Source organism: Boleophthalmus pectinirostris, unplaced genomic scaffold (assembly GCF_026225935.1).
Source record: "Boleophthalmus pectinirostris isolate CB_2022bp ecotype Guang Dong unplaced genomic scaffold, ASM2622593v1 HiC_scaffold_9, whole genome shotgun sequence".
Lineage (NCBI taxonomy): Eukaryota > Metazoa > Chordata > Actinopteri > Gobiiformes > Gobiidae > Boleophthalmus > Boleophthalmus pectinirostris.
In genome coordinates, this window is record NW_026571541.1 from 5,247,893 (window position 1) to 5,319,981 (window position 72,089).

At 40.6% G+C, this 72,089-nt stretch overlaps 1 protein-coding gene across 1 annotated transcript; it reads left to right on the plus strand.

Annotated features, from left to right (window-relative positions):
* Positions 1–9,031: 9,031 nt before the first annotated feature.
* Positions 9,032–22,214, plus strand: LOC129407251 (general transcription factor II-I repeat domain-containing protein 2-like). Its single transcript, XM_055147848.1, has 3 exons — positions 9,032–9,486; positions 9,574–10,884; positions 21,970–22,214. Exons 1-3 carry the CDS (start codon positions 9,204–9,206, stop codon positions 22,212–22,214), a joined length of 1,839 nt encoding a protein of 612 aa, XP_055003823.1. The 5' UTR covers positions 9,032–9,203.
* The last annotated feature ends 49,875 nt before the right edge of the window (positions 22,215–72,089 follow it).

The window sequence follows — 72,089 nt, forward strand, 5'->3', positions numbered from 1 at the left end:
GACACTTGAGACTGATCCCTTTGCCCAGGTGTCCACGATCCATTATTCGCCCGGTGTTGCCTCCCTGTCTTGGTGAATGTGGATTATGAATGTGAATGTGGGTGGATCATTTGAAGTTTGTTTTTTTATTTCCTACGAGGACGACTCAAATATACATTGAGTAATAATGTGTTTAATGCAGCTTTGCGCACATTTGTTTACGTTTTACAGAAACGAACTTAAAACCACATGGCTCATTTGCATAAACTATACATGCTGAAAAAAACAGCTCGCTCTTTGTGCGCTGATGCAGTCAGCTTCTGTCGGACTAAGGACTGTAAATTGGGCTTTACACTGCGAGGCTTCTGACTACGGAAGCTGTAATGCTCCGACAATACATCAAGCGGTGCAGCTTCTAAACTTGCCAAAGTCGAACTAAAACATTTTGACAGATTTTTGAGCATTGTGTACCACATAAAATTGGTTCAAGGTCAGTAAGCACAACCAGAATTAGTACATAAGGCGCACCGGATTACAAGGCACACTGTCAACTTTTGAAAAAAATTAAAATAAAGGATTTTAAGTGCACCTTGTATTCAGAAAAATATGTTAAGTCTAGCTAAATGAAACTGAACAGTTTAGGTGTTGAACTTCATAAGTTTATTACGGGACTTTGTTTGCCAATGTGTGAAGTTTTTCCAAATGTTGTATTGAAGACACGCTGCACACTCCTGGGTGAGTGTGTGTGAGTATTTTCCAAAACGCAAAATGACTTCTCTTTAGGATGAATGGCATGACTCAACCTGAAAACAGACTAAAAATAAAACATTAAATATAAAATCTTGATCTGTTTCTATACATTCAGTGAAAATTTGAGGTTATTTCAACAAGATTTGTCAAAATTATTGGCCTGCAAAATGATGTCACATTTTTGGGACCCTCTGTATCATGACGCTCTCACGTGTGAGCTCTTGGTGAACTAGTTTCAGAGGAGAGAGGGAGAAAGGCATTAAAGCACATATGGTGAATACAGATGAAACAGTGGAGAAAAAAGAGAGTGAACTAGTGTGTGCGAGATGAATCCACGTGTGTGTGTGTGTGTGTGTGTGTGTGTGTTTGCATGTGTGTGTGTGCGTGTGTGCATGTGTGTGTGTGTGTGTGTGCGTGCGTGTGTGTGTGTGTGTGCGTGTGTGTTTGTGTGTGTGTGTGCGTGTGTGTGCGTGTGTGTGTGTGTGTGTGTGTGTGCGTGGGCACAGCATGAGCAGGCAGCAGTTAAATTTAGTGAAAAAACACTGACCAGAATCATCAACCAACTGACTCCATCACAAACATCAGAAAATATGACCTCTTTAAAAACTATTAAAAAAATGTATCAAAACTTTATCCAAATGGAATTAATTTCTGAAATATTCTGCATATATTTTTAATTTTTAGATCAGTTCAAATAGAGGGGAAGCAAAAATAATGATCTTCTCTAAATGTCAAGGTTAAATTCTTCATAGGAGTTCCAGTGCATTTCAAAAGAGCACTCATTAGTGCTGGTATCAGATTAATATTTGAATAGTTGCCGTAGTATTACTAGTACATGGATGAACTGCAATAGTGGAGAAACTGTACTGAACTCTGAGTCTGGTTTCCCCGGTCCAAATGATGCACTTTTAGTAACACGATTAGTGATAGTGATACAGCAGCAGCAGCCTGATGAGGAGAGATGCTCTGATGCCCACTGAAGTACAGATGAGTTAAAAGCTGGTCTCATATAACACAGACACACACAGTTACACACAAGATACACACAGACACACACAGACACACACACAAGACACACACAGACACACACAGTTAGACAGGGCTGAGGGGAAGTGGGCTCCTGTACGCTTCCTGTGGGTGGACTTGATCAGATCACAGATAAGATGAGTCCTGGTCTGTGGCCATCGTTAGTCCAGTCCACAAATCAAACAGGCAGAGGCATGTCTGATGTGATGGAGTTTTAGGATGGAACATACAAGAGAATAATACTAATGCTAAATGCTAATGCTACTCTAAACAGGGATTTGTGAAATGACAGAAAATCAATGAGGTCAAACAAGTCACTGCACTGGAATGTTGGACAGAGGACAAATATTAGTCTGACAGAGTTTTTGAAAGAAATCTCCACTATCTACTATAAATATTTCATACTTAATGTGGCTTTGCTAGATCGATTGAAATTCTTGTATACAACAGTTTGGTCAAGAGGCAGCAGCTTAAACAGTTACAAATAAAATCACTGTTTAATCAAACATTAGAGCTTGATTGAATCTCAAAACTCTAAATCTTCATCTTAAATTGCTTAAAATTCTTCCAAGTGCCAGGACTGTGTGATTGAATATCAGCTTTGATTTCATGTACATGGACTGATGCCATGTAGCTTGATTCATCAGCTGGTTTCACTTCATGGAAACCATCTGACTATTTAGGATTTGTTCACTGGACGGTAGGCAGGTACTTCTTTCATTTAACCAATCTCTGCTATTTGGTCATGATGTTTGTAATGCTCCACTAACAGGACTAACTGGTAGATTAATCTTTTCCCAAATCCCGTAGGAAGAAGGGCAATAACATCTTTCCCCTTGATGAAATTCACCAAACATTCTTTTTCATTTTCTTCACTGATTTCATTTTCGATTTCATTTCGTTGCCAACACAGAATGTCTGTCTTCGTCTACATCCATCTCAAGCGCTTTGGTTTACTCTTGTGCTGTTTCACAAAAGGGACCCAGACAGGAGCTTGAGTTTGACGTCATGGCTTCACAGCTCTTCACTGATTGGCCGGTGTGCGGTCTACAACTTCTGGGGTTCTTGCAAACTGTCTAGTGTATTTCGATTCCTGTCGCTGGAGAGAAAGGTGGTGTAGGTGTAGAATAGGTGTCGTCAGCCTGGGTAGATGCCATGAGCCAGGAGCATCCAAAGCTTTTGGACCGAGGGCTCATATGGAAACATAGTTGAAGTGAAAGGCCACAGACTGGAGGTCAGTATGAGTCATTCAGATGAGTGTATTTAACAGCTATTACAAAAACATTGTGCCTTTAATATGGGTTAGAAGAATAATTTAAGGTCTGTATCACAGTCCAGTGTTGAGTCATTTAATTTATAGTGTCAGAAATGCTTAAATTTGCAGTAAAAGGTTCTGTTTATGATCATTTGGGCCATTTCAGCAGGGGGCTTGACGGCTCACAAATATCACTGTGAGAGCAAATATTACTGGACATCCCATGCCATATCATATCTTTTTGATCTACCTTATACATTACTTATGTGACAAGGTAGCAGCTGATCATGTGGTCTCTGCCATGTGACACCTGTGTCACATGGCAGAGACCACAAAGGTCAGAGGGGAACCAGGTGACTTCCTCTTCCTGAGCAGGCCTGACACACGGCTATTTCTGGTGAGCCAAACAAATGTAATGTTTGTGCATTTTAATCTTGTTAGAAAACAAATTTCTAACTTTTGTAAATATAATTTTAAGGGTTTTAACAGTCCAGATCAGAGATATGCTTTTAACTTTTATCTTATTGTTTAATTTTAATTGATGTATTTTATTAACTGCACTGTGTTACAGGCTCAGTGCTGGTTGCCGTTTTTGAGTTTTAGTTTGAGTTGATTGTTGATTTGTTCCAGCTCTGCAGTGGGTGTGGGCTGGAGGTGTCTGGGTGTGGAGGGGCTCACATAGAGGGTGACCTTATTTATAGTTATTGGTGATGGTGGCACTTGTAATCGGGTGTTTTCAGTTGTGGTAACAGTTTTCTTTGTATTAATCTTGTTTGTTTTCTCACTTATAGCATGTCTCCTTCACCCCAGCTTTAGGGTGGAGCCTCACCCCTGCAGTAGTATCCTCACCTGTTGAAAGCACCTTCTAACACTTTTGTAAATAAAAGCTGCTGTATGACTGTTAGACCCACACACTGACTGACTTTCTTTGTTATTAAAGCTACCTGTAAATTCCAGGTGTTACACTTATTTGGTCACTATATTCACATTGCATGAACATAACGTTTTGTAATTTCAGGGTTATTCAAATATTTCATAAATAACAATAAATATCAACAATGTCTCAAGAACATAAACTTTGAATCAATTATGAAAAAGAGTGGAGAGAAAAAAATGCTTATTTACCCTCAGCCCCCTACAATCATCCTTACAGTCACGCTTCTGCTGTACTCTTAGTTAAGTATTTCTAACTCACTAAGTAGTCTAATAAGACTACGTTCAGACTGCTCAATTCCGATTTTTTTGTGAAATCTGATGTTTTTGCGAGGTCGTTCACATTTCCAATTAAATGTGACTTGTATGTGACTCCAGTGTGAACATTAAACAGCCCGAAAGTGTCCCACATGTGCACTGGAGACACAATGACGTCAACCGCAGTGAGCGTGCTCTGTTTACAGAAGTTGTCCAAACATGGATGCAGCATTGAGCACCTGGAGATTTTAAAGTTCCTCTCGTACCGGAGCCAGAACATGAACAACTTACCTCTTTTAAGGAGGAGATTGAGAAGGACGAGGTTTTTGGTCGTGGTGTTTTGTGGGGCAGCGGCAGCGACGTCCGTTGAAAGGAACATGTGGATGTGGAGACGGAGCCAAGAGTGGTGAGTGGTGATGTGCTTCACTTCATTGAGTTCATTAACAATTTTCACCTACTTCAACACAGAATAGTGACGTTTGTGTCTTGTTGATAACGTGTAGGTGGATGAATGCGCTTTGACCGTTCAGACTGAAGTCACATGTCAAAAGATCAGATATGTATCAGTTTCAGGAGCACATATCCAAGTGTCCTGGGTCACATTTGAAAAAATCAGATCTGTGTCGTTCAGACTGTCATTAAAAGATCAGATACAGGTCACATAGGGGCCAAAAAATCAGATTTGGGTCACTTCAGGCTGCAGTCTGAACACAGCCTAAGTTATTTTTATCATGTTTTTTGTGTACCCTCCTCCCACACTACTGAAGTTCCTGTAGAAGGCCGTTGTCATATTTAAGAAATCAAAACGGACACGGAGTTGTTAATGTTAACTCACCGCACATAAAAGCTTCTCTTACGTTCTCAGTTCATTGACGTACACCTCTTAACACACACACACATTAAACACACACTATAAAACCATACACAAAAGACATGACATTTGAAAGTTCTGTCCACAGTTCATTCTTATTGCAGTACAGGTGCAGCTATAATTACCTGTGTACAAGCAGCAGATCAAATGGCGCCCTCAGTGTTTGTATTGAAACAAATGGCTGTGGTGTTAGGTGTCTACTCCGCACAGCCCAACGCAGACATCATCGTTTGTGCCTCGAGCGTTTGATGAAGAGGGACTGTCAGAGCCCAACAACAGCCAACTCAACCCAGCGCTCCCGGACACCCGACCAAACCCAGATTGATTACACCCAGCTCTGGTCTCTGTAACAGGCTCTTTATATGCACTATACTTCACTGTCTGCACAAGCAAAGAAATATTGTGTTCAGTTTAAGGAGCGTAAAAGGGAAATGAGGAGGAATTTTGTTAAAAGGTCCTACGTTTATAAGGCAAAATGTGAGCTTCAAGTCGTGTTACAATGTTACCTCCTCGAAAAAAGACCTGGACTTGTGTTTTGTTGTGTTTCATTCACACATTTGAGTAATCATTTGTTATTAGTCTGTCAAAGCTCAAAATGCTGTTTCATGAAGCGGTAGTTTTCAAGTTAATGGCTTCGTTTTACTTTTAGTTTCAGAAGAGATTGGCAACTCCAGAGCTGAAATCATCCAAATGATTCTAGTGACGATGTATGGATCTTAAAAACACCGTGGAGCACTCCCAGTATAACCGCATGACATCATAAGGTGAAGTCTGAGAGAAGAACTAGGCTTAAATCTGCAGGGTTTTTGTGTTAAATGTGTGCGAATGAAACAAAAAACACAACTCCAGGGATTTATTTGTGGTCACGCCAACACGCTTTAACTATTCATGAGTTTTCAGCAGCAGGTGTGACCCTATTTATTAAAGTCATGTGACCAATTATCCAACGCGTGATTATTAAAAACAAAATATACATATCCTCCTGGAACCTGAAGACAAGAAAAAATTCTTGCAATATATATATATATATATATATTATATATATTTTATTTTTATTTTTTTTGTGATTTTTTGTTGTTTATTTATTTATTTTTTTATCTATTTGGAGGTAAATGAACATCTTAACATTTATTTTTATTTATAATTTTAAAACATGTCCTCTGTAATGGACGCCGGGGACATTTTGGTTTTAAATCCATGTGACGTTAATCTAACAATAACAACTTTTTTGATCACCAATATCTCTGAAAAGCTTCTATAGTCACCTGAAGTTTTTAGAATCCCCGCTTTTTTAAAATAGTGCAGCCACAAACTAACTCTTATTGATTTCATGTCCAGGATTTTTTATATTTATTTTATTTTTTTAATGATTGTAACCCCAAGCCCTATTTAGGCAGAGGAACCTAGTCCCCTCACTCAAAACAGTTAAAAGAAAGACTGGTTAACTCAATGTCCACTATAAAGGACACAAATGAATAGGCCAGGTCTTAGGAGAATATACGTGTTGAATCCAAGTATTCTGACAACATTCCACTCCAGCACAACAGATAAGAGCCACTGTTGTGTATACGCTGGAGTATAGTCAACAGTACACATTTCCCTTAGGTTACACAGCACACTTCATCAAAAGTTAACAGTATCACAAATAGAAAGCACCAGACATTTTTAAAGAAAAGTTTTTATCAAAAATGCCCGGGGTATTTGGTGGCCAACTGTTAAGAGACCACAAATAAATACACTGCAAATCAGAGTGCCTCCACCATCTTCTTTCTTCTCTACAAGAATTCAAACCCCTGGTGTGATGACCTAGTCTGATTCATCAGCTGGTTTCACTTTGTGGAAACCGTCTGACCTCGCAGCATTAGGATTCATTCGCTCGACAGTCGGTGGGTACTTCTTTTACTTAACCAATTGCTGCTATTTGGTTGTGATGTATTTAGTGACGGGAAAATGAGTCGGAGCTCTGGAGCACGTCTCCTTCTTTCTGAAACAAATCACTCTGAAGCACTGCCTCAGAGCTCGTCTCGCAGCAGCCGCTCACGTGACCGAAGTGCGGAAGTGTCAGTCCCTCCCCCTACTGCTTCACTCTGCGTGTCAATCGCTTCAGTGTATGGAAGCGTTTCATTGGGTCGGCGAATGTTCCGTTCTGTGATTGGTTCAGAGTGCTTCAGAGTGTTCAGCGCACTTCCGTGGTTTGACAAGCGCTAAACTGCTACAGTATAAAAGATGCACCAATATTTCTTTAAAACGTTGGGTAGTGAGGAGGATTGTGTGACGTCAGTGGTGATTTTGGCGACTTTTGGCATTTGTTTCATTTTCGATGGCATCAACAAGTGGAAAAAAGTGATCCATGGTTTTGGATCACCTTGATCTAATTCCACCTAACAAGGTCACCTACTTTCTTATTTACAGCTGCTGTTTATGTTGCTCTTTACATATTATTTTAAATCATCATTATTATTGTTATTGTTGGGTACTGTGTCGCTCTGCACACAAGTATTGTCTTATTGTTAGATTTGTCCACTAGAGGTCAGTGTTTCTCCGAGGCCTCAGACACGTCGAACCATTTGAGACAATGTCGTGACTGAGGTGTCAGTGCTTCACGAGGCTCCATTCGCCCATCATTAGATGTATGTAATTCGCCGCTAACGGGGTTAACTGGTATATTAAGCTTTTCCCAAATCCTGTAGGAAGAAGGACAATAACGTCTTTCCCCTTGATAAAATTCACCGAACATTTATTTCCTCGATCTCGGGAATCGTTGCCAACACAAAATGTATGTCTCTTCGCTGATTGACTGGTGCCTGAACTTGCACTTCCGGGGTTTTTGCAAACCATCTAGTGTATTCTGATTCCTGACCTAGTCGCTGGAGAGAAATGAGATTGAGCTGAGGCACTAGGTGGCGCCAACCTGGCTACTGATGAGCACCTGTGTTTGTAAGTTTTGATCCAGTGCAGTAGTCCAACTCCAGGTATGATTGTGATGAGGAAACAACATCCATCCATCCATCCATCCATTTTCTTCCTCTTATCCGGGGCCGGGTCGTGGGGGCAGCAGTCTAAGCAGGGACTCCCAGACTTCCTTCACCCCAGACACGTCCTCCAGCTCCTCCAGGGGGACCCCAAGGCGTTCCCAGGCCAGCCGAGAGACATAGTCCCTCCAGCATGTCCTGGGTCTTCCCAACATTATTAAATAAATCAGAAAATAAACCTGATAAAAAAAAAAAACAAGTACAAAATGATATGCTCCTTCTAACTAATATTATGACCAATGATAGACAGTTAAAATTAATAAGTACGCTTATAGTAATTAAGGCGGGCCTATTATGCAAAATCCACTTCTCAAAGCGTTTAACCATGCTCTACTTGTTTCCATTTCACATTTACCATCTCATAGCTGTATTTAGAGTGATTTGTGCATGTTTGAGCAATCTTTAATCACTTATTTTCAAGAAAACATTGTCGACCTACTCTCATTTTCACCTCCACTGGTACACGCCCACTGCTCTGTACTTCATTTATTCTCTGATTGTATTTTCTTCATCAGTGATAAGTGTAGGATGTGGCAGCGTTGCGTAGTTAAATGGTACAAATGAAAAAAAATTAAAAATCTGCTGCTCTCAAGTGTGATGTGCAGCTATCCATTAGAGATACAAGCTCTTTGTTGTGATGACATTTATGCTGACGTCAACTGTTTCTTTTATTAAGTTGTTTTAGATGAATATTGCGATTTAAATTTGGAAAATTATAACCTAATGATCGAACTATAGATCAGACACAAGCACCTTTGTACAGATGCATTGTGTAACTTATCTGTTAGAGCAGTGATGCCATGGTTACGGCCCGGGGGGCCGGACCCGGCCCGACTGTACGTTGCATCCGGCCCGTGGATGATAAGGGGACAACTTTAATAATCTATTTATTTTATCTAATGTTTTTTTTTTTTTTTATTATTATTTTATTCAAATTTCTGTGAAATCTGTCAGTTGCTGCTGCCCTCCTAATGTTTCATTTTTTAAAATCGAATTTTCGGTGGAATCTGTCAGTTGGTCAGTCGCTGCGGCCCGCCTCAGCAGTGCTGACCATGACACAGGAAGTCTATGGTGCCGGGGCAGACTAGTCCCTATCAAGATGTTGTCAAAAAAGAGGAAAGTCGACACTGAAGGTCGCATCTTTCAGGAGACGTGGAAAGAAAAGTATTTCTTTTGGGAAGTAGGGGGCAAACCCGTGTGTCTTATTTGTTCTCAACAAGTTGCTGTAGCAAAGGAGTACAATATCAAACGCCACTACGAGACCCACGCCGAGAAGTACTCCGAGTACACGGGGCAACTTCGGACTAAAAAGCTAAACGAGCTAGCATCATCGCTACAGAAACAACAAGCCGTGTTCTCCAAATGTCGAGATACACACGAAGGTTCGTTTTATTTATTGTTTACAGCACCGTTCCTGAAAGTGGAGGGTTTCAATTTTGTTATAACTATACATTTTATTTTATTTCAAGGGGCAGTGAAGGCAAGCTACATCATCGCTTGGGAAATTGCTAAGGCATCCAAGCCTTTCTCAGAGGGTGCATTCGTCAAAACCTGCATGCTAAAGGCAGCCGAGCTAGTGTGTCCTGACAAGCGACAAGCTTTAGCCAACATAAGCTTGTCCAGGCCGACAATGACGGAGAGAACTGAAGAACTTTCTGGTGATTTAAAGAGTCAACTAAAAGACAAGGCTAAGTCCTTCATCGCATTCTCTGTTGCTCTCGACGAGAGCACTGACGTGACTGATGTAGCTCAGTTAGCGATATTTATTCGCAGTGTGGACGCTTCCCTGAATGTCACTGAGGAGTTTGTGTCAGTTGTGCCAATGACAGACACCACCACAGCTAACGACGTATTTGTTAGCCTTGTCGGGGCCCTGGACAAACTGGAGGTGAACTGGAGTAGCGCTGTCAGTGTGGCTACCGACGGCACACCTTCTATGATCGGAAGAAAGGCAGGAGTGGTTGCGAAGTTGAGAGAAAAGGTAACTGCGGCTAGTCAAGAGCAAGTATTTTGGAACTTTCACTGTATACTGCACCAAGAGGCGTTGTGCTGCAAGAGTCTGAAAATGAACCATGTCATGCGTGTTGTTATTGACACTGTGAATTTTATTCGAGCCAGAAGACTTAACCATAGGCAATTTGACGTGTTTTTATTAGAACACGACATTCATCATGGTCTTCCCTATCACACCGATGTGCGTTGGTTGAGCCGAGGCGCAGTGCTGAAACAGTTCTACAAATTACACCCAGAGATAACCGAGTTCATGCAGGGTAAAGGGAAGCCTGTGCTGGAAGTGGACGACTCAGAATGGACCAGGGATCTTGCCTTTTTAGTGGACATTACCGAACATCTAAATGTGTTGAATGTTACTATGCAGGGCCGCAACAAACTCGTCACAGAGTATTATGATAGTGCTCGTGCTTTTCAAAGTAAACTGGCGTTGTGGGAGACGCAGCTCCGCCAGCGCAACGCCGCTCACTTGCCTTGTCTTAAATCTCAACCTGTCAATCATCGGAGTATGGACAAGTATGCAAACTTGCTTTCCGGACTCGGGCATGAGTTTGACACTCGATTCATGGTTTTTACTGAACTGGAAAAGGACTTTGCGCTGTTTCGCTCTCCATTCACAGTTGACGCTTCCGAGGTCCCAGAGGCGATCCAGATGGAACTGATAGAACTGCAGTGTTCGGCGCTGTTGAAGGAAAACTATGCATCTGTTGCGATCGAATCATTCTATCAATCCTTGCCACCAGAGTACCCAATGCTCACGGCCTTTGCAGGTAAAATACTTTGTATGTTTGGGACAACATATTTATGTGAGCAGGCGTTTTCCCTGATGAATATTAATAAATCGAAAGTGCGAAATCGCTTGACGCACGGACATCTAAATGATGTTATGAAAATAGCCACTGCGCAGAAACTGTGCCCCGATGTGGATAAAGTTAAAAGGTGTTTGGCCTCAACAAGTAAAATGTAGTTGAAGTAGGCTGGTCTCCCCTTTGATTATAATCCTGCGTGATATGGGTGGGAGGGATTACAGAGGTTTTGGCTATCTGACGGTCTGTGTAGGCTTGTGTCATAGTTGACCGGTGATGACTGGCAAAGTTAAAGTGCCTCATCTGTTGAGCCAATTTAATGTTTTAAGATAGCTCATATTTGTCAATCACATGGCTTGTTTTTTACTTATTTCTTTTCATTGTTTCTGTGCCTACTTTTGGCCTACTTGGCTTGGCCTTCTTTTAATTGGCCTATTTATGCATTGACATGTTTTCATGTGCAAGCCTTCAATAAATATGATCAAAGTAATTAAAAGTTTACACTCGTGTTATTTATAGGAAATGTGTTTTGTTAGCATGTACAGTTGTAGTCTGTTATGTTGCATTTCTGATTTATAAATGTAGGCTTCTTGCATGGATAGGAAAATGTTACGTTTTTAGAGGGTAACTGTCTCCTGCTTTAGGCTATGTAATTGTAGGCCTCATTGTGAAGTTATTGTGGTGCCAATGCAATTTCAAATAGCCTATCCATGTGTTGCATCAGTGTTTGGCCAAAAGTGTAATTTGGCCCCCTGGGGGCTCACTTGAAAAAAATCTGGCCCCCTGTCCAATTTCACCCTGGCATCCCTGTGTTAGAGGGTATGGAGTCTCTGTGGTGATGTTATTGGTTTCTCTGACCACCACAAATCAACCTCATCCCTCGGGCTTATAGAAATGGTAGGTGATGTGGTTTCTTGCCCAAGGACACAACAACAGTGTGGTTATACATGGTCGTAGCTTGGACCATTTGAGCCACTGTCCTTCCTTTACATGACCTTTAAGTTGAGGATTCTCTGGGCTGGTTGGGAAATCTGCCATGAACTGTGGACAAGACCGAGCTGGAGGTTTAGACTCTGGTCTCGTCGACAGTCCCTGGGAGTGTGATTCTAACTGGAGGCACTGCTCTGTTCAAGACTCTGTGAGACTTTAACACAGACTGACAAAAAAGAACTGATTTAACTGGAACTACATACAACAAGGGAACTGATGTATACAGTTAAACAAGTCCCTCTCAAATAACATTACAACAGTAAGTAAACTCCTGAACAGGATCATAAACTCATATTGATCACAGGCTCTTGAAAATACGCCGTTTCAATCCATTTTGTATTTTTTCTTGGAGGTTCGCTGCCTATTCTGAGATTCCTTCATTATAACATGCCAGTTTTCCAACACTTTTTAGTATCGCTATTCTGACACGTCATATTACGAAATGAATGAAGCACAAAGGGCCCATGCAGCCTCCGTTTTATATTAGATATTTTCCCGAAGGCTGGCCTATGCTCTTTTTTAAAATGCATGACTGTTTCCCATGGCGATCAGTTAGGACATTTTCCCACTGTCTGATATTCTATGTGACCGAAGTTCTTTGATCAAGAGCCTTGCACCAGCCCAAGTATCTTATGATATACGGGAGCACAAAGTATAATAGGCTATCACATTCATGTTATTCATTTTGGAAAAGCGTAACGTTTGAAAAATAGTAAAGTGCCGCTACTTTGACAATGAAACATAAAAAAAGTCAAAGCAGTGGGATGCTTGAAAAATAATGTTTATCCCTCTACTCTGACAATTAAACGTCAATGTCTAAAAACTAACACCAACAAGCCAAGATGGATTCACGTCAGAAAGTAAAGGAGTATGTGGAAGAAAAAAATAAATAAAAATATATATTTTTTTTTAAAAAAGGATCAAGCAAAAGTAGTTACATATCTTTGGCAGGTTACTTTAATATCATTGTTTAAAAAAAAAAAAAAAAAAAAAAAAAAAAAAGGGACAAGTGCAGCTACCACTGTCCCATTATGGCAAAAAAAAAAAAAGAGCGGCAGTTTTTTCTTAAGTTTTCAGACAATCAAACTTTTTTAGACAGTGTTTGCTAATGAAAATTAAAATGCAATATTTCTGTTATAAAATTCATAAGACTAAATTCTTATTTCATTTAAATAGCTAAAAAACATTTTCATTTGACGTAAATACATACTTCATTGATGTTTTTTTTTTTTGTTTGTTTGTCTTTTTATCATGTCATTGTACGTATGTAATAACAGGGTCTTTACTGTTACTTTAAGAATGTGAGACTCAAAGGCTCATGGGAAAAGTGCATTGTTTTGTTGCTGTTGTAAAGACGCAGAAAAAATGAAAAATACTTTGTTAACAAATGAACCGAAATCTGAAATTAAAAGTTGCCCAAAAGCTAAAATGAGAGCGAGTCTTGTTCATTTCAGGGGTGCAGCATATGCACTATGTCTCCACAGTAACTGGTGAAAATTCCACCGTACACATACATGTATAACACCCCCAGCGTAATGTCACTGCAGAGACCCAAATGAAGGAGCAGTAAACCTCGTGCAGAGACATGTTTGATGCTGGAAATAAGCATCTAAGGACTTGAGCAGAGTGTCAATTTTGCTTGACGATCAGAGCCAGTCAAAAGTGGCGTTCATGTGCGCTGTCTGCGGCGGCTACGATCCATCAAAACACACGCTGATAGAAAAGAGCACAGAAAATGGAAAACTCATTTTAGATGTTTTGAGATAACGATGAGCGAGAGGCCGAAAGGAGATGGTTGGACCTGTTCAGAGAAAGGATGGAGAATTTATTGGTAGAAGGATGTTGATTTTTAGAATGATCGGGAAACAAGAGGACTAGAAGGAGATTTAGGGTGCAGTTACTACGGGTGCACCAATCCAGCCTTTTCACTTCCAATACCGATGTCGGCGGCAGATCAGCTTTGAAAAAAATACAAGTTCAATATTAAGATGTGTTTTGGGTCAAACATTGGCCACGTTTACATGATTACGTGATTTTTAATTCTGAATTTATTGTTTTGAATTAAATTGTTCTCCTTTAAGTTTACATGTAAATAATAATTCTGATTTAAGGTTTACATGGAAGACACTTTAAATCACCTTCATTTAATCCCACTCAACATCTGGGGTTCTCATTGGACAGGGACCCGAACGTATTTACATTGACAGGAAGAAAACACACACTTCAGCTGCTACCGGCTTTTTCTCATCTCTGTTTGTCGTTACGCCACCGACACAAACATGATAACCTTTTTTCGCAGTCGTTAACATACATTATGATAATTGTGCAGCAGCTGGAGAATTCTCATCACGCTTTACATCTGTCAGCTGAGGAGGAGAAGGGAAGAGTGTCGGAGAAGGAGGAAGAAGACAAACTGAGTCTGAGGCTGCTCTACCTCAGCCCACAACCACATCCCGCTCACAAATCCAAAGTGGATGAAAGTCCGAAGCCAGGACAGGTGGAGCCGGATCTCAAACAGAAAAACATTTTGTTCCACCTTGTGATGTCATGTGAAAATACAGGAAGTGCATGCAGCAAGAGCATTTTGAACTTTGGAGATGCACACAGACAGTTAACAGGATTACTGTATTTTTTAGACTATAAGTCTCTCTGGAGTATAAGTCACACCAGCCAAAAAGTGCATAATGAAGAAGAAAAAATCATATATGATTTGCATAAGTCACACATTTTGGGGAAAATTTATTTTATAAAATCAGAAACCAGGAACTGACATGTCATCTTGAAAGACAAGTTATAATTATAACAATAGAACAGACAACAACAGACTGTTAACAAGTTCACCAAACTCTCCATCTCACTCCAAATCACTAAATCCATTGAGTTCTTACCTCCGGAGGTAAACAGAGCCCCGCTTCCTCTTCTGTGTCACTGTCGTCAGACTCAGCATCAGTTCCAGTTAGAATTATTATTCTGGATCCCGACAGGATGGTTTCAGTGAATCACTGAAGTCCAGACTTTGTCCATCCATCCAGTGACTTCAGGAAAGTTTCATGGTGCATCCTCCCGGTGTCACAAGTTTCTCACTCACTCCAAACTTTCTTTCTGCTGCTTGATTACTGTTTTCAGCTGCAGATTTCTCTTTTTGCAGTTTGTAATCTGCAAAATATGATTTTCTTTATGGGGGCATTTGTGTTCAGTCTTCTCTTTATAAGTTTGTTTAAAGTTTAATTGTTCAGTGGTTCAGAAGTAATGGTGCGATCGACTGACATGATCCAGACAGGACAGAGGCTCTTTCTGCAGGAGACATGTGCAGTAGAGTGAAGTGACAGTGGTACAGGAGGAACAGGAGCAGCAGATACTCACACACAAGACTAGAACCTCTCACGGCTTCAATGTGAACATTTTAATATAGAAGTTGCACTAGAGTATAAGTCACAAGAAACACCCAAACCATGAAAAAAATTGCAACTTAGTCTGAAAAATACAGTACTCAAACATGTGTAAATGAAACAAAACACAACAGGGTATGTTTTTTTATGGGTTAAGTTAACAACATTCTAAAATGCCTAAAAGCGAAAAGAGTCCAAGAAGTTCCATAGTTGCTGCACTGCTTCTATTCAACATCTAGAGTCACAGCAGATCTTCAAATCCATTCACTTAGTTTATGTGCCATTGTCTCTTATTTACATTTTGGTCAGACCAAAAGACAACCAAAACTAACTGCTCTATTGTTTTAAGTGATAATAGCTGTAGGTGGATCCAGTGCAATCAATTGACTGTACATGAGACATATTTGCATGGCCGTTTCTTTGCGTACACGCAGTATCCGAGCTGTGCGGCGAGCTGGAGAGGGCGTCCCGCTGAGTTGGAAATCTCCGCTCGGCTCCGTGACTGTAGCGCTTAGTGGAGGTTTAATAGGTCCTTATTGATCCAGGGGAAAGTGTGCTGGCCTCACGCAGAGCTCTTTACAGGAAACCGGAGAGAGGCAGCCGCTGTGTGCATTTGAGCTCATGAGTAAAGTCAAAAGAGGAGGAAAAGGGTTATAGAGTTCTGCAGAGATATGAGAGCTGGCCTTTCACTGACACTCACAGGAGACTTATATAAAAATGTGTTTGGGGTTGATTTGAGCTTGTGCGTGTTGGGCGAAGCAAAGTGCCTCATGTTTTTGTAGAGCTATTGGTTATACAAAAGCACGGTATCAAAAAAAAACATTCACCTATTAAATCAACACCTATTGTGCCTGTGTCTGCGAAATAGTTGTAATTTATAACATCTGTGGATCATAGTAATTTACATATTTTAAATCTCAACATTCATCTGAAACAAATAAAAAAAGAAACAAGTCCGCGTTAGAAAAATGCGGTGCCCAATGGGAGCTGACATCACCACAAATGGAATCACAACAAAGAGTTCAAATCCTACGTGTATCACTGATTAAGAAAATAAAAATGGAGAACGTAGTAAGTACAGAGCAGAGAGAAGTGCACTGTGGAAGTGTGACGTTACCATAGCAACCTATTGTACCTAGTCTAGTACATGGTTTAGTCCTGGTTTTGTCCCGGGCAAGTACCTGGTCTAGTCCCAGTCTAGTCGTGGTTTAGTCCTGGTCTAGTACCTCGCCCAGTCCCTGGTCTGTACCCAGTTTAGTCCTGGGCAAGTACCTAGTCTAGTACCTGGTTTATTCTCGGGCTTTTACCTGGTCTAGTCCTGGTTTAGTCCCGGTTGAGTACCTGGTTTAGGCCCGGTCTAGTACCTGGTCTAGTTCCAGTATAGTATCCGGCCTAGTCCGAGTCTAGTACCTGGTATAGTACCCGGTCTAGTCCCGGTTTAATCCTGGTCTAGTACCTAGTTTGTTCCTGGTCTAGTACCTGGTTTATTTTTGGTCTAGTACATAGTTTAGTCCCAGTCAAGTACCTGGTTTAGTCCCGGTTGAGTACCTTGTTTAGGCCAGGTCTAGTACCTGGTCTAGTTCCAGTCTAGTATCTGGCCTAGTCTGAGTCTAGTACCTGGTCTAATACCCGGTCTAATTATAGTTTAGTCCCAGTTTAGACCTGGTTTAGTCCCGGTCAAGTACCTGGTCTACCACCCGGTTTAGTCCGGGTCTGGTACCTGGTTTAGTCAGCGTCTAGGACACGGTCCAGTCCTGGTCTAGTCCTGGCATAGTCCTGGTCTAGTCCTGGCATAGTCCTGGTCTAGTCCTGGCATAGTCCTGGTCTAGTACCCAGTCTAGTCCCAGTCTAGTCCTGGTTTAGTTCGGGTCTGGTACCTGGTTTATTCCCGGGCTAGTACCTGATCTAGTCCTGGTTTGGTTCTAGTCTAGTACCTAGTTTAGTCCTGGCTAGTACGTGATCTAGTACCTGGTTTATTCCTGGCGTAGTCTCAATCTAGTACCTGGTCTAGTCCAAGTTGAGTACCCAGTCTTGTCCTGATTTAGTCCCAGTCGAATACCTGGTTTAGTCCCAGTCTAGTACCAGTATAGTCACATTTTCTTTGTGTTTTGGTCGTTTTTAAGCAGCTTTTCAGTATTTTACTTAAATAAATGACAGTATGTGTCTCTCTTTACTGTTGACAGGATCAAATTGGTCGAAAATAGGGACACCTCTCATTTCTTGTATAAAACTGGGACAAATCACAGTTTTTGGATAAATCTGCTGGGACTGGGGACACAGGGCTCAAAACTGGTCTGGTCACCCTCATATTGGTAGTTATATTGGTAGTCATCTTGTAGATTAGTACGCTTTGTGTTACCATGCGTGTAATGAGTGGGCATAAGGAAAATGAAAGTACGCAGTTTGGTTTAAAGTCATAATAATCTTGAATCAACACCACAGTGGCCTTGTCTCAAATGGCCTCTAAAAGAACAGAACACAACCCCAGAGAGGACAGAGCTCATCAGGGAAATGAAGCAGATCAGCGCCTTCTGTTAGCGACTCAGCGTTAGTGCTTCCTCCTTCTGTGGGGTTAGCGTCTGTCTCTGAGGCTGACATGGCGACAGGTGGGACCTATGAACTCCAGCGCATCACATGACCCCAGCAGATGAGACGTTGATCCCCACACCGTCTCCAGACCTGGATTTGACCCAGTCCAGACCTGGATTTGACCTAGTATAGACCTGGTTCAGACCTGATCCAGACCTGGTCTAGACCTGGTCCAGACCTGGTTCATGTCGGACTTTGTTGTACACAAAGCCATGACCTGATGATGTGGAGTGTGTCATGTGGCCTTGGTCTGTGTGTTCCTCACCGTGTTGCTGTTCATGTGAAACCTTCTCCAGCGTCACAGTCACACTCGACGCTTGTTCAAAACATATGTTTTAGTTTGCACTAGTGTTGACACCATAATAACATTTCAAACTTGATTTCGATACTAAGGAATAGACTCTAAGTGGATTATTTAGACAATAGAAAGTGATTTTCAACTTTAATTAATTGTACTTTCTGTGCCATCTGGTCTCATATTTGTGTAATCCCTCAGTGGTTCAGGTTGGTTCCATAGTGCTCCATGGGTGTATCATTCTAAAGCTATTCAGGAAGTACATTTTCTATCCTGTTGATCCATCCATCCATTTTCTTCTGCTTCTCTGGGGCCAGGTCACGGGGGCAGCAGTCTAAGCAGGGACTCCCAGACTTTCTTCCCCCCGGACACTTCCTCAGTCTCCACCAGGGTGACCCCAAGGTGTTCCCAGGCCATCCCAGAGACACAGTGCCCCCAGCATGTCCTGGGTCTTTCTCTGGGACTTCCTTCCGGTGGGACATGCCCAGAACTCCTCCCGAGAGGCTCGTCCATGAGGCATCAGAACAGATGCCCTCTCAATGTGGAGGAGCAGTGGCTCTACTCCGAGCTCCTCCCGTGTGACTAAGCTCCTCACCCTATCTCTAAGGAAGCGCCCAGCCACCCTGCGGAGGAACCTCATTTCGACCGCTTGTATCCACAATTTTGTCCTTTCGGTCTTTACCCAGAGCTCATGACCAGAGGTGAGGGAAGGAATGTAGATTGAAGGTAAATCGAGAGCTTTGGCATCACTGCCAATGCTGCACCGATCCACATGTCAATCTCCTCCTCCTGTATCCTGTTAATGTATCTATCTGTCTATCTATCTATCTATCTATTATATTTGATACTAGTTTTGTATTGATTAGTTTCTGATTTGTGTTATTTTTGACAACCCTCATTTGTACACAGAGAAAAATATATCAAATTATTTATACAACCAACTCCAGATAATCCATTTTCTAAATAAATAAATAAAACTGCCAATAAATAATGGTTTTCATTTAAATATGAAATTAGTCTTATGGATACTTTTAATGATACCATTTCTTAAGTGTGCAGCCACTTTAAAAGGCTGCACAGTCAGTCCTGTGTTTGAATGGGACCACTGCAGTAGGATTGGACAGATCTTTGTATATCGTATCTGCATTGAATAGTTGTGTTGCTGTTTTACAAAACTAAATCATGAGTCATAACATTCAACTACATGAAAACAAACTCTGTTTTTGTACATTTAAAAATTTGAGACATTGGAAATTGGAAACACTGACCCAGAGTATGTGAGCATTTGTAAATTAGAACAGCAGTGTGTGGTTAAATGTGCACAACATTTGGGGTTGGGGGTCCGACACCTGCTTGTTTCTATGGATTTGTCATTGCTCTGCCTGGAATATTCCACAGTTTGACATTAAACAGCTCTACTTTACATTTATTCAATTGCAGGTGGTTTTATTAAACAAAAAAACAAAAAAAAGGCATTCTGACTGTGAGCGTGATTGCATCTCCACAGATTTGCAAAAAATAAAAATAAAAAAATAAAGAGATCTACACTGCAGTTCTTTGAAGCTCCCAAATTTGTTATTTCAATGACACCACAATGTGACGTTTCGAGCCGAGCCCTTCTTCAGATGTTTGAAGAACTGCAGCGTGGATCTCTTTCTGTTTTTTGCACTGTTTTTATTTTTGGGCCCAGCATGCAGACACAATATTTGTTAGATTTTTTGTTTGAGGTGTATGTCTCTTTCTATCAGTATTGTCTCCACAGATCTGACCTGTAACTTCACCCAATCATACATCATTATTGGATTTTCATTTACATATTATTTGATGTTTCCCAGGGTTCTTGAACATCACACAAGAAAAGAAACAGTCAAAAATAACATGTTTTTCCCGCACAGATGGCCAATTTCTCCAGCACTTTTACGAGCTCCATTTCTCCTTCACGTGATCTTGGGGCAATTGTCTTTATGTTGATTCGATTGTTTTTGTCATTTAAAAACAGTAACCCGTCACATCCTCACGCATAACCCTGACACATGTGATCAGCTCTGATTGCTTTCACATCGCCGAGCGTCATTATGTTCTGATGAGGAGACCATCATCGACTCGGCCTCGTTAAAAATGTATGGGCTTTCATGCTTCCACCAATACGATCATTATTAGCTATTAGGCCTCTGCTTTTGTCTGCGTAAACTCAGACGGATTGGCCAGACTTACAAGTAACTAGCAGTTTAACTAGACGCAATTTCATCACCTACTTGTTTCTATGGATATGTCACTGCTCTGCTTCAAATGTCTCTGTTCTGAATTAAAATATTCTCCTTTGAATTTACATGGAAATAATAATTCAGAATTGAGGTTTACATGGAAAAGACGTTAAATCGCCTTTATTTAATTCCGTTCATTGCCTGGGGGTGGGAATTATTAAATTAATTTTGATTTAAAATCAGAATACACCACCCACTTACTTCGAAATTAAGTTTAATTCTGAATAATCATTTTCATTAGGAATTAAGTCTTTTTAAAGTGGAATTAATTGTATTCAGAATTAAATTATTTTTATTCGGAATTAAAGATCTCGTGTAAATGTGGCAACTATGACATTAAACAGGTTTATTTGACATGTATTCAATTACAGGTGGTTTTATAACTCCAAAATACCTAGAAAAACAGGCAGACAGGGTCACATCTCCACAGATCTGACCTGTAACTTGGTCTGGTTTGGTCTCCAGGACGAACAAAAGGTTTAATGCAGTGATGTCATGGTTATGGCCTGACAGTACATCGCATCCGGCCCGTGGATGATAAGAGGACAACTTTATTAATTAATTTTATCTAATGTTTTATTTTTTCATAAAATTTTCGGTGGTATCCGTCAGTTACTGCTGCCCACCTAATGTTTCATTTTTTAAAAATAGAATTTTCGGTTTTATTTGTCAGTTGGTCTGTTGCTCGTCTCAGCAGTGCCGACCATGACAGAGTCTATGGTGCCGGCGTAGACTGGTCAATATCAAGATGTTGTCAAAAAAGAGGAAAGTCGAACCTGAAGGTCACATCTTTCAGCAGAGATGAAAAGAAAAGCATTTCTTTTGGGATGTAGGGGCAAAAAGTGTCTTATTTGTTCTCAACAAGTTGCTGTAGCAGAAGAGTACAATATCAAACAACACTATGAGACCCACACTGAGAAATACTTGTAGTACAAAGAGCAACTTCAGACTAAAAACTAAATGAACTAGCATCACCGCTCCAGAAACAGCAAGCCATGAGAGAACTAAAGAACTTTCTGGTGATTAGAAGAGTCAACCAAAAAAGACAAGGTTAAGTCTTCATCACATTCTCTGTTGCTCTTGACGACAGCACTGACGTGACTGATGTAGCCCAGTTTGTGATGTTTATTTGACAGACACCACCAGAGCTCCAGGGCCCTGGACAAACTGGAGGTGAAGTGGAGTTTCACTGTCAGTGTGGATACTGACGGTGCACCTTCTGTGATCAGAAGAAAGGCAGGAGCGGTTGTGAAGTTGAGAGAAAAGGTAAATGCAGCTAATCCAGAGCAAGTATTTTGGAACTTTTACTGTATTCTGCACCAAGAGGTGTTGTGCTGCAAGAGTCTGAAAATGAACCATGTCATGTCTGCTGTTATTGACACTGTGAATTTTATTTGAACCAGAGGGAATTTGATGTTTTTTTTATTGGAACGTGACATTCATCATGGTCTTCCCTATCACACTGACGTGCGTTGGTTGAGCTGAGGCGCAGTGCTGAAACATTTCTACAAATTACACCCAGAGATAGCCGAGTTCATGCAGGGTAAAGGGAAGCCTGTGCTGGAAGTGGACGACTCAGAATGGACCAGGGATCTTGCCTTTTTAGTGGACATAACCGAACATCTAAATGTTTTGAATGTTACTTTGCAGGGCTGCAACAAACTCATCACAGAGTATTATGATAGTGCTCGTGCTTTTCAAAGTAAACTGGTGTTGTGGGAGACGCAGCTCCTGCCAGAGCAACGCCGCTCACCTCCCCTGTCTTAAACCTCAACTTGTCAATCATCGGAGTATGGACAAGTATGCAAACTTGCTTTCTGGACTTGGGCATGAGTTTGCCACTCGATTCACGGTTTTTACTGAACTGGTAAAGGACTTTGCAATTTTTCACTCTCCATTCACGATTGACGCTTTCGAGGTCCCAGAGATGATCCAAATGGAACAGAGAGAAGTGCAGTGTTCTGTACTGTTGAAGGAAAACTATGCATCTGTTGCAATCAAATCATTCTATCAATCTTTGCCACCAGAGTACCCAAAGCTCACAGCCTTCCACAGGTCAAATACTTTGTATGTTTGAGACAACATATTTATGTGAGCCTTTTCCATGATGAATATTAATAAACTGAAAGTGTGTAATCGTCTGACATATGGACATCTGAATGATGTTATGAAAATAGAAAATAGCCCAGAAACTGTCCCCCGATGTGGACAAGCTGGTGAAAGTTAAAAGGTGTTTGGCCTCGACAAGTAAGATGTAGCTGAAGTAGGCTGGTGTCCCGTTGATCATAATCCTGTGTGATGTGGGTGGAGGCTGGGGTTGACTGTTGCCTGTGTAGGTTTGTGCCACAGTTGACTGGTGATGACTGACAAACTTCATGTGTCTCATCTGTTGTTGAGACAATTTAATGTTTTAAGATAGATCATATTTGTCAATCACATGGCCTGTTGTTTCTTACTTGTTCCTCTTTATTCTTTCTGTGACTACTTTTAGCCTACTTGGCCTGGCCTTCTATTAATTGGCTTAATTATACATTGACATGCAAGACTTCAATAAATCTGATTAAAGTAATTAACAGTTTCCACTTGTGTTCTTTAGAGGAAATGTGTTTTGTTGGCATCTACAGTTCTAGTCTATTATTATTCCATGTCTAGTTAATAAATGTAGTCTTCTTGCATGGATAGAAAAATGTTAAGTTTTTAGATGGCAACTGTCTCCTGCTTTAGGCTGTGTCATTGTAAGCTTCACTGTGAGGTTATTGTGGTGCCAATGCAATTTCAAACAGCCTATCCATGTGTTGAGTCAGCGTTTGGCCTTTTCAGTCCAAAAGTGTTTTTCAGACCCTTGAGGGCTCAGTTGAAAAAAATCTGGCCCCTTGTCCAGTATCACCCTGGCATCGCTGGTTTAATGCCATACTGTGAAACATTCCAGACAAAGCAATAACATCGGACCTTCCACCAGAAAAGTTAATAGGTGTAAAAGTTAATAGAAGTTAAGTTTGATATTTAGTTTTTTGCCATTTTTTGCCTTTGATTGCCCCTTTCCAATACCGTTCTCTGTATTGAGGGTGTGGGTGTACTTCTGTGGTTGAAGAAAAAACACGAAATAGTTTTAAAGGGCACATTTTCAGCAGCCTGTGGTTGATACGATCATTCATGGTCCTGTTTAGGAGTTGGATTTTCCACAAAAAGGTGACAGTGACTAAGGCTCATGGGTTGAGTAACAGAACATCAGACAGATTAGTGCTTTCAGTTAGCTTCACATCCCCAGGGTATGTTGATGAGATCAGCTGCAAAGTATCAATAGCCTATTCTGAACATTGCAAATTCTATCGTTAATACTGGTTATGAACATGTACTTGTGGGGGGATTACCATATTTTTCAGACTATAAGGAGCACTTAAAATCCTTCAATTTTCTTTTAATCCTGTGCACTTTATGTATTAATCCTGGTTGTTCTTACTGACCTCGAACTGATTTTATGTGGGGCACGACTTTGGTAGCTACAAAGCCGCTCTGTTTGATGGATTGTCGGAGCATTACGGCTACAGTAGTCACGAGTCTTGTGGAGTAAAGGGCGAAGTTTAGTTCTATGTTAACATTTATGACATCAGTGAAATGCGGCAGAGAACATATGTCCATTCATATATACGGTCTGTGTGTATGACCTGCAGATTTATAATCTCTGAAAAGTTTCACATGAACCATCTCCAACAGGATAGAAACACAGAACAGACTCACCATCAGCAGCACATCCTCTGTCACAGAAAGAACACTCATATTCCATTGAGTCGTGTCCTTGAGTCCGACAGAAACTGTCTGCATCAGCGCACAAGAGCTTAAAGTTTATGCAATTGCACCATGTGGTTTTAAGTTTTGTTTCTGTAAAATGTAAACAAATGTGTGCAAAGCTGCCTTGTAGAAAAAAAAAAACAAAACATCAATGATCCACCCAGATTGACATTCATAATCCACATTCACCAAGACAGGGAGGCAACGCCGGGCGAATTACACCACGATCTGCCAATAGATCGTGGACGCCTGGGTTCAGGATCAGTCTCAAGCGTCATCTGTTTGTTTTGCTTATTGCGACTTATGTATGACAATATTTATTTATTTATATTTTATTTATTTGTTTGAGCGAGGTAAAAACAAAATCACACCCATAAAAAACAACACAAGGATATGTACATGTATATATTGGGGACCCAGTGCTCAAACGGAGTAGTAAGAAGTTAAAAACAAAACAAACAAAAAAAAGTATAATATCCTACCCCAGTTGTTTTACATAATCAAACAGTTGACACATTTTTTGACACATAGACAAGAGAATTCAACATTATTGACATTGCGCCTTATAATCCAGTGCACGATACAGTAATAGTCAGTGTTGGGAGTAACAAATATTATAAAAGTAACAAATTATTGTAATGCGTTGCTTTTTGCTGTAACACAGTAATGTAAGGTATTACAGGGGGAAAAAAATTAAATATTTTACTCGGTACAAATGTCAGTAACGCGTTACTGTGCTTTTTTAACCTGGACTGAAGTGGTGGTTTTGTTTTGTTTTTCTTCATACAAATTTTCTAAAATCACCGCGATATCAGCAGAAGTGAAACGCCGGAGACGCGCCCGCGTAGACCGTGATTGTGAGTGAAAGGACCGATGCAGAACTCCACGCTCCACGGAGCTAAACGCAGCTGACACCTGATCGCGCTCGGGGGTTCTCTCAGGGGCGGTACGAGATTCCAAGTTCTAGTCCAAGATTAGTCCTGGTTTGGTCCTGGTTTAGTCTTAGTTTAGACCTAGTTTAGTCCTGGTTCAGCTCTGGTTCAGTTCTGGTTTAGTTCCAGTTTAGTTCTGGTTCAGTCCTGGTTTAGCTCTGGTTTAGTCCAGGTTTAGTCCTGGTTCAGTCCATATACGGAGCAAAAGTTCAGCATCTTCACACTTATTTTAGTAAGAGTAACTTAAAAGTGCTGCAATAGTAATGCAATGTCTTACATTTTAAACGCAGTAATAATGAAATGTAACGAATTACTTTGAAATGACAGTAACAAGTCATAAATAACACATTACAGTTTTAAAGTAACTTGCCCAACAGTGGTAATAGTATAAATAACAGCAAATATTAAGAAAGTAGCCAATATGTGAAAGCAAGTCGTCGTGACAGTGTGATAGTTTAAGTAGTATTATCAGCAAGAGAAAGAACAAATCAAATATTAGTTGCTATATTAATAACACAATAAAAGTTTGCTGTTCTAAAAGTGACTTGATATAATTCTAGATTTCAGCTCCACACTTCCTCTGCTCGTTAATTTTAGGTGTTGAAGAGAAACACCAGGCTCACAGACCCAATTTAAAAATCACAAATAAGCCAGGGCTAAAATAACAAGGTGTTTTTCCCTCCAAATGCGTGTGCGAGTCGGTGTTGTGCAGAATTGTAGAGAAACTAAAATGTGCGTAACTGTAAGAAGAGATGAGGAGGTGACAATAGAAACACACACACAAGAATGAGTCAGTGCTGTGGTGAAGTCATGTCTAACTCTGTGAAAATGAGAAAATGACCTTGGTTTACTGTAATGTTGATATTTGATATACTTTTCTGGCTGTTTTGTTCACTTGTTTTCCACGGGGTGAGATCAACTTGTAGTATTTAAAGGTTCTATTTACACAGAATTGACTCTTCTGAGCTTTAAGTCATGTTATAATATTCTTGCCTCCTCAAAAACAGACCTGGAATTGTGTTTTGTTCCATTCACACATGTTTGAGTAATCCTTTATTATTAGATTGTCTACATTTCCAAAGCTCAAAATGCGCTGTTCCACCTGGTGATGTCATTTAGTCTACGTTCAGACTGCAGGGCTTAACGCTCAATTCAGATTTTTTAGTGAAATCCGATGTTTTTGCGAAGTCGTTCACATTTCCAATTAAATGTGACTTGTATGTGTTCTCCTGTGTGAACATTAAACGGCCCAAAAGTGTCCCACATGTGCACTGGAGACACGATGACGTCAACCTCAGCGAGCGTGCTCTGTGTTTACGGAAGTTGTCCAAACATGGACGCAGCATTGAGCACCTGGAGATTTTAAAGTTCCTCTCGTACCGGAGCCAGAACATGAACAACTTACTTGTTTTATGGAGGAGATTGAGAAGGAGAAGGACGAGGTTTTTGGCCGTGGTGTTTTGTGGGACAGTCTGTTGAAAGGAACGTGTGGATGTGGAGACGGAGCCAAGAGTGGTGACACGGTGGTGGTGCTTCGCTTCAGTGACGCGGAGTTCATTAACAATTTTCACCTACTTCAGCACAGAATAGTGACGTTTGTGGCTTGTTGCGGATCTGTGGTTCAGACTGTCATTAAAAGATCAGATACAGGTCACATAGGGGCCAAAAAAAACGTATTTGGGTCACTTCAGGCTGCAGTCTGAACGTAGCCTTAGTGGTAGTTTTCAAGTTAACAGCTCCTTTTAGTTGAGTAAAGATTTGCAATTCCAGAGCTGAAATGGTCCAAATGATTCTAGTGAAGGTGTATGGAGTTTGAAAACACAGTGGAGCACTTCCTGTATTACCACATGACATCATAATGTGGAGCAGAGCGTTTTCAGTTTGAGAGAAGAACTAAGCCTAAATCTGCAGGGTTTGTGTGTTAAACATGTGAAACAAAAGAACTTCAAACATTATAACACAGATCAGGAAATAGTGTAATATGGAGCCCTTAAAGATGCACTGCGTAACTTTTCTGGTGGAGTGTCTGCTACCTACTTGTCTCCATGGAGATGTTGATGTTTTGCCTGGAATGTTCCATGATATTCATTACGAGTGTTTCTATTAGTGTTGTAGTCAAGACCAAGACCAAAAACAAGACCACAGGGCCCGGAGACCAGGACATGACCAAGACCTCTGAGAGTCGAGACCGAGACCACGGCCCATCGAGACCAAACTGAGACCAAATCCAGACCATCTCTCTCATTTTTAACATTTATTTGTATTTTACAGTTATTTTGGCACATACTAAATATCAGTGTTTTTCTAAATTTATCTCCATTTTATCACTTATCAAGTGTCGAGACCGAGACAAGACCAAGTCCAAGCGCCTTCAAGACCAAGACAAGCTCAAGTCCAAGCACCTTCAAGGCCAACACAAGACCAACTCCAAGCGCATTCAAGACTGAGGCAAGACCAAGTCCAATCGCCTTCAAGACCAAGACAAAACCAAGACAAGACTGAGTCCAAGCGCCTTCAAGACCAAGACAAACCTGAGTCCAAGTGCCTTCAAGACTGACACAAGACCGACTAAAAGTGTATTCAAGACTGAGGCAAGACCGACTCCAAAACCGAGACAAGACCGAGTCCAAGTGCCTTGAAGACCAAGTCCAAATGCAGTCGAGTCCGGAACAAGACCAAGCCCAAATGCCTTCAAGATCAAGACAAGACCGAGGCCAAGCACCTTCAAGACCAACACAAGACCGAGTCCAAGCGCCTTCAAGACCAACACAAGACCGAGTCCAAGCGCCTTCAAGACCGACACAAGAGCGAATCCAAACGCCTTCAAGACCAAGTCCAAACGCAGTCGAGTCCGGAACAAGACCAAGTCCAAATGCCTTCAAGACCAAGACAAGACCGAGGCCAATCGCCTGCAAGACCGAGACAAGACCGAGGCCAAGCGCCTTCAAGACCGAGAAAAGACCGAGGCCAAGCACCTTTAAGACCAACACAAGACCAAGTCCAAACGCAGTCGAGTCTGAGATGACACCAAGATTGAAAAAAAATGGTCTTGAGGCCAGTCTCGAGTATTACAACACTAGTTTCTTTTACTCAAAAATACAATAATTCCTTCTTTGAATAGGGGCGACTCTCCACAGATCTGAACTGTCATGTAGCATAATTTTGTAACCTGCTTGTCTCCCTCGTGATAGACTTGTTTAAGCTATACTGCGGAACATTCTAGACGAACCCTCCACTACATATGTTACACAGTGCACCTTTAAATGTCCAAAACTGATTATGAAGAGACAGACAGATGAATGACCTGAGTTTATTGAGAATAAAAGTGTGGCTTTGACCCCAGCAGGAAAACGTCCCTGTGGGCCTGTGCGCCGGTGCTGTTGAAGGAGGAAATAAAACTGATCTTTTTACTGAAGCAGTTGAGGTGGAAAGGAAGAAATGTGTAGCTGAAATAACAAGTCCTCCAAATCCAAATGGGCCATAAAGTTGTCTGTTCACACGTTTGTGCAAATTACACTGAGACAGTCAATGGAGAAAATGTCAAAATAAAGATTCACAAAGTCCCAAAGATGCTTAGACTTAGACTTAGACAAATTTTATTGATCCACAAGGGAAATTATTTGGACACAGGAGCTCATACATCACAGTATAATATAATAACAAAGAGGAAAAATATAAATGACAGTAATAAATTCTAAATAAGAGCCAAAAAAAGAGCAAGAAACAAGTATCAAATATTATATTATATAATCAAAGATTATATAAATGCAAATGTAAAAGTCAAAATAAAATAGAAAAATAAGGAATAAAATATAAAATCTCAGCTTTATACAGTTGTAGGGAGTATTATCTGTAACATAAGGGTGAGCTGTTGTACAGTTGTAGGGAGTATTATCTGTTACATTAGAGTGAGTTGTTGTACACTTGTAGGGAGTATTATCTGTTACATAAGGTAGAGTTGTTGCACAGTTGTAGGGAGTATTATCTATTACATAAGACTGAGTTGCTGTACAGTTGTAGGGAGTATTATTCATTACGTAAGTTGAGTTTTTGTTCAGTTGTAGGGAGTATTATCTGTTACATGAGAGTGAGTTTTTGTTCAGTTGTAGGGAGTATTATCTGTTTCATAAGGGTGAGTTCTTGTACAGTTGTAAAGAGTATTATCAGTGTCGGCGGCAAGGTGGGGCATTTGAGGGTCGTGCCCCCCCTAGCGGCCGCTGGTGCCCCACCCCCCAGCACAGGCCGTTATTATGACTATTTTAAAATGATTTTGATTGGCGCTTTTCACTTTGGGCTGAGGGCACAAACTTTACTGTGACATCAATGACATCACAGTCTGTTTATTTAGTGTAGTCTGATTGGACAACTGTCCTGTCACTCACGTCACGTCACGTCAACCTGCTGCGTCAACTCGTAGCAGCTTCACGATTAGCGGCAGCTGCTACTTTAGCCTAAAGCTCCACACAGGAAACCGCGAGGACAGAGTCAAAGACCCGACCTGACAGACCCGCCGCCGGGACCCGGGACTACATTACATTACATAATGCTGAGTTGTACTGTTGTAGGGAGTATTATCTGTTTAGGGTGAGTTGTTGTACAGTTGTAGGGAGTATTATCTGTTACATTAGGGTGAGTTGTTGTACAGTTGTAGGGAGTATTATCTGTTACATTAGGGTGAGTTGTTGTACAGTTGTAGGGAGTATTATCTGTTCCATAAGGGTGAGTTGTTGTACAGTTGTAGGGAGTATTATCTGTTACATAATGATGAGTTGTTGTACAGTTGTAGGGAGTATTATCTTTTACACAAAGGTGAGTTGTTGTGCAGTTGTAGGGAGTATTATCTGTTAAAGTTCCTATATTCCTGGTGTTTTTATTTCACTGTTTTGCACATAAATAAATGTCTAATCTTGATACAGAACTCACTCACAACTGCTATAACTGCCAGCCTCGGTGAGCTTCATTTGACTGGAGTTGAACACTATGGGAGACGTCACGCTTCTTTAACATAGACAACTGAAGAAATAATCATGATGCAAAAGTAAAAACACTGTTAATATTGATTTTTTTGTGTGAATCCTCAGTGTTGTGAGGTGTTCTGAGGAGCAGATGATGTTTTTCTGTTAATTATTGGCTTCATTTGGAGAGTTCAGTGTGACAAAACCCACAAACGTCTCCTGTACTGTTGTCACTGTCACCTAAAAAAATGAGTTGAGAAAGTTGAGTTAGGACTGAACTTTTCCCCTCGTTTGTGTGCGTGTGTATGTGTGTGTTGTGTGTGTGTGTGTGAGAGAGAATCAGAGGTGACGTGCATTGTTATGGTGAGTTTTTGTCAAACTGTATCTTCTGCAGGACTGTGAGAAACAGAGAGAGAGAAAAAGAGAGGGAGAAGGGACAACGCGACAGAGAGAGGGAAAGTGAGAGAGAGAGAGAGAGCGTCAGAAAGAAAGTGAGAGGGGGGAGGACAGAGAGTGAGGGAGAGAGAAAGGGAGGGGAGAGAGACAGAGCTACATGACAGAAAGAGAGGGAGAGAGACAAAGAGGGAGGGAGCGGCAAAGAGAGAGACAGAGAGAGGGAGACAGAGAGCAAGAGGGACAGAGCGAGGGAGAGAAAGAGAGAGAGGTAGCGTCAGAGATAGAGACAGAGAAAGAAAGAAGGAAAGGGAGAGAGAAGGAGGAAGAGAGTTAGAGAGAGAGACAGAGGGAGACAGAGAGGGAGAGAGACAAAGACAAGGAGAGTCAGAGAGGGGGGGAGCGTCAGAGAGAGAAAGAGGGAAGAGATGGATGGAGGAGAGAGAGTGAAGGAGAGAGAGAAAGGGAGGAAGGGAGAGAGACAGAGCTACATGACAGAAAGAGAGGGAGAGAGACAGAGAGTCAGAGAGGGAGACAGACAGGGAGAAGGACAAAGAGAGAAAGAGAGAGACATAGAGAGGGAGACAGAGTGCAAGAGAGAGGGAGAGACAGAGCAAGAGTCAGGGAGAGAGAGAGAGAGAAAGAGAGGGGGAGAGAGGAGGGAGGGAGAGTCAGAGAGAGGATGAGCGACAGAGCAGCATGACAGAGGGAAAGGGGGGAGACAGAGAGAGCGAGAGAGACAGTGGGAGTGAGGGAAAGAGACAGAAAGAGGGAGAAAGAGAGGGAGAGAGCAAGAGAGTCAGAGAGGGAGAGACAGAGCGGGAGCGTCAGAGAGCGAGAGAAAGGGGGAGGAGAGGAATGGAGGAGAGAGACTGAGGGGGAGAGAGAGAAAGAGAGGGAGAGCGAGCGATCTACACGACAGAGAGAGGGGGAGGGAGACAAAGAGAGAGGGAGAGAGATGGAGAGAGCGATACAGAGAGCGAGAGAGACAGAGCAAGAGAGTTAGAGAGGAAGAGAGAGAGGGAGCATCAGAAAGAGAGAGAGAGGGGGGAGGAGAGAGAGTGAGGGAGAGAGGGTAGAGTCAGAGAGGGAAAGAGACAGAGAGAGGAGAGTGAGAGAGGGAGAGAGACAGAGACGGAGTCAGAGAGGGAGAGAAAGGGGGAGGAGAGAGACTGAGGGAAAGAGAAAAAGAGGGAGAGATAGCGCTACATGACAGAGCAAGGGGGACAAGAGAGAGAGAGAGGGAGCATCAGAGAGAAAGAAAGGGGAGGAGAGGGATGCAGGAGAGAGAGAGTGAGCGAGAGAGAAAGAGAGGGAGAGAGAAGGCTACACGACAGAGAGAGAGGGAGAATCAGAGAAAGAGAGAGGGAAAGGCAGAGGAGATAGAGATAGAGACAGAGCAAGACAACAGCGAGAGAGACAAAGACATGGAAAGAAGGGATAGAGAAGGAGAAAGAGCGAGAGGAGAGAGTGAGTAAGAGAGAGCGAGAGGAGAGAGTGAGTAAGAGAGAGTGGGAGACTTGTTCAGGTCAGTCTCGGGTCGTCCTGTTCCTCTGGGGAAGTAGAACTTTGCAGAGTTTCAGCAGACACAGCTCACATGGAGATATTATTACATCATTGTTTACTTACTGTCACACTTCTCTTCACTGGACACACATTTATAAGACCGAATAGTTTTATGATTTTACATTTCCTAAACCTTTCTCACAGCTAATCATTAAAAGGAAAATATGACTCTGTTTTCTGATCTACGTTCTAAAGTCACATGTATTATTCTTCACATGAATGACACGGTTGGATTGCAGAGGCGTGTACTTTGACATTGCTCCGTGCGTTTGTGCTTCATTAGACGCTCGCCGTATAATGAGCGGGTTTGGGGAGTTGCCAGATATGAACACAGAAGGTGACGTACCAAGGACAAGATCTGTCAGAGCAAAGGACAACCTATCCATGAATTCATCAAACCTGGCAACCCGCTGTGATCTTTCCTCAGTGGAGTATTTACCGTGAGACTGTGGCATCTGAACAGCGGGAGGTGGAGGTGAGCGAAAGAGGAAAAAAGAAAAATAAATCCCAAAATTGTAGCTTCAAAAAAACTAATCTCATATCTTGTCATAGTTATTACAATATTTATAGAATCGCGCAAACTATGAATAAAACAAGGACAGCAGCTGTGAACCTTTTGTCAGGTCGTATACAAAAGGACAGAACAGTGTGTGGAGTGGAGCTTGATTTACTCCTGTGACAGACAGAGATAAAAATACTCTATTGTCGTCACACGTAGCGGGCGCAGGCTTTCTGTAAGAATAAACCTTTTACACAATGGCCAGAAGTGCCGTGATGTAGAGTAAATGTCACTTAATGCTTTTCTATGGTAAAATATCTGTGGAAATGTCTTGTGTATTCTTAGCCTGATTCATCAGACGGTTTTACTTTGTGGAAACTGTCTGACCTCGCAGCATTAGGATTCATTCGCTTGATGGTAGGCAGGTACTTTTTTACTTAACCAATCGCTGCTATTTGGTCGTGACGTATGTAATGCACCACTAACAAGACTAACTGGTACATTAAGCTTTTCCCAAATCCCGGAGGAAAAGGGCAACAACATCTTTCCCCTTGATAAAATTTACCAAACATTCTCTTTGTTCCGGCTTTAAATCCTCGATCTCGGGAATCGTTACCAACATAGAATGTAAGTCTTCGTCTTCCATCCATCTACATTAGGGGTGGGCAAAAATATTGGAATATCGATATATCGTATCGCTTAATGTGATGATACAGTATCGATATCGTGGGCTACTGTATCGATATATCAGCAAGAGTATTTTTACGTGTGTTTTACTAAATTATTTTGTTACAGTGCTACAGTTTTGTGGCTTGTGGAGTGAAAGGAAACTCATTTATGTTTTGATGATTAAAATGTTTGCGTTTCATATGAACTTTGCACAAGAAGTGGTTTAACAAAGACTTTAGTATCACAGCCATGATTTAGACTTTATTTTTTATTGAACCGTATCGAACCGATTTGAAATATATCATATCAAATCGAAAGTGCACTGTATCGAGATATGTATCGTATCGTGGTCTGTGTATCAAGGTATATATCGTATCAGCAACTTCTTAATGATACCCAGCCCTAATCTACATCCATCTCGACCGCTTTGTTTACTGTTGTGCTGTTCCACAAAAGGGACCCAGACAGGAGCTTGAGTTTGACGTCATGGCTTCACAGCTCTTCACTGATTGGCCGGTGTGCAGTCTACAACTTCTGGGATTCTTGCAAACTTTCTAGTGTATTCTGATTCCTGATCTAGTCGCTAGGAATCAGTTGATTAGTCGATTCCTAGTAGCTGGAGAGAAACTAGAGAGAGGCACTAGGTGGTGCCAGTCTGGCTAACGTATTCTCCACCAGCTTCATAAATCTGCCCCATCACCAAATCTTCACCCAACAAGGTCCACAAAGAACATATTCTGTCCATGAAGAATTTATCCACAACTATCAAGAGAAGAGACATGAAAACTTAAAGGTTAGTTACTTAAAACATTAGTTTTGTTCAGTAGTTCACTAATGCGTCGTAGTTGTTCGCCTTTAAGCTTTCGTCCTTCTTACCTTGATAGTTGTGGATAAATTCTTAATAGACAGAATATGTTCTTTGTTGACCTTGTTGGTTTTGGGGCAGATTTATGAAGTTGGTGGAAAATACGTGATACGTTTCCACAGATATTTTGCCATAGAAAAGCATTAACAGGAAGTGATGTTTACCCTACATCGCAGCACTTCCTGCTGTTGTGAAAAAGATCTATGAGAACAGCGTCATAAGATGGCTGCTTATTTTCCCAGCATTCAGTTCCATGTTACAACATGGAGTTAACCTAAAAAATTGTACAGTCCAAATAAAATGGACAAAACTTGATAAAATTTGGAAAATCTAATGATATATGCTGACATACACTACCGGTCAAAAGTTTTAGAACACCCTCATTTTTCCAGGTATTTATTGCAATTCAAGTCGTACAAGTCCAATGAAGAGCTTGAAATGGGACAAAAGGTAAAAACTGAACAGACAGAGGTTAAAAAAAACTACAAAAAAGCTCTGCCAAAACTACCTCAGGAAAAAAGAACAAGATACTAAATCTTGAAAACATGAAGTGTCCAGCAGCAGTGTCCAGACTTAAACCTCATGGAGCTGGTTTGGGATGAACTGGACAGAAGAGTGAAGCAACCTACAAGTGCCACACATTTATGAAACTTCTGCAACAGACTTGGGAAGAACTTTCTGAACAATATTTAATTTTTATTGTAGAAAGAACGAGCCACAAGTGTGTTCAGCTGTTATATCTGCCAAAGGTACACACTTTCATGGATCAAAAGTTTAGAATATATTTTAGTCAACAGTAAAAAGTAAACAGTAAAAAACTGAAAAAAAAAGAGTGCTGTTCTAAAACTTTTGACTGTAGTGTATTTGTTTGCTTTTCAATATTTTTTCATGGTGCTGCTGCTCCTCTGAAGATTTCACCTCATTGAGCTCTGAAAAAACATCTCGAGTAACACGCTCCTCCTCCAGAGAAGAATGCACCATCCCTAAATGTAACACCGCGCTCACCTAATCCTCTGTTTCCTCTGTTGCTGTGAGTCTTTGGAAACATTTGCCAGCAGAGATTCTAACCTGCGCAGCTTTTCAAATGTTTGCACGTCTCACAAAGAAGTGGCTGATCTCTAAACAAGTTTGTGCACATTACGGATGAGTGTGATTTGAATGATTAGTAGAATGTAGAATGTGTGTGTGTGTGTGTGTGTGTGTGTGTGTGTGTGCAAAATGTTGGGCCTTGATACAGGATGGAAGATGCCAAGAGTGACACTGTGACCCTAAGTAATATCTGTTTTCATTTATTTTTGATCAGTTTATGGATATACACTGAATCTTTGAGTATTTCTACCAGCCTGCACATTTGAAAACGTCTTTTCAACATGTGTTCAATGTAAACAGTCTGAAAGTCGTGTTTTTGAAATATATTCTTTTCAACCAAGACAGAATTTACCCTCTACAGTCTCCAATGTTCTACTGAGAGGGGAAGTGAAGCTACCAAAATCAAATAAATGGGAGAAGTGCACCAAATAAAATCTTGAAACAATAAAATTCACATATACATTATAATAAAACTGAAAATACAAACAGGAAATTGTAATAAAAATGGTGAAAATGGTAAACTAACACTATGTAACTTGAAAAATGCCTGGAAAAACATGTGTTCTTACTGTGAGCGAGCTTGCCTCCCCACAGATCTGACTTGTAATTTAGCCCGGTGGCATCATCTGCACGTCTCAAAGAAGACAGAGTAGTTAAATGCCATACTGTGGAACATTTTAGGGAAATCAATAACACAAAGATACACAGAAAAGTTACATTTTTTTGGGTGGTCACCTAAAAATCTCCCCTGCATTCTTAAAGGTGCACTGTGTAACTTTTTGGTTGGGGGTCCGTCACCACCTGCTTGTTTCTGTGGATATGTCATTGCTCTAGTGTTGTAGTCAAAACCGCAATAATCGAGATCAAGACCAGTCTGAGACCAGGACAAGACCGAGACCTCTGAGGATCAAGACCGAGACAAGACTGAGACTTTTAAAGGCTGAGATCACGACAAGACCAAGACTTTTAAAGGCCGAGAGTAGGACAAGACCAAACTTTTAAAGGCGAGAAGGACAAGACAAGACTTTTAAAGGCCGAGACCAGACAAGACCAAGACTTTTAAAGGCTGAGATCAAGACAAGACCAAGACTTTTAAAGGCCGAGACCAGGACAAGACCAAGACTTAAAAGGCCGAGACCAGGACAAGACCAAGACTTTTAAAGGCTGAGATCAGGACAAGACCAAGACTTTTAAAGGCCGAGACCAGACAAGACCAAGACTTAAAAGGCCGAGACCAGGACAAGACCAAGACTTTAAAAGGGCGAGATCAGGACAAGACCAAGACTTTTAAAGGACAAGACCAGGACAAGACCAAGACTTTTAAAGGCCGAGACCAGGACAAGACCAAGACTTTAAAAGGGCGAGATCAGGACAAAACCAAGACTTTTAAAGGCCGAGACCAGAACAAGACCAAGACTTTTAAAGGCTGAGATCAAGACAAGACCAAGACTTTTAAAGGCCGAGACCAGGACAAGACCAAGACTTAAAAGGGCGAGACCAGGACAAGACCAAGACTTTAAAAGGGCGAGATCAGGACAAGACCAAGACTTTTAAAGGACAAGACCAGGACAAGACCAAGACTTTTAAAGGCCGAGACCAGGACAAGACCAAGACTTTAAAAGGGCGAGATCAGGACAAAACCAAGACTTTTAAAGGACAAGACCAGGACAAGACCAAGACCTCTGGGGGTTGAGGCTGAGACAAGACCAAGACTTTTAAAGGCCGGACCAGGACAAGACCAAGACTTTTAAAGGCCGAGACAGACAAGACAGACCAAGACTTTTTAAAGGCCGAGACCAGGACAAGACCAAGACTTTTAAAGGCCGAGACCAGGACAAGACCAAGACTTTTAAAGGCCGAGACCAGGACAAGACCAAGACTTTTAAAGGCCGAGACCAGGACAAGACCAAGACTTTTAAAGGCCGAGATCAGGACAAGACCAAGACTTTTAAAGGACAAGACCAAGACCTCTGAGGGTTGAGACCGAGACAAGACCAAGACTTTTTAAAGGCCGAGACCAAGACAAGGCCAAGACCACGGCCCATCGAGACCAAATCGAGACTATCATTGTAATTTTTTACATTTATTTGTGTTTTAGTTATTTTGGCACATATCTATTAAAGTTTTTATAAATCTGTCTCCATTTTATCACTTGTCCAGTGTCAGACCTCGAGACTGAGACAAGACCGAGTCCAAGCACCTTCAAAACTGAGACAAGACCGAATCCAAGTGCCTTCAAGACCAAGACAATACAAGACCCAGTCCAAATACAGTCAAGTCTGAGACAAGACCAAGACCGCAAAAAAACGGTCTTGAGCCCAATAGCGGTCTTGAGTACTATGACATTACATTGCTCTGCCTGAAATGTTCCTCAGTATGACATTAAACATCTCAACCTTTAATTTATTCAATTACAGATGGTTTTATCGCTGAAAAATACCTAGAAAAACAGACATTCTGACTGTGAGCGGGGTCGCCTCTCCACAGATCTGACCTGTAACTTGGTCTGGTTTGGTGTAATACCGTCTTTGAAATATTCCAGATAAAGCAATAAGATGATTTGACGGGCCCTCCACCAGAAAAGTTACACAATACACCTTTAAACCGTTTTATAGCCCCATCCAGCTTTACCATTTAAAGGTCTTATATTATACAAAACTGACTCTTGTGTGTTACCTCATTAAAACAGACCTGCAGTTGTGTTTTGTTTCATTCTCACATGTTTGAGTGATCCTTGGACATGGACCCTTGGACACGAGCTGCTCCTTTGTCTTTCTCATTTCCATTCTCCTCATGAAGAAAAAGATCTTCAACATTTTCAACTCTGACCCTCACATTTTTACACCGTCGCTCTTAAAATTCACCCAATCTCGCTGAATCCCGAAGAGACGTTTTCTTTATAGCGTACTGGTTTTGGCAACACTTCATCGGAGTCTACGGACGTCTCATTTCAAAGAGCGACTTCAATGGGAGCTTTTTGAATGAAGTGCGTAGCTGGTTTAACCTCTCACCCACAACTCCACCATCACTGCACACACAGCTCTTATTTAGATTAAAGGCCGCTGACTTTAAAAAGATTATTACATGTTTTTTATTCTATGAGATTAAAGGCATCGCTCACTATAGGCTCTGAAATGTCACAGGCCCTTCTCTTTGTAATACAGACAGTGGAATAAGCACAAAAGAACATAAAGCAAACTCTTCTCTTGTGGACTGAAGGAGGAGCTAAGATTCATTTCCCTAAAGTGCCATGGCTGAAATGCGTGGTAACTTTGTGTTGCTCTTAACAACATTGGTACTGTTATTGTAAGACACAAAATTGACATGTTTGAATGTTTTCTCATCAAAAACATACCTGGAGTTGTGGTTCTTTTCATTCAGGTTTAGCCCTATTTGCACAGGATTAGTTTTACCTGTGGAACTTTGTTTTTTTGTAATAATTGTGGAGGATGCCTGAGATCTTAAAGGGCCCATGTCACGCAAAATAACTCTTTTCACATTGTATCTTCTGCACAAGCACAGTTTGGGTTTTGGAACATCCATTACACAATAGGGTCCAGTCAAGTGGTAACGGAGGGAAACAGGGGCAGATTTTTGACATTCAAATGTCTCTTATTCAGAAACTAGAGGGACTATTGAAATAAGTAAAGTATCAGAATGTAGGAAAGAGTTACACTCCAACAGGGTCAAGTTAAACCTGTGATATTCTTTCAAGTTGTTGACAAAAATAAATAAAAACTCATGTCGGTAACAGAGGGAATGAAATATGCAGCACTTTTTGGTCAATAAATACAAACAGTGATAACTCTTGGTTCTCACTTCCATATCCTTAACAAACTGGTTTGAATATTTGCTTCATATAGTTTTCTACCATATGGTACAAGATTAGGTTGAAAAACCTCTTACTTTTTGACTCATGAGATTTTTTATTAAGAAAGGTCATGGTAACGGAGGGAAAAGTAACAGAGGGAAAATTGTGCAAACAAGTAGAAGGTGCAGGATTTTACATCATTTGTCAACTTTTTTCTTCTGAATACTTTAATATTACTTAAAATGAAAGGAAACTATTTCTATAAAATATGTCAGTCCTTCCAAGCAAATTTTTATCATTTTAAATACTTAAAAAAAAAAAAAAAACTCATGTACCTTCATCAACAGTTCAAAGATGGAATAACACAAGATATGATGAAATACATCCATTTATTGACATGATTTGCAGGTCTTTGAAATTTGGGAAATAATTTTTGTTCCATGTTTCATACATGGTCTGTTTAAAACATATGGAACTTTAGAACCAAAAATGGTACAGAAAAAAGGTCAACAGTTTCATAAACTAGAGTACATATAAAAATGTATTCAACAGACAGCATATCAGATGCATTAACTTGAATTTTTGGCCTCGCTGTTTACTTCTGCTTGACCGGGTTCATGTATCGGTTTCAGGAGCACATATCCAAGTGTCCTGGGTCACATTTGAAAAAATCAGATCTGTGTCATTCTGACTGTCATTAAAAGATCAGATACAGGTCACATAGGGGCCAAAAAATCGGATTTGGGTCACTTCAGGCTGCAGTCTGAACGCAGCCTAAGAGTGACACCATGACCCTAAGTAATATCTGTTTTCATTTATTTTTGATCAGTTTATCAATATACACTGAATCTGATGCATTAACTTGAATTTTTGGCCTTGCTGTATACTTCTGCTTGACCGGGCCCAGTAGTTATGAAATCTTACTGATTTCTTGGAGACAGTCACAGACCAGGAACTATGAAAGGCGGATTATTGCTCATCCCCCGCCCGTCCTGAGAAAGCACAGGCTCCGCCCTCCAAACGAGACGTAGGCTCTGAGTGAGCCGCCCTTCCTCCGCCCATCTCAGGGAGGGAGGGGGAGACAGACGTGACCCTGATAGAGGCAGGAATAAACTTTTATTCATCATGGAGATACAGCGCGTTCAGCCGCATGTGTTGGACCCGGAATAGGATGAGGACTTTGAGATGCACGAAGCTCAAGCACCGCGTCCACATCAGCTGAAAATTACTGATTGGTAAAGTTTTAATAAACACTAGTAGATCAACGTATTATACCATGTACACTGCAGTGTAGAAGAATGAGCTTATGCTGTCACTTTTGTTTAGGTGTTCATGTGGGAATTGTCAGACGATACAGGTGGAGGTGGTGGAGCGGGAGAGGGGGGCGGATGCGAAGCACCTTTTGCTACGTCAAACGCGTCATAGGTGTATCTGCCGTGTCATCGTTGTAGCAGCTTTAGTTCGTTGTCACGTGGGAGGGTGGCAGAAATACACTGCAATTTGTTAAAACAACAAAAACAAAATCAATCTAAAAACCACTTCGGCGACTTATACAAGGCCCACACATCACTCTTATGAGGTAGAAAGCTCTGAAAAGTTGATTTTGCATGATTTTGCGTGCAAAAGCGGCATGTCTGTAATTTGTAAAGTAATCAATTTTGCCGCAAATTACCCACTATATTTCGCCAAACACAGACGTCCGGTGATAATACTAGTCCTCTGCGGATCTCTCAGTGTTTGTAGTTGCAATTGTGCATCTTTTCTATCTCTTTCTTTTCTTTCAGCGTTCTTTTCTCTTTCAATCCCAGTGAACGTCAGTAAAATAAAGCAATGTACGAACTTTGCGAGTGCGCTGCAAGTAACACAGATGAGGAGGCAGTAATTTGCAAATTACCAGACGTCCCCTGGTTGTACTTATCTCGTGCTAATAGGGCTTTTGAGTTCTTCTCTCAAACACCTTGTTCCACCTTACGATGTCATGTGGTAATACAGGAAATGCTCCATTGTGTTTTTAGTAAGTACGTTTTTATTTTATATAGCGCTTTTCACAGACGCTTTACAGATCATTATTCATTCACTTCACACCCGGCGGTGGTAAACCTGGGACAGACTGACAGAAGTGCCACCGGCCCTCTGACCACCACCATCACTCACGCACACACCACTTTATTGTATTTCAAGTATAGCAACCCAATGGATTCATCTTGAAACTATATCGATAAATATTGTCTTTAAGCATACCCTGTACACTTGTATATAAATGGACATACTAACCTGCTAAACGCCACATTCCAAACAGGAAGTAAGCATGGGGGCACTTCCGGCTCCGTCGATTCTGTCTCCAATTTACTTTCCATTGAAAAATTGTCTGCCCTCTCTCTGTAACTGCTGCTGTGAAGCTTGTCATTTTGGTCTTAAAAAGTTTGTATTAACCTGCTCTACGTGATCCTAGTGTTTTTATTTCACTTTTTAGTCAGCAAATACATTCCTGTTCCTAATACAGAACTCAGCTCCAAATTCGCTCCTGTATAAGTTGACCAGATGTTCAAACTTCTAAACTGGGACACACCTGGGTTGGGACGGCTGGTATAAATAAAATAGTGAAAAGAGCGTGTATCATTGTGCATTCTTGTGTCAGTCATTATCTGAGAGACTTCGGATGCTGCATTTTTAATTCTTTTTTTTCCTTTACACGGTTTTCTGTATTTTGGCGAAGCAAATGACAATTTATGCTCCTCTTGACTGTTTTAGTCCTGGTTTAATCTTGATGTAGTCCTGTTTTAGTCTTAGTTTAGTCCTGGTTTAGACTAGCCAGGCTGGTGCCACCTAATGCCTCCGATCAGCATCATTTCTCTCCAGCGACTAGGTCAGGAATTAGAATACACTAGACAGTTTGCAAGAACCCTGGAAGTTCTAGACCGCGCACCAGCCAATCAGCAAAGAGCTGTGAAGTCATGAAGTCAAACCCGTAGCGTCTGTCTGGGTCCCTTTTGTGGAACAGCACAACAGTAAGCAAAGCGGTCGAGATGGATGTAGACGAAGACAGACATTCTTCACAGGTGAGAACAGCTGAAAAGGTGGTGGGCTCCTCACTCCCGAACCTGGCCACCATCTATTCTTCACGTCTCCACACACAGGCCTCCAACATTCTGCAGGACCCCACACACCCTGGGAACTGCCTCTTCCACACTCTCCCCTCTGGAAGGCTTCAAACTCCCCTCACACGCACAAACAGGCTAAACAACAGCTTCTACCCACGAGTTCTAGGAGCACAGGCACAGATAAAAGGCCTGAAGGGACTCAGTGCAATAATCTATTTATTTTATTTTGTTAAATGTTTTTTTTATTGGTCTTGATGTGAGGATGTGTCTATATTTGTTCATTTTTACTGCTACAGATCTGCTCTGTCGAAGTTTCGTTGTATTTCATACAATGACAATAAATAAATTTAAATATAAGTTCTGTGTTGACAATGATTCCCGAGATCAAAGGATTTAAAGCCAGAACAAAGAGAATGTTTGGTCAATTTTATCAGGAAGAGGAAAGACGTTATTGTCCTTCTTCCTTTGGGATTTGGGAAAAGCTTAATATACCAGTTAGCCCCGTTAGCGACGCTTTACATTTGTCACAACCAAATAGCAGCGACTGGTTAAATAAAAAAAGTACCCACCTCCTGTTGAGCGAACAAATTCTAATGCTGCGAGGTCAGACGGTTTACACAAAGTCAAACCAGCTGATAAATCAGGCTATGTTTAGACCTGGTTTAGATCAAACTCATCAAAAATAAGGACACCAGGGACATTTTTTGTATAAAACTGGGACAGATCACTGGTTTTGTATAAATCTGCTGGGACAGGGGACACATGGCTCAAAACTGGGACTGTCCTGTCAAATAGATGACGTCAAACTCGACTTCTTCATACAATTTATGGTTTCAAGGCAATATAGTCACACACAAAGCGAGTCCCTAATTCAAAAAGAAGCTAACTACTGTGCCATCGTCCACTGGTCATAATTGATAAAAAGCGAATGACATTGTGCTGTGCTTTGACATTGCTCCACGCGTTTGTGGTTGTGTCCTGAGCTTCATTACACAGTCGCTGTATAATGAGCAGGTTTTGGGGGGTTGCCAAACATGAACACAGAAGGTTACGTACCAAGGACACAGAGAATCATTCGATATAAACCCCTATAATCTGTCAGAGCAAAGGCAAATTTATCCATGAATTCATCAAACCGGGCAACCCACTGTGATCTTTCCTCAGTGGCGTATTTACCGTAGGACCGTGGCGTCTGAGCGAACGGCGGGGGGCGGAGGTGAGCGAAATGGAAAAAACTACTGATCCTGTAAGTGCAGGCTTTGAGAAATAAGGTTCACAACTGGGTCCCTCTGAACTGGTCACAACGTAGTCATTTTCTGCATCAGGCTGGACAACACTGCAATTGGGAGGAAGGTGAAACACTCCGTAACTCTGCCCCTAACAACAACATAAAAATAGAAGTGTAGATAGAATAAATGTATGTGTGTGTGTATTTTTATGAATAGGTTTAATTTGTACAAAAAAGAAAAATAAATGTATCTCAGGATAGACAAAAAAAATGTATGTCGTTTTAAATTAATGAAATGATCTACTATGTGATTAGGCTCAGTGTGTCTCAAAGCTCAATTTTTCAAACAGTCACTTTTATCAAAATCCTAAAACGTAAAATAAACAACCTGTTAAAATTCTTAGTGATTCGAATAAAGACTACCTGATTAGTTTAGGTTTTTGGAAAAGTCTAGTTTGTGTTGTTGTTTTAATAGTCACTATGTCTCATAATTAGCATTAGCGTTAGCACTGAGACCCAAATATCTCTTTCTAAACAGAAGTCTCCACTGCTGCAGTAGTGTTGGTGTGTTCTATCAGAGAAATAATGACTGGAATCAATCGATTTAAATCATAAAAATGTATTCCCTATTCAGTACAATTCTAATACAGAGTTCTGGGTCAGATCACTGTCCCTGATGGTCTACAGCTACACAGGACTTACATCAGGTGATCTGAACGCCTGAGTTTCCCTCAACACAGAAATATAAAACAACAGTATGAATATTCAAATGATATGGTAAGCATGTATACACCTTGGATCCTTCCTGAAGCATCTCCGTTTTCCTTTACCATAAGGGGATGACAGCCAGGTTTAAATACAGCCAAGTCTATTTAGGCTTGGTGCCAGCCAAAGCGACTCCACCGCAGTTGCTCTGTAAAGAATTTCCTTAAAAGTGCACAACCTTCATCTCTGCAGAGGGATTACCTTAAAAACATATATTTTTCACACAGTGGTACCTTTAAACATATACATCAGATTTCAGTGGTTAAGCATTAACTCACTGTGTAATATTCAAACAAATATATAATTTCAGTATTTAATATACGCATGAAGTACACTCACAATACTTTATTACTTGATATAGCCTTCAGTTGTCATTTTATTTGTGTACTTTTAACATTTGGACCTTGACATGTAAATGTTGGAGTAGCGGCTGGCATAAACATTATTTTTCAAGCATACCACTTCTTTGACTTTTTTTTTTTCATTGTTGGACAAGCGGCACTTTACTATTTTTCAAACATTCTCAAATATTACTGTAATAGCCTATTATACTTTGCGCTCCCATAAGTTGCTTGGGCCGGTGTGAAGTACTTGATCAGAGAATACTTCGGCCAAATAGGATATCAGACAGTGGGAAAATGTCCTAACTGATCGTAGTGGGAAACAGTCATGCATTTTAAAAAAAGAGCATATGCCAGACTTCAGGAAAATATCTAAACTAAATTGGAGGCTGCATGGGCCCTTTGTGCTTCATTCATTTCGTCATGTAGGAAATCTGCAGAGAACAACATAAATAACCAATCAAGTTCATTGCTCCAGCTCACTGAGAAGACTATTACTTACCTCTCGTTAAGTGGTCAATTTAAAGTGCAGCATTTCATCCACATTATCCATAGAAACTGTACTCCGCAAATAATGACATCCAGTCCACAAAACCGCGCTGTTAATCCAGTTTGAGGCGTTCTTTGAAAGTAAAAAGGTGAAAGTAGCGCACGTGTCTGTTTACATCCACACAGCGCACAGATCGAGGTGAAGCTTGCAGCGATAGTGACTCTGCTTCCTGTGGACTTTGCCAGTTTTTTATGCTTTACAAATCACGTATCTGTAGTTTTGCACCACATTTCACAAATAATAATAAAACAGTTATGACTTGTATCTAAACGAGAAGTGCAGTGCTCTGATCTTCTGAACACTTAAGAGTCTCAAAGCGACTCATTTTACCGATCGATCTGCTGCGTTCACTCCCTATTTTGAACCAATTTGATCTAAAGTAGGACTAAACCAGGACTATATCAGGTCTATTTCAGGTCTAAACAAGGACTAAAGTAGGGCTAAAATAGAATATTATCAGTTCTAAACAAGGTCTAAACCAGAGGAGCATAAATTGCATTTGTAAACCGAAAAACAAAAGACTGCACTTCTGTATTTTGTCTCTCAGATTATACACTGACCCACACTTGAGTTGAATGGATAATGCTACACATCTGGCCATTCTTATTGTGCACAGATTAACACAAAGATAGTCATACCACAATACCACAAAGTTATTTTTTATTGAGTTACAAAGAAACAGACATCGTGATATGACTGTGTATTCATGCTAAAGGTGTATTATGTAACTTTTTGTCTGCCATTTCCTCATCTCCATGGAAATGTCATTGTTTTGCCATGTAAGACGTTCTAAGGTATCAGATGCATTGTCTTCAGTAAGATAAGTTAAATGTTTACCTGTCCAGCCAGAAATACAAGCTTTGATAAAACTTTACAGACGAGTGGATCTGGAGCTGTGTCCTGTCTCCTTGATTCCAGAGGGTGTGATTGACAGACGGATAAACCAAGAGAAAAAATCTGAGAAAAAAATTGTGAAAAAAACACAAGGACTGAGAAATAGTGTGCAGACTTTTGCCGAATGAAGCACCAAACAATTTTTTTTAAAGCTCAGTTTATGGTCGTACATCATTGGTCCTCTCTATACCACCTCTCTACATACATTTACGGTACTCCTCTTTCATTTTTAAAACTTAGCCTCCTAGTGTTGTGGAGGTGAATTACTTCGCAGCACATAGACTTAGTATCTTGGAACACTCATTGATTCAAAATTGAGTTTTGATGATGTTTGTTCTGCTGTGTGTAAAAGAGGCACCAGCGCCTTCACTGTCTGAGAAAGTTTTTCTTTGTTTTATAAAACATTTATGGAATCAGTGTTAACGTTTTCATTGGCCTCATGGTTTGGGAGCATTTTTGCTAAAAACAAGAACTCCCTGACTCAGTTGGTTAAATGGGCGAGTGAGGTGATTGGCCATCCTCAGAGCAGCCTGGACTCTCTGTACTTGAGACACTTACAGAGATTATCCCAGAGTATTTTAAAAGACGTGCAACATCCACTAAACTCGGAGTTTCAGCTGCTTCCCTCTGGTCAGAGGCTTTTAGTCCCAAGATCTAGAACAAATCGTTTTAAAAGGAGCTTCGTTACAGCTGCTGTCGTACTTCTGAATATCGATTTATCTAAGATTGTGTGTTTTTAAAATATTTAATATTTATTGTGATTGTAGCCAAGCGTGATGGATGAATTTAACTCATTGTTTATAGAACAAACCATTCTGCACTGGAGCTCTGTAACACTTTATTTTGTAATTGTGTTTTTCGTGTTTTGTGGATGAATGAAATGTGAAATGTGGAACCTGCCTCTCAAATCTGCAAAGCAAATTTACCTACGGGTACGAATAAAGCGACCAAACCAAACCAAACCAAACCTAACCTAGACGACAACAGTGTGTATTGAGTCGACGCAGAACTATAAGTCGGTCTTTAGAAGGATTTATATATTTTGTTGTGGCTACGGAAATTTTGGAGAGGAGATGTTTTCCACATTTGTGAGACACATGATATGGTCAAACAAGTTAAATGTCATACTGCCGCACATTCAGAAAAAGCAATACCACCTCCAAGGTACTAGTTCACCTTTAAGCTTAAGGGGCTGACTTTTTCTAAGTTCACATCCAGTGCAGAACTCTGCTCTTAAAGTTTAAGGTCTGGTTCAAACTTTTAAAATAATCTTTGCTCAGTGTAACTTTTGGAAGAGCGCATAGCAAGGTGGAGGAAGATGGATTTGTGCTCATGATTGACACGTAACCACAGCTAAGGAAAAGACTTGGAGAGACGCCAGGGCTCCCTTCCAACAACACTTCAAGAGAAAAACCAACAGGATCAATGAATATTTAAGACTTGTAGCAAAGCGAATGGTGCTGAGGAGACTCTGAGGGGGCGGGGAGAGGAGAGGGAGTGCGAGGGCCAGAGGAGCTAAAGGAGCAGACACGATGCGAGCGAGGTTGTGAATGAAGCGTGGGTGTGCGTCTTGGCAGGTGGTAATGGACACCAGAAGGACTCTCATGTTCCACTCAAGGACAAATTCACAGAGCAAACACATAAGAGGCCGCACTGTAACAGCACATGTGGATAACGAATAGGACTGAGCTCAACATTAATCTATAAATGTCTGCAAAATACTCCATGTTCAAATGACTAATGGTGGAATCGCACTGCTGGACCAAGGGCACCTCCAGCTCGCCTCTTATTGATGTTTCTTTACCAATATCTCTATCTGCTCTGTGTCATTAGAGGTTATTGATATGATACTGTGCAGTGACATCGCGCTGGGGGTGTTCTACGTGTATCTCTATTGGCGCAATGTTCAGGCGTTACCATGGTGACACAAAGCACATATTAGCAAACAAATTAGTTTTAATAAAGTCTGAAATATAATAGCATAACAATAGCACACAGAAGGCATACAAAAACAGACAATGATACAAACCGTTCAGTTAATTATAATAAATAAAGGAGAGTGAGGAGCTCAGTCACACGGGAGGAGCTCAGAGTAGAGCCACTGCTCCTCCACGTCAACAGGAGCCAGTTGAGGTGGCTCGCGCATGTGTTCTGGATGCCTTCTGGGCGCCTCCCTCAGGAGATGTTCCAGGCATGTCCCCCCGGGAAGAGGCCCCGGGGAAGATCCAGGACACACTGGAGGGACTATGGCTGCGTTCAGACTGCAGCCTGAAGTGACCCAAATCCGATTTTTTGGCTTCTATGTGACCTGTATCCGATCGTTTAATGACAGTCTGAACCACACAGATCAGATTTTTTCAAATGCGACCCAGGACACTTGGATATGTAGTCCTGATCTTTTGACATGTGACTTCAGTCTGAACGGCCAAAGCGCATTCATCCACCTACACGTTATCAACAAGCCACAAACGTCACTATTCTGCACTGAAGTAGGCGAAAATTGTTAAAGAACTCCGTGTCACTGAAGCACATCACCACTCACCACTCTTGGCTCCGTCTCCACATCCACATGTTCCTTTCAACGGACGTCGCTGCCGCTGCCCCACAAAACACCACGACCAAAAACCTCGTCCTTCTCCTTCTCAATCTCCTCCTTAAAACAAGTAAGTTGTTCATGTTCTGGCTCCGGTACGAGAGAAACTTTAAAATATCCAGGTGCTCAATGCTGCGTCCATGTTTGGACAACTTCAGTAAACACAGAGCACGCTCACTGTGTGTGACGTCGTCGTGTCTCCAGTGCACATGCAGGACACTTTTGGGCCGTTTAATGTTCACACAGGAGTCACATACAAGTAACATTTAATTGGAAATGTGAACGACCTCACAAAAACATTGTATTTCACAAAAAAATCGGAATTGAGCATTAAGCCTTGCAGTCTGAATGTAGCCTATGTCTCGCAGCTGGCCTGGGAACGCCTCAGGGTCCTGCCGGAGGAGCTGGAGGAAGTGTCTGGGGTGAAGGGAGTCCCGGGTTAGACTGCCGTCCCCGCGAACTGGCCCCATATAAGTGGAAGAAAATGGATGGATGGTAAATAAAATAAAATAAAGTAGAATAAAAATAAATACAGAATAAAATCAAGCTAAAACCAGTTAAAGGAAGGTCATCTGATAAAAATGTGTTTCAAGAAGTGATTTAAAAGATGATACTGATGGTACGACCCTTATTTCATCAGGCAAGTCGTTTTAAAGCCGATGCGCTCGGACTGAAAAGGCTCCATTGTACTTCGTCCGGAGCCTGGACTTTGGAAGAGCCACAGGGATCTGCCTGAGGCTCGAATGGGGATTAAAAGGTCTGTAACTTGGTACAAGACCTAAACGAGCTTTAAACGTGAAGTAGGAAAATCTTAAAATTGATTCTAAACCACACAAGAGGCAGTGAAGAGAAGTAAAACAAGGTCATGTCTTGATGTTTGTTAAACTCAGTAAGGAGCCGAGTCTGAAACAGTCGGAGGCGGGAGATGAATTTGGAGTCGAGGCCAGAGAGGAGGGAGTAACAATAGTCTAGACGGAGATGAGAGCTGTTATAATGTTGTTTCCTCACCACAAACACACCTGGAGTTGTGTTTTGTTTCATTCAAACATATTTAACACACAATCCCTGCAGATTCAGGGTTCTTCTCTCACTCAACTGTTCCACCTTGGAGCGTCGTGTGGTAATACAGGAAATGCTCCACTGCATTTTTAAACCCATACACCTTCCCTAGAATCAAGACTGTGCAGTTAGAGCAATGAAGGCAAGCACTGGTTGTCCCAAAAAATCTAAAATTATTGCTTGTCATAAGCATAATTACATAGTTTCAAATTATGTCCAAATAATCCCAATTTCCTTCTTGATGCATAACAATAATTACATAGATAACAATAGCACTGAAGGCTCAGCTGCATAAACAAGGTGTAGGAGTAGAAAGAAATAGCCCATAAATAACCCTGTTTGTACAAAGAGGATGTTGAATACAGTCCAATATATACAAATATTAATAATCTATATGGTTCAGGTCTACATTCAGACGGCAGCCTGAAGTGAGCCAATTCTGATATTTTTGCCCCTACAGGACCTGTATCTGATCTTTTAATGACAGTGTGAACGACACAGATCCAGTTTTTTCAAATGTGACCCAGGACACTTGGATATGTGCTCCTAAAACCGATACATATCTGATCTTTTGACATGTGACTTCAGTCTGAACGGTCAGGTCACATTCACCCAACTTCTCGTGATATTGGCACAAGTAGGTGCTCACAAATGTACACAAACGTTCTCCTCGTCATATGAAAATTGTGTCTGAACCTGTGTCATTGAAGCAGTGAGGCACATATCAATCCCACCACTTGGCTGCGACTCTGCACCCGCACGTTCCTTTCTACGGACGTCGCTGCCGCTGCCCCACAAAACACAACGGCCAAAAACCTCGTCCTTCTCCTTCTCAATCTCCTCCTTAAAACATATAAGCTGTACATCAGGCATGTCCAAACTATGGCCCGGGGGCCAAATGCGGCCCAAATTGGCCCAAATTACCTTGCATCAATTAAAAAAAAAGTTTTTTGAAAATCTACCTTGATAAAGCTAATATTTAATATTTAGTGAGTGGTTTTAAGGATCTTAGCATGAATAAAGACTGATGGATCATTCTAACATGTTAAACATGCACATATTTGAATTATTCCCTGTACTGACCATCAGCCTATGACCCTCGATCGGCCCTCTGCTTCATCTGTGTTTAGATATGTGGCCCTTGATGAAAAAAGCTTGGACACCCCTGCTGTACATGTTCGGGTTCCAGTTCAACAGCAACTTTAAAATCTCCAGGTGCTCAATGCAGTGTCCATGTTTAGGCGACTTCTGTACGCACCGAGCACGCTGGCTGTGTGTGATGTCATCGTTATTATCAATGCACATGTGGGACACTTTTGGGGCGTTTAAAGTTCACACTTGGAGATCACATAAAAGTGACATTTAATTGGAAATGTGAACGACCTCACAAATAAAATCGGAGTTGATCATTAGTCTGATCGTTCTGCAGTCTGAACATAGTTTTCGACTCCAGAATGACTCAGTATACATGCAATTCATGTGAGTAAAAAAAGTGGCATTCTTGATCTGGAACTGAGATCGCTACAGAACTAAAGGTAAAAGGTGGTATTCACTTTAAAACTGCCCCTTCATGACATCACAAGATGGAACAGAGCATCTTGAGCTTTGGAGATGCAAGCAGACTCATAATAAAGTGTTACTCAAACATGAATGAAACAAAACACAACTCCATTTATGTTTTAAATAAAAATCTTTAGATCTTAGATCCATTATCTTCACAAATAAACCACGACTATTAATTAAACACATGCTTCTGTATGTCTAAACCAGGGCAGCTGTGACTACAATAGTAAATGAATAATGAACTGCAAAGTGCTTTGGGTATCCTGAAAGGTGCTATATAAATGCAATGATTAATTAATTAATTCATTATTTTTCTTTAACATTAACTTTTATTTTGATACAATCATAAACGGTACATTTTGTGCCTTCTTTATCATCATTATTAGTTTCTACGACCATAAACGAAAAAAAAAAACTGAAAAAAAAGAGCCATCTTTAAAAAAATGAAGATAAGACCTAAGAAAAAAAGTGACTGCATTTCTGTTCGAGTGGTTAGTGTGTGGAACAATCTCAGTGATGATTAAAAAAAAAAGTCTGTAGAAGCCTTTAAAAAGAGAGTATAAGAGTATAAAGTTTTGAAAGATATAGAGCTCTGGAATGAATGAATTATGTATCAAATTTAGTTTTAATTTATATTTTCTCTCTTATATTTACAGTAAGTCGTAAGTAAAATTGTAAATGCAAACTTGCTGTTCATATGCTACTTTTCTTTCTTGGAATTCTGTCATTGTTTACTGGAGTTTGGCATTATAACTACTTTTTACTTCAGCCTAAACCCTTTCAGTCATGATCCATGGGGTTGTAGTCTATGTTTTGCTTTGTTATGTTTTGTAGTGCTGCAAAATGACAAAAAAATGAATAAACTACTACTACTACTAATGTTTTTGAGGATGAAACATTATAACATGGCTTAAAGCTCACACGTCAATTTTGCATAATCCAGAACCTTTAAATCACGTTGACTTTTCATCATCAGTATTTCATTAGTGCATTAGACAAAACATCACAATAAAAATGAACAAACAATGGTCCGATCCTGTGTTATTTTCAACCCCGTGACGCCATGTTGTCCAATTCCGCGTCTTTCTCGTCTACCGCAGTAATTAAATTGTACGACTTAGTTTCACACACTGATTTTAATGGAAACGTCTACAGTACGTTTAATGGGTGTCACACAGTCCATTAGCGCCGAGTGTTAGTGTTTTCTGAACCAAAAAACCCAGCGCTCGGAGGCAGCCGTGGCAGTAAACAGCTGTGGCCCTGCAGGGAGAACAGGCGGAGCAGGTCTGTGGATGTAAGCTACAGCCAGCCGAGTGGAGAGACAGATGCGAGCGGGAAAACAATCTACCGGGCCCCCAATCACAATCAGCGCTAAGTGGATCATGTCACAAATGAGAAGAGGTGTAGAACTTTATTAGATACAAGAAGAACGTTACAAGCATACACAGTGGAGTTTAAACAGTAGATTTAAAGGTCTTGGATTACGCAAAATGGACTATTTAAAACATTATAATTCGGGATGTAACGATATCCAAATGTCTCGATATATTTTCACGATACACATCCTACGGTACGATTTTTATTTCAATATAAAAACTGTGAATATGCCACTTCTCTGTCATAAATGATATCCAAATGTAATTAAGAATTAAAGGTGCTTATTTAACAGTTGTTTCTTCATGTACCGTATTTTTCGGACTATTTTTGGGTGGTTCTGCGACTTATACTCTAGGGTGGCCATATTTCCATTTGTGAAAACCCGGACACCTTACAGGAGGTGGGATGTGGGGCCTCGACATTGAGCTACAGTCGTCCCTCGATATATCACGGTTCACCTTTCGCGGTCTCGCCATTTCGCGGATTTTCTTTTTCTTTGTCTTTTTTTGTGTGTGTGTGTGTCAATGTTTATTTTTTTTAACACACGGGTGGGTCAGGACTAAGCCAGGTCTAAACCAGGACTAATCTTGGATTTAAGAGAGAAAACGCCGAGCAGTTTGTCCGCAAAGCACGATCGGGCAATTGCCGCGTTTACCTCCGTGAGGTGTGGAGATCTCCATCGGTCCTTTCTCCTGCGTCACCTCCGAGCCCGTCCTGACAGTGAGTCCTGTTTCAGGTCTGGTTTAGTCCTCTTCAGTCCTGGAATCAGTCCTAGGTTAGTCCTGGTTTAGTCTTAGTTCAGTCCATTGCGTATGCAGCGCAAACGTTTGATATAATCTCGGGTTAATGTTTGGGTACGGTTTTGTACTGCACAGATGTGGTGTTGTACTGAGGGTCTCCAAAAATGGACCCGTGCGGGACTCTGCTGTAGGGCTCCATTACGGAATAAAAGAATCTTTGGTTCATTACATAAAGAAGGAGGAAAATAACAAAAGGATGACAGCAGAAATAAGTTTTAAGAAGGAAGTAAAAAGGGTTGCACCTGTCCTGTCTGAGAAAAGTATATAAAGTTTGTGCTGAGAGGTTTTACAGACTTAAAACAGATAGAATTATTGTAAAATATAAAGTTGACTACTTCGCGGATTTCACCTATCGCAGGTTATTTTTAGAACGTAACCCCCACGATAAACGAGGGAGCACTGTACTCTCACCTCACAACCTGTGCACATGGCCTCTCACTTGTCCCGACCGGGATGGAAAACTGAGAATTTCTTGTACAAGTCATTGTTATATGTGCATTTGCGTTTCAGCATGTTGCAGACTGACCGACTGTTTGTGTCTCGCTCCTTCTGAGTCACAGACTCTACGAGAGACGCTCAGTTTAATGACCCCAGTGAACAGTAATGAAAACCCGGACATTTGCATCATTTGAAAAAAAAAAAACCTGGACGCCCAAGACAGGATGCAAAACACGGACATGTCCAGGGAAAAACAGACGTTTGGTCACCCTAGTATACTCAGGTGCGGCTTACATATTAAAATATATCATTTCACATGAGCATTTTTTTCACACTGACAGCTGTGAAGAGAGCGCTCTAGACTTGTCTTCTACTCTTATTACTCCTGTACGACTGTCACTTGGCTCTACTGCGCATGTCTACTGCAAAAAGAGTCGCTGTCCTGCTGCAAGTTGTGAAATATTCAGCCAGAAACAGTAATCGAGCAGCAGAAAGAAAGTTTTGAGAGAGCGAGAAACTTGTAAGGGACTGGCAGAAAGCAGAGGATTCTCTAACTGCAATGAAGAAAACAAAAAATCTCATGGCGGGCTAAAAGCTACATTTAGTTAGAGTTTAAGGTTCTTTATTTGTCATTCAAGCACGCGAGAGAAACACATGACAGAACGAAATGTGCTCCCCGAGGCCCAGTGATCTAGAGAGAGATAAAAACAATAATACTGACTTGATCCACCCTTATGTCCTCTCACACTCTCAGGTCTCCAGACCAACTCCAGTTCGCCGTCCCAAAAACTAAACGTAAGCTTCATGGGGACCGTGCGTTTTCTGTTTCTGCCCCTCGGCTGTGGAACCAGTCGCCATTAGAGATTAAACAGGCCGAGTCTGTAACTGTTTTTAAATCACTCCTAAAAACTTACCTTTTTTCACTGGCTTTTAATAAGTGACATGTATATTTCTTGTTGAGTATATTACTGTTTCTCTATGTTTTTAGTAGCTGTATTGTATGTGTACCATCTATTTTCTTCTACTGTGATTGTCTGTCTGGTCCTGTGTTTGTGTACAGCACTTTGGCGTACTGTAAAGTTTTTAAAGTGCTTTATAAATAAAGTTGGTATGGTAATAATAAATAAGCAATATTAAAAAGTAAATACATCAAAACAACAACATTTAGCAGTTCCAGTAGACAAGTACAAGTAAAACGTGGCAAGACAGAGAGGCAGCCCAAGCAGGAAGTCAGTGTGCACTGTTCAAAAGTCTGACAGCCTCAGGAGAAAAAGCTGAACTTCAGCCGAGATGTTCTGGCTTTAATGCTCCTCAGTCTCCTCCCAAAGGGCAGAGGAACAAACAGGTGGTGGGAGGAGTGCGGGGGGTCCCCCACGATCCCGGAGGCCCGTCTTCTGCAGCGTCCTCATAAATGTCACTGATGGGTGTAAAGTCCCATCCAGTGATCTTCTCTGCCGCTCTGAGCACACGCTGTAGAGCTTTCCAGGGGTTTCAGCTTTCCTGGGCTGAGCAGTGGCCGTTCCACACTGTGATGGACTGGGTCAACACACTCCTCACCCCACATCTATAAAAAGAGATGAGAGCAGGGAGGCCTAGCCCAGCAGCCTTGAGTCTCCTCAAAAAATACAGGCAGTTTTGGGCCTTCTTTACAATGCTAGCCTGAGTTGATAGAGTTGTTCAGAAGTGACACCGAGGATGAAGAATTGAATGGATTTAGTGATTTGGAGTGAGATGGAGAGTTTGGTAAACTTGTTCTGTTCTGTTGTTTATGTTATAGTTTATCTGAAGAACTGTTACAGTCTGTTGTTCTCTCTTCTATTGTTATTACTAAATTTCCCTCCAAAAGTACGACTTATAGTCCAGTCCACTGTTATATGTGTCTATTCTTCTTTATTACGCATGTTTTGGCTGGTTCGATTTATACTCTAGAGCACTTATAATCTGGAAAATACTTGAATTTGATTGAACTGAAACCTGAATCAGAGAAAAGGATAATGGTCTATGTCAGGCATGTCCAAACTATGGCCCGTGGTCCAAATGCGGCCCGCAAGGCAAGGCAAGTTTATTTTTATAGCACAATTCATACACAAAGTCATTCAAAGTGCTTTACAGAATAAGAAATACATTAAAATCATAATAAAAACTAATCAAAACATAAATAATCATGAAGATTAAAATGAAAAAAGAGAGACATAAATTGGAGAGAAGAGTGCAGAATGAAAACCTTTCAGTTTTATGCACAGTTAAACAGAAATGTTTTGAGTCTGGATTTAAACAGCGTCACAGAAGAGTCTGTCTCACATGTTCAGACTGTTCCAGGTTTTAGCTGCATGAACCTGAAACTCTGACTCCCCTTGTTTAGTTCGTGACTCTGGGCACCAGCAGGAGGCCGGTCCCTGAGCTCCTCAGAGTGTGAGATGGTTCATATGACACTAACATGTCACAGATGTACTTTGGTGCTCGGCCATGGAGAGACTTGTACACAAGCAGAGCTGCTTTAAAGTCTATTCTCTGAGGCACAGGAGCCAGTGCAGAGACCTGAGCACAGGACTTATGTGCTCGTACTTCCTAGTTCGAGTAAGGACCCGAGCTGCAGCGTTCTGGATGTTCTGCAGCGTCTCACAGCTCGTTTGGAGAGACCAGTGAGCAGAACATTACAGTATCTAATCTACTGGAGACAAACGCATGGATAAGTTTCTCCAAGTCTGCTTTAGACAGTAAACCTTTGATTTTTACTGTTTTTTTAGATGGCCCTCAGATACATTTTTTTTGGCCCTCAGACTTCCAGGTGAACTGGCTCAAATTACCTTGCATCAAAGTTTTTTGAAAATCTACCTTGATAAAGCCAATATTTCATATTTAGTGTGTAGTTTTAAGGATCTTAGCATGAATAAGACTGATGGCTCATTCTAACCTGCACATATTTCAATTATTCCCTGTATTGAGCATCAGTCTACAGCCCTCAACCAGCCCTCTACTTTGTCTGTGTTTAGATATGTGGCCCTTGATGAAAAAAGTTTGGACACCCATGGTCTATGTAGTCAAATTACAAAGAATCTTGTGATGTGATATATTGTGATGGCCAGTGATATTATAGTAAGACTTTTGATGATACAATATCACAATATTTTGCTTATTGTTACGTCCCTATTTATAATACTGTTTGCTCATTAAAAACAGACCTGGAGTTGTGTTTTGTTTTATTCACACATGTTTGAGTAATGCTGTTTTTAGTCTGTCTACATCTCCAAAGCTCAAAATGCTCTGTTCCACCTTTGCGATGTCATGTATGAGGAGCTCCTTTTACCTTTTGTTCAGTACAGATTGGCAATTCCAGGGCTGAAATGACCCAAATTACGTTAGTAAAGGTGGAGTTTAAAAACACAGTGGAGCATGTATCAGTAGTCGGGGGTTCAGACTTGGTGATAGTCAGAAAGCCAAGTGTTATTCTCTCGACGTCAACATCACCGGCTGAGCGGTCAGATCCACTGACTCACAGGTAGGAGGTGAGATTCCACCACCCACCGACGAATGCTGTTGTTGTGTCCTTGGGCAAGACACTTAACCCACCTCGCCCCTAGGGTCTGCATACACCGGCGTTTGGATGTGTGCGTGAGTGGGTGAGTGGTTCCTCGTTGTAAAGCACTTTGAGTCTTGAAGGTGGAAAAGCGGTGTATAAAAATGTGACTATTTTCCAGTTATTCTTGGGGTTACTTGCGGTGAAAAGACTCAGAACCATATTATTTTCTTTATTAACTTCTTCTCTACCAAGGAGACACCGGATATCTTTTTGTATTGTGTTTCAGATCAGAAACTAACGGGAAAAACATTGACACCAAAATGCCTGCAGGTTCTTTACTCACTCGGAAATCTGAGCTCACAAATCTGATCACACAAAACAAACTTCAGTGGTGTTGGTGGTGATTATTGAGTTGTTCCTGATCACAAACATATATTTGAATCATTCATCGTAGTGTTTCTGAATGTGGCGCAGTCATATTTGGTTGTAAAGGATGTGCAGGAGGATGAGTCTCACCTGAGCGGCTGCTATAATTGAAGTTATTACCTGAAGTCCGCTGAGTTTAAGCCAGAATTTGAGAACTGTAACTTTGCCTTTCAGAGCAAGTTGTAAAAGAGTTCACATCAGTACAGCGCATTAAGTCATGGTCTTTATCTTCTGAATGGGCCGAAAATGGTCCTCAAAATGATGACCTTAAAAGTGAAAAGTTATATGACTGAAACACAATGACGGTGATCTTTTAGTTAAGGGCTAAATGTTCATCAGTTATTGTGTTATTGACAGTGTTGGGAAGGTGACTTTTAAAATGTAATCCCCTACAGATTACAGATTACATACCCCAAAATGTAGTTTGTAACATAATCCATTAAATTACTTAAAATGAGTAACGTCATCTGAATACTTTGGATTACTTGATATTGTCATGTTTTTTTTAAACGACATGAATGTAGCAACCACATCCTGAAAATTCTTGTTTGTTGTCTTCAAATTGTCTGAGCCCAAGTCTCCATGAATAAGCAACTGTTTGCTGTAGAGAAACAAAGACCACGAGATCTTAATATAAGAGGTTTTGTCTGTTAAAAGACAGAAACAAGATCAGTCTTTCCTTCACCAGATTAAAAAATATTATTGATAGAGAAATTATTTTTATATGAGATCACCTTAAATTATGTCAACCTACTGTTAGGTGTCATGTTGTTTAGACCTGGTTTTAGTCCTGGTTTAGTCCTGGTTTTAGTCCTGGTTTTAGACCTGGTTTACTCCTGATTTTAGATCAGGTCTAGACCAGGTCTTTAGTTGTGGTTTAGTTCTGGTTTAGTCATGGTTTAGTCCTGGTTTTAGACCTGGTTCAGTCCTGCTTTAGTCCTAGTTTAGTCCTAGTTTAGTCCTGGTTTAGTCCTGCTTTAGTCCTGGATTGGTTCTGGTTTAGTCCTGGTGTTAGTTCTGGTTTAGAGGCGCACAGGAGGAAGCGCGGTTTACCCGAGAAAACACAGTTCACACACGCGGCGCACGAGACGGTGGTGTCCGCGCTGTAACTACGGAAGGAGACGTGGTCCACGGGTTCTCAGGTTAATGACGATGATGAAGGTGTGTGTTTGTGTGTGTTTGTGTTGTGTGTGTTTGTGTGTGTTTGTGTGTGTGTGTGTGTGTGTTTGTGTGTGTTGTGTGTGTTTGTGTGTGTTTGTGTGTGTTTGTGTGTGTTTGTGTGTGTTTGTGTGCGTGTCCCCTCATGTCACATGTCATTATAGGACAGTAGTGCAGATATTATGAGTCTATGCAGGTTGTTTTCACCAGTGCCAGTAGCTCCGGTTTGACGTTTAAGTTGTAGGCGATTTTATATTTGTTTTATATATATATATATATATATATATATATATATATATATATATATATATATATATATATATATATATATATATATATATATATATATATTATATATTATATATATATATATATATATATATTATCACATCGGGAGAAGAATTTCCAAGACACAAATGCGTTTTTACCAATGCACTGCTGCTTCCACTGTGTGACTGACACCGCCAAATGTTAACATGACGTTTACATCGCTCTTACTGTCACGTTCTGTTTGGGTTTCCGGCAATTACCGAAATAAAAAAATAAATAAATGGGAGGTAGCACAAAATGTGAAAACAGGAAAATACCGCCTTGTAATCCACTTATTTCAGCAAAGTAACTGTAATCCATATTAATTTCTTCAAAGTATGTCTGGACTGGACAGCCTTCTGTCACATTTTTTCATTTGAGAACTTTTAAACACTGTAGGCCTATACTGAGGTCAACAGTTATTGTATATTTTAGGCAGCCTCAAGCCCTCCAAAGACGAGGAAGGAGTGAAAACCATGGCCATGTTAATAAAAAAAAAAAATTATTAATATGGCTCTGTCTGCATTTATACAAAGGAAAAAGCTGTACATGTACATGTACGTGTACATGTATATGTACATATACATGTACATGTACATGCAAATAACAATTCAAACATTAAAACTTTCTGACTTTCTACGTTCAGTAAATAGTAGGGGTGTAATCATATCGAAATCTCATGATATGATCTCCCAATATTTCAGTTATAGTTACATCCCTGGTAAATAGTTTTATTACATCAGTGTATATGTCCATACAGGATATTTGTTAAACCAACATCTGGAAGCCGATATCCAGTCTAGTACATGTTACAGTAGTTATCGGTGCCACTAGTTACCTGTATCGAATCAGTGCGTCCTTATCAGCATCACCAGTATACTTTGTTTTGCTCTCCTCACGGCTGAATCATGAGTGACTGTTGTAGCATTAGACGAGTGTTTTTACACGTCTGGTACTTGACTCAAATACAGAGGTGTTTTGAAGCCGACAGCTCAGTGCACAAACTCTGAAGTAAGTGATTCAATTTCAGATGCATGTCAGGACCAAGGAGGGACATCCATCACTGACAACCACCGCTCGGCTTTAATGTCAACGTGATCCACAGACACAGGGACAGAGAGAGAGGAGGAGGAGGGAGAGGAGGAGGGAGAGGAGGCAAGTGTGAATATGGACACCTGTTTTCACTGCCCAGAGAGGAAATGGAGAATGAAGATAGAAGAATCACACATGAGGAGTGTAGACTACCAAGAACTGAAGCGAATGTTTTTTCCTTTAAGAGGTCATTATTGTTACCACGCTATTTTCTGATCCATGTTATAATGTTTCCTCATCACAAACATATCCAGAGTTCTGTTTTGTTTCGTTCACACACATTTAACACACAAATCCTGCATATTTAGGCTGAGGTCTTCTCTGTTCCTCCTTGTGATGTCATGAAGTGGTAGTTTTCAAGTCCTTAAGCGATCTTTTACTTTAGTTCAGTAGAGATCAGGGGTGTAGTGGGCGTGGTACATCGGGTTACGCCATCCACACACTGACGTGAGATTTAAAAAAATAACAAATATAAAGTAACTACAACTTAAATGTCAAACTGGAATTACTGGCAATGGTGAAAACAAACTGCATAGGCTCATGAAATCTGCACTACTGTCCTATAGTGACCTGAACCAGAACTGAACCACGTCTAAACCAGGACTGAACCAGGACTGAGTGTGAGGACAGGCCCATGTAGACCGTCGGGTGACAGCTGGAGAAAGGACCAGTGCAGAGCTTCACGCCTCATGGAGTTAAATGCAGCAGCCGCCTGATCGCACTTTGCAGACACTCTGCTCCATGGGCTTGGGGTTCTCTCTCTCTTGCTCTCAAGTCCTGGTTTAGTCCTGGTTTAGTCCTGGTTTAGACCTGGTTTAATCCTGGTTTAGTCTTGATTTAGTCCTGGTTCAGTCCTGGTTTAGACCTGGTTTAGTTCTGGTTCAGTCCTGTTTTAGACCTGGTTTAGTTCTGGTTCAGTCCTGGTTTAGTCTTGATTTAGTCCTGGTTTAGACCTGGTTTAGTCCTGGTTTAGTCCCGGTTCAGTCCTGGTTTAGTCCCGGTTTAGACCTGGATTAGTCCTGGTTTAGACCTGGTTCAGTCCTGGTTTAGACCTGGTTCAGTCCTGGTTTAGACCTGGTTCAGTCCTGGTTTAGACCTGGTTTAGACCTGGTTTAGACCTGGTTCAGTCCTGGTTTAGACCTGGTTTAGTTCTGGTTCAGTCCTGGTTTAGTCTTGGTTTAGTCCTGGTTTAGTCCTGGTTCAGTCCTGGTTTAGACCTGGTTTAGTTCTGGTTCAGTCCTGGTTCAGTCTGGTTTAGACCTGGTTTAGACCTGGTTTAGTCCTGGTTTAGACCTGGTTTAGTCCTGGTTCAGTCCTGGTTCAGTCCTGGTTTAGACCTGGTTTAGACCTGGTTCAGTCCTGGTTTAGACCTGGTTTAGACCTGGTTTAGTCCTGGTTTAGTCCTGGACTAAACCAGTTCCATTAGTCCCATTCATTCATTCATACTTTAAATATGAAAATACATCTTCCTACACTTAAATAAGAAAAACAAACTCTTTACTTATAATAAGAAACTAAATCTAATGTTGTTTGAATGAAGAAAATCCCACTTATTCCACTGGGAGATCATTGGACTTGTCAGGTTGAATCGACTCAAATAAAGTCAAATCTTCTTAATATAAGTCATTTTAATTTAGCTACATATTGTTTTTTTCCCCGTGTGCACTGCAAAAAACAAAATCTAGTCAAGTTAAGACGACTTGAATCATAACTGGAGTCAATTTCAATTCAATTCCAAATTATTTGCCAATGGAATAAGACTTTTTGTACTTAAAATATGAAAATACATCTTGCTACAGTTAAAAAGAAAGAAATACAACAACTTTTTGCACTTAAAATAAACAAAATTGAATGTTGCTTGAATTAAGAAGTACAAACTTATTGCATTGTTCGATCATTTCACTTGTCAAGTTGAATCGACTCATTATAAGTCATTTAAATTTAGCTACATATTGTATTTTTTTTTCTTCTCCAGTGTGTAACTTGGTCTGGTTTGGTCTCCATGAAGATAAAAAGGTTTAATGCCAAAGCGATAACATAACAAAACACAAGTCCAGATCTATTTGTGATGAAGAAACACTGGAATAGATCCGAAAATAGCGTAATATGACTGAATTTTGTACGTTTTTGTGTTAAATGTGAGCAGATTGTGACGTGTGCAGTGGTGTTTAAAGAGCGTGTGGTATATTTGAGATAAATTTGAGGCCCTGGAGAAGTGTCTGGTGTCGTCATAGAAATCTAAAGCCCTGAGAGAGACAGAGCGAGAGAGAGTGAGAGGAGAAGCCCACTATCGATTATCCTTCATGGGCAGAATAAACTCCAGCCTCCCACTGTGTCTCTGGGGCCGCTGTCAGTCGTCACGTCTACATTTTCAGCTGGGGGGGCTCTCTGTCTCTCCTCCGTCTCTCTCTTTCTCTACGTCTATCTCTCTCTCTTTGGCTGTTTTTCTCTCTCCCCTGTCTCCTCTTTGTGCTGTTGTCTGTTTGTGCTTGTCTCCTCCGCCTCTCATCTTTTACCACCTCTCACTCCCTCCTCTCTCTCTCTCTCTCTCTCTCTCGTCTGTCTCCTGTCTCTTTCTGAATCTGTCTTTTTGCTCTCTCTTTTCTTTTCGCTCTTTGTCTTTCTCCTGTCTCTTTTTGAATCTGTCTATTACTACCCTTCTCTCTCTTTTCTTTTCACTCTCTTGTCTTTCTCTTGTCTGTTTCTGAATTTATAGTTTGCCATCCTTTTCTCTCTTTTCTTTTCACTCTCTCTCTTGTCTTTCTCTTGTCTTTCTAAAGCTATTGTTTGCCAACCTTCTCTCTTTTTTCCTTTCTCTCTTTACTCATGTCTTTTTCTGAATCTATCTTTTGCCACCCCTCTCTCTCTTTTCCTCTCTCTCTCCCTCTCTCTTGTCTTTTTTTTTTTTTCCTGTCCCTTTCTGAATCTATCTTTTGCCACCCCTCTCTCTCTTTTCTCTCTCTTTTTCCACCCTTCTTTCTCATTTCCTGTCTCTCTTTTGCCACTCTTCTCTTTTTCTCTTTTTCTCTCTCTCATGTCTTTTTCTTGTCGCTTTCTGAATCTATCTTTTGCTACCCTTCTCTCTTTCCCCTCTCTCTCTCTCTCTCTCTCTGTCTTTCTCCTGTCTCTTTCGAATATATTTTGCCTTCCTTCTCTCTATTTTTCCGTCCTTCTCTTGCTCTCTCTCTTGTCTTTCTCCTGTCTCTTTCTGAATCTTTTGTTTGCCACCCTTCTCTCTCTCTCTCTTCTCTCTCTCTCTCTCTCTCTCTCTCTCTCTCTCTCCATCTTTCTCCTGTCTCTTTCTGAAGCTATGGTTGACCACCCATCTCTCTCTCTTTTCTTCTCTCTCTCCTGCTCTCTTGTCTTTCTCCTGTCTATTTCTAAATCTATCTTTTGTCATCCCTCTCCCGTCTCTCTCTCTCACCCTCTCTCTTGTTCTCTCTCTCTCGTTTTTCTCCTGTCTCTTTCTGAATCTCTCTTTTGCCACCCTTCTCTCTCTCTTTCTCTCTCATGTTTCCCCTGTCTCATTCTGAATCTCTTTTGTCACCCTTCTCTTTCTCTTTTTTGTTTTTACTCTCTCTCTTGTCTTTCTCTTGTCTCTTTCTGAATCTGTCTTTTGCGACCCCTCTCTTTCTCTTTTCTTTTTGCTGTCTCTCTCTCTCTCTCCTCTCTCTCTCTTGTCTTTCTCTTGTCTCTTTCTGAATCTATCTTCTGCCACCCTTCTCTCTCTTTTTTTCTTTTTGCTCTCTCTTTCTCTCTCTCTCATCTTTGTCTTGTCTCTTTCTGAATCTATCTTTTGCCACCGTTCTCTCTCTTTTACTCTCTCTCTCTCTCTCTCTCTCTTGCCTCTTTCTAAATTTATCTTTTGCCACCCCTGTCTCTCTCTTTTCCTCTCTCTGTCTCTTGTCTTTCTCCTGTCTTTATCTTTTGCCACTCTTCTTTTTCTCTTTTCTTTTCGCTCTCTCTTGTCTTTCTCCTGTCTCTTTCTGAATTTATCTTTTGCCGCCCTTCTCTTTCTCTCTCTCGCTCTGTGTCTTCACTGTGTTCATTTTGTCTTCCTCAGTCACTCCATTTATCCCTCCTTTCTCTCAGTGTACTCTCTGTTCCCATCAACTCTCCACACCTTTGCCCTCTCTCTCCTTTCCTCTCCTCTTCCTTTCTCTCATATCAAGTCATCTACTTCTGTATCTCTCTTTCTCTCTATTCTGTGGGTGAGTCTTTGCACACCTCACTTTCTTTGTATCTCTCAAATTTTTTGTTTCTCTCTTTCTCTCTCAGCCCCCACCCTCTCCTTCTTTCCCTCTCTTCCTCCTCCTCCGTAGTGTTCTGGTGAAAGAGGATTAGAGCAGGTGTGTGTGTGTGTGTGTGTGTGTGTGTGTGTGTGTGTGTGTGTGTGTGTGTGTGTGTGTGGTAATGAGCAGCTGTTTACATCTCGTCCATAGAAAACACGAGCATCACTCCTACTCTCATATTATGTAATAAAAACAAGAACAGATCCAACCACAATCTCCAAGAATTCCTCAAGTGATGGACACGAGATAAGTCTGACTCATGGTCCTACGAGAGTGAAAGAGCGTCAAAAAGAAGGCAAAAGTTTCCACGGTGTTCGTGTTTGACCAGCAGCGGGACAGTGTGTGTTGTGAACGTCGCTGTGTTTAGACAGCGGAGTGAAGATCTTGTTTCAGACGCTCAGACGTGCTCCTCTCGTTTTTGGAGATGAACATGTCTGAATTTCATCCAAAACAAAGATCTTGGTTCATCCATCGGCTGCTTGCGTCGTGACAAACTGTTGAGGCACAGAGAAATCCTGCTGCCAGTTGGATTTTTGCTTAGATCTTTTGACACGCACATTTAATATAGATGAAAAAAACATTATTGTGTCATATGACTCAGTTCAATTTATTGTGTTGATTGTGTTGATTGTGTGAGGTTCACTGCTTTAATACAAGGTACGCTGAAATGGAATTTTGTGGTAGAGCTGCTCGATTATGGAAAAAAAATCGTCAAAAATCATGTCAACATTTTGGTCAATATTGAAATATCAAATTCATAATTATTTTTTTTTAGTTACACGATGCATTTATTTAACATTTCTCTCTCTTTCTCTCAAAAAGACCAAAACAAAAAAAACAACACTTCCACTTTGTTATTGATAATTTATGTAAAACTTTCAAACTGAAAATAAATATAGGCTACAAATCTAAACCTTATAGCAGTTTTACAATAACATGACATAAAATGAATCAAATGTAAGGCATAGAAAAACAGAAATGTATCCCAAATAAACTATATATCCAGCTGTTCTACAATCTCTAAAAAATAAGATAAATATACTTATTTATATAAAAAAAAATTCAACTTGATTATATGAGTTTGGAGATCGTTTGACACACAAATCGAAATCACAATCAAAATTTGATTAATAACAGTCTTATTTTGTGATGGTTTTCATTATTTTACATTTATAAACGGGATTATGAAGTAGAATGATCACAGCACTGACACTATTTAGTGAAGAAAGAGTTACTATTGAGTAGTGTAACATGAAGAACATTCTACACTATTTTTACTTCATAAAGTGTTAAAACATTTCAGTATAGTGTTATTAGTTTGTCACTGTGCACTAGTGTAATCAAATCACATCTTCATCCGTGTCAAATTCAACTCTGAGGAGTGTGGATACTTCACTTTACCAGAGTTGAGCCTTTTACACTAGTTTGAACACATTCTAGTGTGGATCCTGTATGACATGAGTCTGATTCATCATTTGGTTTCACTTTGTGGAAACCGTCTGACCTCGCAGTGTTAGGATTCGTTCACTCGACGGTAGGCAGGTACTTTTTAATTTAACCAATCACTGCTATTTGGTCGTGACGTATGTAATGCACTAAATCCCGTAAGAAGAAGGGCAACAACATCTTTCGCCTTGATAAAATTCACCAAACATTCTTTGTTCTGGCTTTAAATCCTCGATCTCGGGAATCGTCAACACAGATTGTCTGTCTTCGTCTACGTCTCGATGCTTTGTTTACTGTTGTGCTGTTCCACAAAAGGGACACAGAGAGACGCTTGAGTTTGACGTCATAGTTTCACAGCTCTTCACTGATTGGCTGGTGTGTGGTTTACAACTTCTGGGGTTCGGGGCTCTAGTGTATTCTGATTCCTGACCGAGTCGCTGGAGAGAAATGAAATTGAGTGGAGGCACTAGGTGGCACCAGCCTGGCTAATATGACACGGTAAAAGTCTTAAAATGAACAATATATGAGTTGGAGTAACACTCTTGAATTTGCTGTACGGAGAACAAACTAGACCAAGTTACAGGTCAGATCTGTGGAGAGGCGACCCCGCTCACCGTCAGAATGTCTGTTTCTATGTATTATTCAGCCATAAAACCACCTGCAACTGAATAAATGTAAAGTAGAGCTGTTTAAAGTCACACTCTGGAACATTCCAGACAGAGCAATGACATCTCCATAGAAACAAGCAGGTGGTGATGAACCCCCAGCCAAAAAGTTACATAGTACAGCTTTGAATTATTGCCTCATGTACAAAATGTGTGATACTTTCTACTTACAAATGTACTTTACTTATAATCTTTACTTTTCTATAATCAAATCTTTACATATAATGGCACTATGTAACATTTTTGCCTGAATGTTCCACAGTACAGCATTTTGGTATGAGCTAGAATTTATACAGTTCTGTGTTTAGGATTTATACAAAATAGCAGACAAAATAGCTAAATTTAAAAACACACGGATCATGTAGAGCAGGTTACTACAAACATTTGAAGACCAAAATATAGGTGGTGGACCCTTTACCATTCCCTCTGACGGAAACGTAGTGCACCTAATAAAAAAGAAAATTGAATCACTAAAATAAAAAAAAAGTCCTTCTTTCTCGTAGTGTGTGTGTCCTGTGTGTATTTTGAGCGTGTGTGTGTTGATTTGTATTCCACACATGTTGGGAGCATAAATGTCAGAGATGTGCAGAGGGGAGCACACACACACACACACACACACACACACACACTCAGGGTCACAGGACTGCAGGGGGCGCTCTGAATGACAATGTCCCATATACACTCAGTATACATATTCAGCACACAGGGACATGGAGACATCACAGGGACGGGGACAAATACAAGAGAAGGTGTGTATTTTAAAGGGACATGTGATAAATGTGTGTAATGATAATCTTAAAAGTCCGACATCACACCAAACTGCCTCTCGCTACTGTGTGTCACAGCTCCTTTTACCTTTACTTCAGTAGAGATTATTGACAATTCCAAGGCTGAAATGATCCAAATGATTCTAGTGAAGGTGTGTGAAGTTTAAAAACACAGTGGAGCACTTCCTGTAATACCACATGACATCACAAAGTGGAACTGAATGTTTTTAGTTTGAGCGAAGAACTCCATCTGCTGCTGCCACTACTACTACTACTACTACTACTACTACTACTACTACTACTACTACTACTACTACTACTACTACTACTACTACTACTACTACTACTACTACTACTACTACTACTACTACTACTACTACTACTACTACTACTACTACTACTACTACTACTACTACTACTACTACTACTACTACTACTACTACTACTACTACTACTACTACTACTACTACTACAACTACTACTACTACTACTACTACTACTACTACTACTACTACTACTACTACTACTACTACTACTACTACTACTACTACTACTACTACTACTACTACTACTACTACTACTACTACTACTACTACTACTACTACTACTACTACTACTACTACTACTACTAACTACTACTACTACTACTACTACTACTACTACTACACTACTACTACTACTACTACTACTACTACTACTACTACTACTACTACTACTACTACTACTACTACTACTACTACTACTACTACTACTACTACTACTACTACTACTACTACTACTACTACTACTACTACTACTACTACTACTACACTACTACTACTACTACTACTACTACTACTACTACTACTACTACTACTACTACTACTACTACTACAACTACTACTACTACTACTACTACTACTACTACTACTACTACTACTACTACTACTACTACTACTACTACTACTACTACTACTACTACTACTACTACTACTACTACTACTACTACTACTACTACTACTACTACTACTACTACTACTACTACTACTACTACTACTACTACTACTACTACTACTACTACTACTACTACTACTACTACTACTACTACTACTACTACTACTACTACTACTACTACTACTACTACTACTACTACTACTACTACTACTACTACTACTACTACTACTACTACTACTACTACTACTACTACTACTACTACTACTACTACTACTACTACTACTACTACTACTACTACTACTACTACTACTACTACTACTACTACTACTACTACTACTACTACTACTACTACTACTACTACTACTACTACTACTACTACTACTACTACTACTACTACTACTACTACTACTACTACTACTACTACTACTACTACTACTACTACTACTACTACTACTACTACTACTACTACTACTACTACTACTACTACTACTACTACTACTACTACTACTACTACTACTACTACTACTACTACTACTACTACTACTACTACTACTACTACTACTACTACTACTACTACTACTACTACTACTACTACTACTACTACTACTACTACTACTACTACTACTACTACTACTACTACTACTACTACTACTACTACAACTACTACTACTACTACTACTACTACTACTACTACTACTACTACTACTACTACTACAACTACAACTACTACTACTACTGCTACTACTTCTACTACTACTACTACTACTACTACTACTACTACTACTACTACTACTACTACTACTACTGCCACTACCACTGCTCCTGCTACTACTGCCACTACTTTCTACTTCTACTACTGCTACTACTGCAGCTGCCACTACTGCTAGTACTACTACTACTACTATTACTATTTACTATCTTCTATTACCTCTACTTTCTACTTCTACTACTAAGACTTTGTTGTACTACCACTACCACTACTTACTACTACTACTTCTACTACTTGCTATCTTCTACTACCACTACTACTGCTACTACTACTACTACTTACTACTACTACTACTGGTACTACCACTACTACTACTACTGATACTACTGCTTACTTCTACTGCTGCTGCTACTTCTACAATCACCACTACTGCTATTACCACTACTACTACTACTACTACTACTACTACTACTACTGCTGCTGCTGCTGCTGCTGTTCTCACTGTATGAGCACGTGTACAGTGGTTTAGAGAAAAGCGTGTGACATTTTGGAGGAGTGAGTAGTGAGGTCTTTAATAGTGCCTGTGTCCTATCAGTGTTTGTGGGAGCTGTTTTCCATATGAAAGGTTCGCGTGGCCGGGCTGCGGGCTGACGTCATCTCTCCACAGAGGAACATACAAACAGGAAGTGGTCTTTGACTGGGTGAAATCAGGAGAGGAGCTTAATTGGAGTGAAAGAGTGTGAGACGTGTTCTGTGGCTGTGCCCCTGCTGGGACTGCCTCTGCTCTACAACATATGCTACAGCAATGACTCATGGAAAAGGCTGCTGCTTCAGATACAAGACAATTAGACGAGAGATCATGTACCAAGCATCAACCGTGAGCAAGGGTAAAGAAGATGTGCTCGATTTTGTTACTTAATAAAACCAGATTACCGTATTTTTCGGACTATAAATCGCACTTTTTCATGGTTTGGGTGTTTCCTGCGACTTATATATTAAAATGTTCACACTGAAGTGGTGAGAGGTTCTAGTCTTGTGTGTCAGTATCTGCTGCTCCACTGTCACTTCACTCTACTGCACATGTCTCCTGCAGAAAGAGCCTCTGTTCTGTCTGTATCATGTCAGGCGATCGCACCATTACTTCTGCACCACTGAACAATTTAACATTTAAACAAACTTATAAAGACACTGAGAAGACTGAACACAAATGCCCCAAAAAAAAAAATATATTTTGAAGATTACAAGCTGCAAGTCGTGAAATATTCGGTTGAAAACGATAATCGAGCAGCAGAAAAAAAGTTTGGAGTGAGTGAAACCAGTGTTGGGAAGTAACAGATTACATGTACCGGGATTACGTAATCAGAGTACAAATGATGAGTAACTGTATTCAGTTACAGTTACTGTTTCAGTGAGTGGTAATTAGATTACAGTTACTTTGTTGAAATAAATGGATTACAGGGCGGTATTTTCCTGTTTTCACATTTTGGGCTAAACCAGGTCTAAAACTAGGACCAAACCAGGACTAAACCAGGACTAAACCAGGTCTAAAACCAGGACCAACCAGGAAACCAGGACTAAACCAGGACTAACCAGGTCTAAACCAGGACTAAACCAGGACTAAACCAAACCAGGACTAAACCAGGACCACCAAACCAGGACAGGACCAGGACTAAACCAGGACTAAACCAGGACTAAACCAGGACCAAACAGGACCAAAACCAGGACTAAACCAGGTCTAAAACCAGGACTAAAACCAGGTCTAAAACCAGGACTAAACCAGGACTAAACCAGGACCAAACCAGGACAAAAACTAAACAGGTCTAAACCAGGACTAAACCAAGACTAAACCAGGACTTAAACCAGTCTAAAAGCAGGACTAAACCAGGACTAAACCAGGACTAAACCAGGTCTAAAACCAGGACTAAACAATATGACACCTAACAGTAGAGTGAGCATAATTTAAGGCAGCAGTGATCTCATATATAAATCATTTCTCTATCAATAATATTTTTTATATGCTCAAGTAAAGACTGGACTTTTTATTTTCTTTTAGCAGACAAAACAAAACATCTTATGTTAATATTTCCTGGTCTTTGCTTCTCTACAGCAAACAGTTGCTTATTCATGGAGACTTGGGCTCAGAGAATTTGAAGTGAGCAAGAATTTTCAGGATGTGGTTGGTACATTCACGTAGTTTTAAAAAGCAGGACAATATCAAGTAATCCAAAGTATTCAGATTACGTTACTCACCTTAAGTAACAATGGATTACGTTACAAACTACATTTTAGGGTATGTAATCTGTAATCTGTAAGGGAATACATTTTAAAAGTCACCTTCCCAACACTGGTGAAACTTGTGACACCAGGAGGATGCACCATGAAACTTTCCTGAAGTCACTGGATGGATGGACAAACCTGGACTTCAGTGACACTGAAACCATCCTGTCGGAATTCAGAAAGACCCGAATAATTCTAACTGGAACTGATGCTGAACAAGACACAGCCCCAACACAGAAGAAGAAGTGGTGCTCTGTTTACCTCCAGAGGTCGTGGAGTTGTTCAGAAGTGACACCGAGGATGAAGAATTGAATGGATTTAGTGATTTGGAGTGAGATGGAGAGTTTGGTAAACTTGTTCTGTTCTGTTGTTTATGTTATAGTTTATCTGAAGAACTGTTCATATGTGACGTTAACAGTCTGTTGTTCTCTTTTCTATTGTTATTACTACAACTTGACTTTCAACAGGAAATGTCAGTTCCTGGTCTCTGATTTTGTAAACTAAATTTCCCCCAAAGAGTGTGACTTACAGTCCAGTGCGACTTATTCGTGTTTTTTTCTTCTTCATTACACATTTTTTGGCTGGTTGTGACTTATACTCCAGAGCCACTTATAGTCTGAAAAAAATGGTACACAAAATGGTCTCTTCTGAGCTTTAAGTTTTGTTATAATGTTGTTATCTCCTCAAAAACAGACCTGGACATGTGTTTTATTTCATTCACACATGTTTGAGTAATCTTGCATTATTAGTCTGTCTACATCTCTGCTTAGT

Coding starts and splice junctions, on each gene's coding strand:
- LOC129407251 (XM_055147848.1), top strand. CDS start 9,204: ATGTTGTCAAAAAAGAGGAAAGTCGACACTGAAGGTCGCATCTTTCAG. Junction 9,487..9,573: donor ATGTCGAGATACACACGAAG/GTTCGTTTTATT, acceptor TTTTATTTCAAG/GGGCAGTGAAGGCAAGCTAC. Junction 10,885..21,969: donor AATGCTCACGGCCTTTGCAG/GTAAAATACTTT, acceptor AATTACACCCAG/AGATAGCCGAGTTCATGCAG.